The 62,161-nt window shown below is 36.4% G+C and overlaps 3 protein-coding genes and 1 long non-coding RNA gene across 6 annotated transcripts in view; 2 read left to right on the plus strand and 2 right to left on the minus strand.

Moving 5' to 3' along the window:
* Nucleotides 1-12,915: 12,915 nt before the first annotated feature.
* On the plus strand, nucleotides 12,916-24,555 carry LOC148781870 (uncharacterized). Its single transcript, XR_016057404.1, has 2 exons — nucleotides 12,916-13,312; nucleotides 24,283-24,555. It is a non-coding gene; the product is annotated as an uncharacterized LOC148781870 (long non-coding RNA).
* Nucleotides 15,300-28,611, minus strand: LOC18448611 (protease Do-like 10, mitochondrial). 2 transcript variants are annotated; one of them, XM_006858672.4, is made up of 8 exons: nucleotides 28,105-28,210; nucleotides 25,830-26,075; nucleotides 21,144-21,339; nucleotides 20,300-20,559; nucleotides 17,298-17,425; nucleotides 16,999-17,202; nucleotides 16,520-16,570; nucleotides 15,300-15,839 (listed from the first exon to the last, which is right to left on the minus strand). In XM_006858672.4, the coding sequence occupies exons 1-8, from the start codon at nucleotides 28,112-28,114 to the stop codon at nucleotides 15,597-15,599; spliced, it is 1,338 nt and encodes a 445-aa protein (XP_006858734.2). In that variant the 5' UTR covers nucleotides 28,115-28,210; the 3' UTR covers nucleotides 15,300-15,596. The 2 variants fall into 2 exon arrangements, with proteins under 2 accessions (XP_006858734.2, XP_088725424.1); XM_088869298.1 differs by lacking the exon at nucleotides 16,999-17,202 and having other exon boundaries at nucleotides 28,105-28,611.
* Nucleotides 28,612-40,081: 11,470 nt separating this feature from the next.
* LOC18448610 (protease Do-like 10, mitochondrial) lies at nucleotides 40,082-52,275 on the minus strand. The gene is made up of 8 exons (XM_006858671.4): nucleotides 51,628-52,275; nucleotides 50,295-50,540; nucleotides 46,801-46,996; nucleotides 45,966-46,225; nucleotides 42,111-42,238; nucleotides 41,806-42,009; nucleotides 41,316-41,366; nucleotides 40,082-40,672 (listed from the first exon to the last, which is right to left on the minus strand). The coding sequence occupies exons 1-8, from the start codon at nucleotides 52,043-52,045 to the stop codon at nucleotides 40,430-40,432; spliced, it is 1,746 nt and encodes a 581-aa protein (XP_006858733.4). The 5' UTR covers nucleotides 52,046-52,275; the 3' UTR covers nucleotides 40,082-40,429.
* Nucleotides 52,276-58,338: 6,063 nt separating this feature from the next.
* Nucleotides 58,339-62,161, plus strand: part of LOC18448609 (uncharacterized) — a 7,300-nt gene continuing 3,477 nt past the window's right edge. Inside the window, exons 1-4 of one of the 2 annotated variants that reach the window (XM_011630467.2) lie at nucleotides 58,339-59,210; nucleotides 61,318-61,414; nucleotides 61,519-61,642; nucleotides 61,796-62,161. The exon at nucleotides 61,796-62,161 is cut by the window's right edge and continues 792 nt beyond it. In XM_011630467.2, coding sequence (XP_011628769.2) covers nucleotides 59,051-59,210; nucleotides 61,318-61,414; nucleotides 61,519-61,642; nucleotides 61,796-62,161 — 747 coding nt within the window. In that variant the 5' untranslated portion in view covers nucleotides 58,339-59,050. The remainder of the gene's footprint in view (nucleotides 59,211-61,317; nucleotides 61,415-61,518; nucleotides 61,643-61,795) is intronic. The other variant, XM_088869299.1, reaches the window with a different exon arrangement.

Raw genomic sequence — 62,161 nt, forward strand, 5'->3', positions numbered from 1 at the left:
GGTTGTCTAGGCCGAGTCTCAATGAGACTGGGCCTATTATATGGCTAACAAGCCTTGTAAGGGCTGAAATCTTACAACTCTCTTCCGAGATATTTCCATGGGACTCACCAGGGTTCTCAACCAAGTTAACACAGGCAAGTCCTGATTGACTCATTGAGTTTTTAAACATTTGTTAGGCTAGATCACGAAATTTAAGCGTTTATTCTGAATACCTTTTGTGAACAATACCTGAAAGAGGATTACAAGCTGTTCGCCAACTTTTTTGAGCAATCTTCGCAATGAATACTCACACAAATGGTGAGGAGATTTATTAAACCAGTCTTTTCCATACTCATAAAGATAAGGCTTGGTCAATGGAACAAAGACCAAGCTAGCAATTATATAGTAGCTGGGCAACTTATCATACTCATGAACATGAACTAATGCTTTTACCTACAAATCCCCAAAGGCTTTAGTTATGTATGAGAGAGAGAGAGAGAGAGAACATCTGAAAAGCTTCAGTTGTGTGTGTGTGAGAGAGAGAGCACATCTAGAAGCAGAGTTTCAAACAAACTACAACATGGAGTTCAAGAAGTAGACTCACAGGATGAACTACAACACTGAATTCAAGCTCTTGACCACCTCTATTTTTGCGGTTTTGTTCGCTTTTTTCATGGAGACCAAATGCTCAAATGTTATCCACTCTCTATTCCGGAAAGGCACTGCATTATCAGATAACGAGCAATATAATATGCCCAAGTCCCTAAAAATATAAGTTGCATTGCAATATTAATTTGACATTCATAGATAATTAAGTAAAATACTTCCTATTTAAAAGACTAAGTTTCAGTGCCCAGGCAAAGGATTGTCACCATATCATGTTTATAAGTTTATCCTACCAAAATATAGTTATTGATAAGAAATTATAGAGCCCATTAAAGCAAGTTATTGAAATGTTTAAGGGATTTCAACCTTAACACCCTCCAAATCCAATAGTTCAAGGCCACAATTGTTGGGAGCAAGAGCGGAGGATCATCCCTTGCCCAAAGTTCCCCAACTCGGAAGCCCACGAGATCCAGTGTCTAAGAGTTTCCTAGGTGCACCCCTAGAATATATAATGAGACCAATTACCTTTGGAACAAGGTCGTCACAATTAATTAATCTTGACCATAGATGTGAAATTGGGTGGCTGCATTTATTTCATTGACCAAGCTTAAAGTTCAAAAGATTTTCTCGAACTTTGTGACACATCCCTGCTATCATATTCCTCCGAAGTTGACATTTTGACTCTACCTCAACAGATCTATTTCCTCCAAATACAAGACATCAATCTCTACCTTGGCTTGAATTCTGTTGAGCCACCCTGAAGATATCTTCCTCCCCGTACCTCCATAAAGGTACGCGACTGCATCCCCACCTGCCATGGGGTGCTTCCCTCACTCTCAACAATGACTGACATTAAACAAGTCCAAGCAAAGCTTGAACTTCTCCGTAGTGACCGGCATTGTAAGAATATCTGTAGGGTTGTCATTCGTATGACTTTTTTCTGGTGAATGATCCCTGATCTTGTGATATCTCACATCAATGTGTTTTGTCCTTGTATGAAACATTTGATTCTTTACAAGATTTATGACACTCTGACTATCACAATGTAGCACAATACCTTCTTGTTCTACCCCCAACTCACGAGCCAAACCAGTCGACCAGATCGCCTCCTTTGCAACCTCAACTGCTGTCATGTACTCTGCCTCTGTCGTAGACAAGGTAATCGTGTGTTGAAGCATTGCCTTCCATGAAATAAGTCCGCATGTTAGTATGAAGACATACCTTGTAGTAGACCTCCGCTTGTCTAAATCACCAGCATTGTCGGAATCGACATATCCCATCAGTTCTATAGAGATTCTCTTCCTGCTGAACATAATTCCGAGATTTGCCGTCCCACTCAGACATCTGAAAATCCACTTGATTGCATTTCAATGCTCCCTACCAGGATTACTCATGTATCGACTAAAAACACTGACAGCATGAGATAAATCTGACATGCTATAAATCATAGCATACATGAGGCTTCCGACTGCGCTAGCATAGGCCACCAGAGACATTTGCTCTATCTCCTCATTCGTAATGGGACACTTTCATTTAGATAACTTAAAATGACTCGCCAGTGGAGTGGTAACTGACTTGGCCTTTTTCATGTTGAAACACTCAGACACCTTTTCAACATACCTTTTCTGAGTTATCTAGAGTTTACCTGCACTTCTATCTCTATAAATCTCCATACCAAGAATCCTATTTGCAGCCCCTAGATCTTTCATATCAAACTCAGAACTTAACATAGACTTGAGAGAGGTTATGTCATATGCATTCTTGGCAACGATGAACATGTCATCAACATAAAGTATCAAGAGAATAATGAAATATCATCAAGAACTTTAAAATAAATACAACAATCATACTCACTTCTTGAATAGCCAATCCGTACTATGAAAGAGTCGAAGAACTTGTACCACTGCCTGAGAGATTGCTTAAGACCATAAAACTATCTATTGAGCAAGCAAACTTGATCTTCCTTTCCATCACCTTGAAGCCTTCAGGTTGCTCCATAAATATTTGTTCTTCCAAATCACCATGAGGAAACGATGTCTTCACATCAAGCTGTTCTAGCTCCAAATAAAACATGGCTACTAAAGCAAATAATAACCTTATTGAAGTGTGCTTGACAACCAGAAAGAATATTTCATTGTAATCCACTCCCTCCTTCTGAGCGTAGCCTTTTGCTACGAGTCTAGTCTTGAATTTCTCACATTCCTTTTCTGTTGCTGCCTTTTTCTTCCGAAAGATCAATTTGCACCCAATCACTTTCCTTCCCTTGGGCCTCTTGACAAGCTTCCAAGTCTTGTTCTTTTTTAGGGACTTCATCTCCTCCATCATGGCTGTCATCCATTTATCATTCTATGCATCACTTAGAGCTTCTTTGAAAGAGTCGATTTTTCCAGTACTAACAGTTAAAGCAAATGCTACCATGTCCTCAAAGTCGTATCTCACATGGGCTTTGTGAAAATGTTTCTTTCTACCTTTTATCAAATTGTAGGGTCCACCATGTAGTTACTGCTGTTCTGGTATGCTACTAGATGATTCTTCCTCTTCCGGTATTTCAGACTCTTCTAACTTCACATGGACTATCGATCTTTCTCCATCACTTTCATCTACTTGCACTTTGTCATCTTGCATGCTGATTGACTTCACCATGCGAGATTCATCAAATACAACATCCCTACTAAGCACAACCTTATGTGAAGTAGGATCCCAAAGCTTGAATCACTTCACTCCTTTCTCAAAAGCGAAAAAGATGCACTGCTTAGACTTAGAGTCTAATTTGGAACGTTGCCCACTCTGCACATAGACATAGGTTGGACATCCGAAGATTCTCAGCATAGAATAATCTACCGGCTTTCCTGTCCATACCTCCTCTCGAATTTTGCAATCAATCGCTGTAGATGGTGACCTGTTAAAGATGAAACAGGTCATGTTAACTGTTCTGGCCATAAACTTTTCTTCAAATATGTATTCAATCTCATACTGCGAGCTCTTTCCAGAAGAGTCTTGTTAATCTTCTCAGCCACACCATTTTGTTGAGAAGTTTCTGATGTAGTAAAGTGACGTACAATCCCCTCTTCTTTACAAAATTCTTGATATTCTCTAGACTTGTACTCCCCTCCATTATCTGATGTCAAGTATTTCAGTTTTTTTTCTGTTTTCCTTTCTACCTCTGCTTTCCATTGTTTAAATTTCGTGAATGCTTCACTTTTGTGTTTCATGAGGTAAACCTAGACATTTTTTGAGTAATCGTCAATGAAGGTAATGAAGATTTTGCCCCACCCTTGGATTTGATTGGTGAAAGCCCCGTACATCAGTGTGTACATAGCCTAGTATATCCTTGCTCGTATGATTTGTAGTTTTGAACCTAATCTTGCACTATTTACAGAAAACACAATACTTACAGAAATCCAGTTTACAGGCTCTAAAACCTTTCAACAAAATTTTTTTTATGAAGTTCTGTCATACCTCGTTCACTCATATGCCCTAAACACATATGCCATAGATTTGTATTATCTGTGCTGGACTTAACATTTGTGGTTACAAAAGCTCCACTTGTAACTGCATTCCTTATCAACCTGTATAGGTTCCCAATCATCTGACCTTTCATGACAACCATAGATCCCTTACTAACTTTGAGGACTCCATCTGTTGCTGTATACTTGCAATCATTCAAATCAAGAGCCCTCAGAGATAGTAAGGTTTTCTTTTATTGTGGGACATGCCTCACATTTGATAAGGTTCGTACTATCCTATCAAACATCTTGATTTTGATAGTTCTTATTCTAATGGTCTTACATTCCTCATCATTCCCCATTAGAACAAACCCCCCTCTATATGATTTGTAAGTTCGAACTAGTTTTTATTTGGACACATATTAAAGAACATCCAGAATCTAAAATCCAAGAATCAGTAAATTGATTCTTACCTGAAGATAAAGAGAAAAGACCTTCATCATCTCCGTTAGAGCTATTGGCCATGCTAACTTCATTAGATGCTTGTCCTATTTCTATCGTCTTTATATCCTCCTTTCTTTTCGTGCGATCTCTCTTCATATGACCTTCATTTTTGCAGTAATAGCAAATAAACTTACCCTTCCCTTTCGATTTTGATCGACTTCTGCTTTCATACCTCCTTTGATTTGATCTGCTCCTTTCATGATTCTCTTTGTATTTTTCAAATAAACTTTCTCCTTGAGATTTAATACCACTAGTCTTCTTCCTTGTCTCGTTTGACATAAGAGTAGTAGTGACTTCGTCCGTCTCAAGAGTTTCCTTCCCGTACAGTAGAGTTGTAACCAGGTGATCGAATGATCCTGGAAGTGAAGCCAACAGAAGTAGGGCTTTGTCCTCATCCTCGATTTCGACCTCAAGGCTTGCTAGCTGGCTTATGATCTGGTTGAACTTGCTGAGACGTTCAAGCAGATTCGTACATTCTTTTATCTGAAGAGAATACAACTGCTTCTTCAATAACAACTTGTTCGTCAAAAATTTCGTCATGTAGATACTCTTGAGTTTTGTCCAAACCTCCAGAACAATTTTACGTCCACCACATAACGCAAGGCGTCATTTGATAGATTCAGACGAATCACGTTTATCGCCTTTTCCTCCGTCTCTTGCCACTCTTCATCGTCTATCTTTGTTGGTTTTTTCGATTTCCCTAGCAAAGCCATAGCCAGACCTTGTTGTATTAGAAGATCCTTCACCTTTCGTTGCTCTTTTCATTGAACCTCTCAATGTCATACTTGACGCTTGAGCCCTTTCCTATCATCGTGGTAGCAAACCCTAGAACGTGGACTAACCTTTTAGGCTTTGATACCAATTTGTAGAAACGAAAAGCTATTCATGAAAATAAGAAAGAAGAAACAAATACAAAAGAAAGAGACAACCAACCACAACGTAAAGATATACGTGGTTTGGCAACGTGCCAACGTCCACGGTAGATGAGAGCTTCTTTACTTACAATGTAGAATAGGGTTACAATCGCTCTCTTCTTCACGCATATCTGTTTCTCTAATTACAAAGATATATGTGTTTTTCCCTTAACCCCTGATGAACCCTCAATCGCAACAATATATATCGAGTCCCAGATAGATGGAATAAATTATCGAAATACCCTTGTCAGGCCTTTGGCCCTCTGAGCTTTTAACGGCCCTCCAGAGTTGTCCTTTTGACTCTATCTTGACGGATCTATTTCCTCATAATACAAGACATCAATCCTCAACAGGTTTGTCCTAGTGGAAGCTTCAAATGAAATTACACAGAGATGCATCACTATCAGCTAATTGCACGTCACTCTATTTGAGTCAAAAACTGGTGACTGGTTAGTTAGACTTCCTAGGTCAATCCAATATTCCAGCTACTTGATAACTAGCTCATTTAAACAAGCGAATTTGATGACATTAGCATATATCAAGATGTTATGTGAAATGTCTGACACTACAATGCATTCAATCACAACACCCCAAAACATACGGTAGGTTCCACAAGTGAGTTATGTTTTGCCGCCGACAAGATCAAACTATAGGCTCTGCAGATAGGTTTTAGAAACAATAGACAAGAAATATTCATGGTAAAGTTCAGAAAACACATCATGGGAAACAGTGGATAGGCTGGGGGCACAACATCATCATGTGATCTCTCTCCCTCAATCTCAATACCAGTTTAGCATGTGCATTCCTTCTATTGATGATAATTGTATTGTATTCATGAAACAATTCATGCATGTGTGCATTCACTCATGACAAGATATGCACATAAGCTCAACGCCATAAAGCTTTTTGAAGCAATATTCTACCATGATCTTGGCTTCCTGGAATTCCTTCAGCTAAGAACTGGGTGGCCCCTTTTTGTCGCTCGTATCACACACTTTGGGTGAGACGGGCTGCAAAGAAATAGACACATGTGGCACTGAGTTGGATAAGTTTAAAGTTGAACAAAATGATTTCGAAGCAAAGTGATATACTTGAATCTCTAACAGCAGCCGGCCAGTGGCGCCGATGGTCTTCGGGACCTGGGGGTGAGCTTAACCCATCCGTTGGGATGACTACTTAGAGCTTCATTTGTAGAAGAGCATAGGTTGTGGTGCCATGTCTCAAAGAAAAACATAGTCTTCAGTGTTTTGAAACATAGTTTGAAAGTGTTTTAGTAGATGAAGCCGAGAATTCTTGGTTGAGTGAATAGCAAGTTGCCTTTCATTACAATGTTCCACATGGTTACAAGCTGTCAACTGGGCTGATTGGGATTGTCGATTTTTCAAGTCAGAGTTTTGAAGGGTCAAGGCATTTTAAGCTCAGGGTGGTTTTGTGGGGAGTATCTAAGGCTTGGGATTTCATTTTTGCAACACCTATCTATCCTTGGCATTCCCTTTAGAATTGATCAATCTTTGGTGTGCCTTAAATATCACTACCAGACGTAGATTTGACTCCTTTGTTTTAGAAAATTATTTTTTATTCAAAATTTTCAAAGAAAGGTGGGAACTTTGAAAAAGAAGAAAACACACCCTAGATCTGGGTCATGATTTTAAAAAGAAAATTATTATTTTTTGAAAATCGACAAGAAACAACAAATAAAAGGCAAGATTTTTTTTTGTGAGAAAATAAAATATTTCAAAAAAAAGTCTCAAAAAGTAAGTAAAAATCCTAATTTAAAGGTGATAAAGTGGAATTTCCCATGGTGCGATTTCTATTATGCATTAGGGGCTTTCCATATTTGGGTGGGGAGCCCAAGGGCTTATTTGGATTTTTTTTTTTAAAAAAAATTATCCCATACCCTTTGAGGGTGTAACAACCTTCCAAAAATTTCTTTTAGCACCATTGGGAGCCAGCCAGCCTCTTGTAACCGACCAGTCTGAACTAGAAGGTGCAAAACATCCTATTACGCGCAAGGGTTAACAGATGTTACACACGCGTATTTCAATGAAGCTTTTGTTGTTCAAATTTTGGTGTTTTCTTGCATATAATGGGGTGCATGTGCTTTCTCATTTTCACATGGTTTTGGTGATGTAAAACAATATTTCTTAACGAGACCATGTTTAAGACATCTGAAACCATCATCCTGATAAATTCCAAGAAAGTTGGGTGTAAGAAAAAGGAGCGAAACACGGAGTTATGCAAACGTAACTGGCATTAACGCAAGCAAGACGTTCTTTAAAAAAATCTAAGAACATTACTAGCAAGCAGGCGAAAAAGTTAGTTACACTAGCGTAAAGACTTTAAACGCTGATCGAATTTGTATTTGCTTGCATACAATGATGTGTATGTGCTTACTCATTTTTATAATATTCATCAATGGGACCATGTTAAGATTCCAAAACCAAATGATGTGCATGTGCTTTGTTACTCAAAAAAAAATAAAAATGATGTCCATGTACTTTCCCACTTTCACATTCACATGGTTTTGGTTATGTATCATAACCAATGAGACCATGTTAAGATTCCAAGCCCAACCTATAGAAAAGGCTTCTTGGAAATTGGGTGCAAGGAAGGAAAGGGAGAGGTAAAGAGAAAGGGAAAATATAGAAGGATACCATTTACCTTTGATATAATGTGGTCACATTAATCTTGACCATAAAATGTGAAATTGGTTGGCTACAAGTATTCCATTGACCATGCTCAAACTTCAAAGAAACCACCTTGTATCAAAAGTAAATGGTCTCATTTAAAGGTAATAATGGACCCGGATCCATCCCATACCCAACGGGTATACCCGATACGTGTACGGGTAGGGGATCCAAGTTTTGGATCCATGGGTAAGGTCCGGGTCCAATAAAGGATACCCGGATAGTCTCGGGTCCAGGTACGGGTCCTACTATACCCGACGTAGTGGGTACTTGGACACGAATTTTTAGTTTACCCAAAGGCCAAAACCCCAATTCTAAAATCGTATCGATACTTTTCATTTTCCTCTAGTTCCCCAAACGGCCAAACCCCAACTCCATCGATACAAGGGTATTTTTGTCAAAAGATGATGATTTTTTGACTTTGGGTTATTTGCTAGAAAAGTGTGTTAGAAAAAAAAAAAAAAAAAAAAAAAGTGGTTGGAAGTAGGTTGTCTCGAAAGTCCAAAATTAGAGATATATGCAATTTTCCCTATAAACTAGTTGCTTGCTACAAACGTGCGTTACGCATGTGTAAACAAATGTGACGCTCCAAGGCGCGGCTTTAGATACGAATGTAATTCTCCATTCGCATAATAATTTGTTACGCTGCCTGGATTTTCAAGAAAGAAAAAGTTCACAAAGAGCCTCTAAACAATCCAAAAATTAGAGCGTATCTCAAAATTTTCGTTAGAAGATGTTGTTCAATAGAAGATGTTGTTTTAATGCGTAAATATTCTCAAATTGATCATCTTGATACATGGAGAGGAGAAAAAAATATATTTCAAGTTTTAAAAATAGTGCATTTTGTAATACATTTTTTTACTGTTAACTTTCAAGATTTTCAAGTTTTTATAGATCTGCTCGATCTACACTATTTTTTAACTTTGAAATTTTATAATTAGTAATGAAAATATATTTTAAAGCCATCACAAAATTTTTCAGTATTAAAAGCACATTTCTCGACACTATTTGAAGGTGCACTTTACTTTGCTTGTTTAGAGCCTCGGCTCTATACAAACCCTACCCTTTGATCAATGGGTGATGCCTCAATCGCTTCTATAGTAACAAACTAGCACACACGTTTTTTTTTGTTTTTTCTGGTTCTTCGCACCTTTTTTTTTTTGGAAAATGGGAATCTTCTTCTTCTTTTTTTTTATTTATTTATTTTATATTTTTTAAGAAAAATAGATGGACACAAAAATGATTTTTTTTTTTTAAATGACAACCTTAAAAAGAAAATTCCTTTTTTTAAAGCAAAATAGATGGACTCAAAAATGATTTTTTTTCTTTTTTTGAAAAGATGATGACCTTAAAAAGCAAATTATCTTGTTTTTTTTTTTTGAAAGAAATTTTTTTTCAAGTAAAATAGATTCCTTTAAACAAAATGGACTCAAAACTGATATATATATATATATATATATATATATATATATTTGAAAATACGATGACCTTAAAAAGCAAATTATCTTTTCTTTTTCTTTTTTGAAAGAAATCTTTTTTTTCAAGTAAAATAGATTGCTTTTAATAAAATGGACTAAAAAATGATTTTTTATTTTTTGGCACTTTGATGCCTCTTGTCCCCCATATTTGTTTCGGTGCTTTGACACCTTTGGATGTTACGTATGTATTTCTTTTCTTCTCTCTCTCGTTTTTTTTTTTTTGTTTCTAGCGCTTTGAGCGCCTTGGGATCACATGGATTTATGCTTATTTATGTTGTGCGCTTACTTTTCATCATTGCGCTATTCCCTTTATTTTTATATATATATATGTTCACAGCAAATCGGAGCAGATATTTGATTGAAGATCCATCAATTGGGCACTACAATCTGAGTTATTTAGATGATAGAGAATGTGGATAATTCGAAATCTAATATGAAATTAGATAGACTAAAAAATAGGTAGATCTACTCTCAGATCAGTGACAGAGCCAACGTTGACCACTAATACGAAATATTGAAGTAAAATCGATAAATAGACCTAGATCTAATAAAAATGAAATAAATAACTAGAGAAGGGATAAAAACATACCTGGACTGGCCGGTTGGCCAGGGACACCCGAGGCTTTGAAGCCTTACCCGTATCAAAACTGCAACTGTAATTTATGCCGCGGATCTTTTATGTCTCTCTTTAATGTTAATTAAGCCTTAGCTTTGTTGAATGGTTATCTTGGATTTAAAGGTTGCAAGTTTAATCACTTAAAGTTTGCTTTGGTGTGCCTAGATCTAGGGTTTGCTAACAAGGTTTTATCTCAGGTCTCCAAATCTCATAGCTGGCATAAAGGCTAACAAGGTATAACCCTAAAATGGGTCTCGAAGTGTGTTTTCATAAGCTGAAAATCGGGTGGAATTTGGGTAGCAACCCATAACAATAAGATTTATCAGTCAGGACTGTTGTTTTGGTAGTCAAAGGCTTGGGCGACATTGCATATCAGGTTCATTGAACCTGGTCAGGGTTGTTTAGGAAAGTTCAAAATGGTTCAAAATTTTGCTTCCAAGTTAAAAGGTAATATGAAGGTTGGGTGACACACGTAGTGTCAACCTTATAAATTTTGTTTGGAATTAGAACTTCTGATTCCAAAGTGATCTTTAGGGTTTCAAATTCTCACCTGCCAAATTTGGGTCAAAACGAGGTGTTTTACTATTTTTAGTTGATTTTCTACCAAAACTAGTGGTCCTGTAGGATTTTGGATCATAGGGCAGGAACTATAGACTACAATGGTCTATGGTTCAAGGGTCTTATGGAATAATGTGGTTTTAAGGCTGTATAGGGTTTAGAAAACTATTTAATTTGCCAGTTTTAAAATGGGGTGTTTACAGTTATCCCTATTTAGATACTCTTGAGTGCTTCCTATCTTTCGAGGGACATGTGAGTGACAAAGATACTACAGATATTTTAAATTATCTGATGTCACGTGGTCAAAGGGTATACCAACTTTCCCTCCAAGACATTGCGCTCCCCGCTCACCCACCTAGGACATGTTCATTTTAGGGTTTTCGGCTTGAGATATTCTGATGAGTTATACAAGCTTGAAACTCTAATTGGATTTTTGGCTACGCCACTTGACTTCAGAGGTCTTCACAATTTCAAAATTTTAACCTAACACTTTCTTTGATCTTCCGTAGGGTTTCCTAAGGTTTTAAAGGATTTATCTATTTAGGAAAAATGTTTACAAAGTCAATTTTGAAGAGAAAGATGAGGTGGCAAGGTGGTTACATCATGTACAGGTATCCAAACTCCTTTGTTTTATAGGGAGAGGTTTGAAATAGAACCCGGAGTTTAGACAGGTAAACATTTTTTAAAAAAGAATTAAAGTTTTTTAAAATGCAAAATATATAGTGAAAATTTGAAAAGAGAAAGATATTTCGAAAATCAAATTTTTAATTAGCAGTTTTAGTTCCTGCAACCATAGAGCCCTCTAAGCAGTTTAACGTCATGCATCGATGAACGGTTTTGTACCTGTCCCGACTCTTTTGTGTCGCACGGGTTTGATGTTGAATTGATATTGGGTACCCGAACTTTTTGTCACTATATGGGTTAGATGTCTTTCTGCCTCAGCTCTTTCACATTGCACAAGTTGGACGTTTTCTTACTTGGATTTTGGTTAGGAGTTTAGACTCATGCCACCAAAGAGCATTTGATAGACTGTTGAAAATCAATTAATTTGAAAAACAATCATTTTTCTGGAGAAAATTCATATCGGAAGCAATTTTGATCCCTGGAATGCCCTGGAACTTGAGCAGGGGCATTTTGGGGATAAAAATTTGGGTAGCACAGGTAGTGTCGCTCGGGCAACACACCCTATGCCTGTGCCGCCCAAGCCACTAACCTCCAAAATCAAATTATTTTGATTCTAGAGGTTTGGAGGTTGCCTTGTGCTCCTTTTTAAAAAATGTTTTAGATTTTCTTCCAAAATTGGTTGGCAGTTTAGATTCATGCCATAGAGGAGTGTCTGAAATTTTTGGAAATCAATTAAATATTTGAAAAACAGTCTTTTTAAGAAGGAAAATGCATAACAAAACCAACTTTAACCCCATAAAAGCTCTGGAATTGTAGCAAGGGCATTTACATCCAAAACGTTTTTGGGCGACACTCATAGTGCCGCCCAGGCAACACACACTGTGCTGCCCCCCAGTTTGGGCGGCACACCTTATCATACCTAATCCACGGACTTCCAAAACTGGTTGTTCATGATTTTGGCAACTTTTGGGTTGCCTTATCCTCTTGTATTTCGATATCGAAGTCTATATAATAGGTTTTGGACAGAGATTTCATACCCTCATTCTCTCTCTTAGAAAACCTTTGAGCTTTCCAAATCTTGTTCTTTTCTTCTTCCCTCTTCTTTTCATCTTCTTCCTTATCCCTGGTTTTCATGGCTTCCAAGAAGGATGGTGGTCTCTCCAAGGGTAAAGGAAATACCCTAGATTAGGGTGAAGCTAGGAGAGAGGAAGAGGCTCTTCCTTCTTTTGCCAGGATTAGGCACTTTCCAAAGGGCCTTCCCTCTCATGTCTCTCACGGTTTGAGGATTGGTGATACTCTCAGAAGAGTTCAGAGTTATCCCGTTATCGACCCTTGGTTCAGGGTCTGGTTCCTCTCTGCTAGGCAATGGCCTGAGCTCATGGCCTTTGTATCACTGGTGGGCATCTTGATCATTGCTTCTTGCTATGTGAATTTTCTTCTCTTAGAGGCCCTTGCTGAAATATTCGATTTTCGAACAAATACCTTCATCCTTCTCACGAGAGTGACAACTTTGACTTTGGAAGAGGCTGCAAAATTTTTTTAGTTTGAGCCTATTTGGGATTGCATATTAGCCATCTACCGCGACTGATGATCATACCTTCTTAGGTACGTGACTGTTGGGGGCTGCCTACTCTCCTCAACGTGATTGGGTTGAAATGGAATAAGCTAATTTCCAATCGAGAGCGATCCCGGGTTGCAGAGCAGATCCGCATCTTCATCTTTGTGCTCTTGGGATTGGTCATCTTCCTGAGTGGTCGGAAGACCGTTCAAAGTTCTCTCATTCCTCTAGCTCATGCTTTTTGGGAGAGAGCGGGTTATACCAGCGAGTATATATCGGAGCCTTCACAAACGAGTGACCTATGGCGACTGATTCATCGAGGGGAGTGTCCTGATCTTGCAGGTATTGTTCTAAACTTTCGTTTTACTTCGCTTATGTTTTGAAAATCATTTTATGCCCTAGAATTGATTACAAAAGGGGCCAGACAATTTTGGGACTGTTTGGCTGGGGCGGCACCAGTTGTGTCGCCCAGGTCAGTCTGGGTGACACTAGTCGTGCCGCCCATGCCATCCTGCCCTGGATGGTTCCGGAGTTCTGGATTCTTGTTCCGAGACTCTTTGGGGTTTTTTTTACTTCATTTTCTTGCAAATTTGGGCTTATGAGCATATGACAATCATTCGTCCTCCTCGATCTACCACTGCTATGCCTACTGCCCTTGGGTTGGCATATGTAAGTGATGCTACACGACCCCGAGAAGTGAACTATTATCGCAGGGTCTTTGACGAGTTATTATCGTTTGATTGAGTAATTAGGGGTCTCGAGAATATGCCCATGTTTTTGTCACATATGGGATATTTATGCCTCCTCTTGGTAAGTCAAAGTTTCACTAAGGGCCACTTCGATGGCCTCTCGTTCGACCTCTTATTCGTCAATGTCCATGTTAGAAAGAATATTAATAATTTCTTCTTGGAGAATTGATTCATATTGTGCTTCTCTTGGTGGTGCTTCAAAAGTTAGTCCGACCAATGTTTCACTTGGGACGATAAACGAACTCGGATCCCCTGCCTCTGGTCCTTTATGGACCGTCATGACCATGGCTTTCCCCTTTTTGTCACCAATTGTTGCAAGGGTTGTCATGGTAGGTTTGCTGCTAGATTACATGTCATTGTTCAACAGGGGGTTGGCATAAATTCTCATTATTTGATTAACCTCCTTAACGGGATCCTCATTTTCTGGTTTCAGTACATCAACTGCACCTCGATCAATCAAATTTTGGACTTGGTGTCGTAATAAAACACATTATTTATTATTGTCGTTGTGATTTTGATGTCAATCACACCATTTGGATTTGTCTTTGACTTCATATGGGAGCTCTTTTGGGGAGGGAAGTACCAATAGCTTCTCATGCAATAGAAGTTGAAGGACTTCCACCATAGGTTGTTTGAGTGGAGTAAAATTCTTTAGTGTCTCTTGCTAATTAAACGACCTATTCCCATTTGTACCCCTAGGCTGATTTCATACACCTAGTTGGCCTTGCCTGGTATTTGGATTTTGGTTTTGGTTTTGGTTTTGATTTTGACGGTTTGGTTGATTGATGACAATCTAATTTACCTCCCCATTTGATTATGATTTACCTCTATTGTTATTATTTCTTCTTGAATGCTCGGCAATCTTTTGGTTTTCCATCAGTCTGGTGCTGGCTGTGAGGCTCTTGGTCCTCACATATAGCTCAACCCTTTCTGACATCATGTTGCAATTTAGAGGGATGCTGCCATGGCTGAAGAATGTCTTGTACTCGAAGTTCGCGTTCTTCATTATCATCCCAATCTTTGAATGGTAAGAGAGGGGGCATTCGATAACTCTCGAAGCCATACTTTTAAACCTCTCTACGAATTCATTGAAGAGTTTATCAATTCTTTATTTGACGGTTGTAAGGTCGCCGAGTGAGATTTAATGCCGCTTATTTCCACAGTAGTGTGATATGAACTTTTGGAACATTTCAAGGCACAACACATCAGAGTAGTCTCTCACAAACTCGTTGTACCAGGTGAGGGCATCTCCGATGAGGCTATGTGCGAATAAGGCCTTAAGTGGGTGCAGCTTTCATAGTTAATTAAACACAAGGTTATTTAGTCTTAGAATTCCAAACAACTTATGGGACACAATTTTATAGATCGAAATACAAATCTTCCAGCTTCTAACTCGAACTTCCCCGCTTTCTAGCTTCTAGTTTCCGGTTGTCAAACACGAACTTAGTCAAATAAATTTTGAAAAATACAATAAATACTTCACATAGTTATCACCCCGGTGAAATATCATATTGACATGGGGTTTTTCTAGGTTAGTTTTAGGTTTCTTCATAAATATAAAGTCAATAAAAAATCAGTTATTTCAAACATTTTAATTGATTTAGATACATTAATTCATCACTGTGTTAGATTTACAAAGACCACATCACCCACCTAAAAAGGAGAATTTTTAATAAAAATTAGTTGATGAACATTCATGATACTCATACAAGAGAGAGAGAGAGAGAGAGAGAGAGAGAGAGAGAGAGAGGAGATGGTGGTGGTGAAGACACATTATTATTATGGCCACTCTGATAGTGTGAGAATGCTTTTGAAGTTCTTCTCTTGGGCGCATGCTGAGACAGAGAGGGGGGGGAGGGGAGGAACCTCTCATCGCATCAGGCCTCAGCAGCTTCTTCCTCCTCTTTGATCACCTCCGAGTCAAGAAGATCGGTGGAAGTGGCTGAAGGTATCCGGTGGCGCTTGAGTATGTGAGAAGTGGCGAGCTTGGCCTTATTATAATTCAAAGCCACGACCCTTTCCTTGTCAAGATCCAACCGTAGGCTCTCCTCTTTACAGTCTTCAACAAGCTGACACAGATGCTTTAGATTATTGATCTCCACACCATTCACCTTTTTCACCTGTTGCACCAGTCACACACACAATTAACAAGAAAGAGAGAGAGAGAGAGATTGCTAGTCTTTTTCATTACTTTATTCATTAATGAAGAGGATGAGACTTATTTCTTAAAAGAGGATGAGACTTATTTCTTAACAAAATTTAGACAAAGATTAGTTTCCTGTCAAAAATGTAAATGAAAAAGGAAAAACAAGTCTTTTTTAAATGGGCCTTTATATCCTTCAAAAGAAAACGCATAATGGAGAAGCATATGGCTCTCAAATAACTGATAGTTGGAGAAAAATGGAAAAGGGGGGAGAGTGTCCGAGTAAAACAGTTCCACATGTGTACTTTTGCGAGTAACGTCTACAGCTCCATTCTCGCTAGGTCACAAGTTAACATTCTAAATATGGGATTGTCTACAAAAAGACGATTTACCTTTAGTACAAAGAGGTCGCAATCATTCTTGTCTCTTATATTTCAATATGGGTGGTTGTAAGAGTGTCATTGATTAGACACAAAGTTCAAAAAAAAAAAAAATTTCTTGGATTTCTAGACTCACCCCAAACCATCCAATTTGACATCTAATGAGTGGAAATAGTTGTGACCTCCTTGTACAAAAAGTAAATAGCCTCTTTGTAGATAATCCCTCCAAATATAACATATGGATAAGGGGAAAGAGAGTTAAAAACCTTTGTTGTACCTGTAGGTCTTCGAGCCGCTCGTAACCCACATTGATTTCATCCATCAAAACCTGAAACATTTTGGAGTCATTTCTTTTGGTTTTATCAAATTTCGAAAGGTGACAAGAATAATCATATACATTCCAAGAAAATTGTGAGCTTAAACAATCCCTTTCTCTCTCTCTTTCAACTAAATATGGGCCAGGCCCAACACTTTAAAACCCGGACCCGGATTGGGACTCACTAGGGTACTGACCCCGAGTCAGGCAAGTTGTGTAGCCGAGTCTCAATGAGCCTTGGCCTATTCTATGGCTAACAAGCCTTGTAAGGACTGAGAAATCTTACGACTCTTTTCCAAGATATTTCCATGGGACTTGCCAGGGTCTTCAGCCAAGTTAACAAAGGCAAGTCCTGAGCTGACTCATTGAGTTTTTAAACACTGGTTAGGCCGGATCACAAAATTTAAGCGTTCATTCTGAATACCTTATGTGAACAATACCTGAGAGAGAATTACAAGCTGTTCGCCAACCTTTTTGGGCATTCGTCGAAATGAAAGATCACACAAATGGCGAGGAGATGTATTATACCAGTCTTCCCCAAACTCATGAAGATAAGGCTGGGTCAGTGGAACAAAGACCAATCCAGCAAATATATAGTAGCTGGGCAACTTATCATACTGATGAACTGGAACTAATGCGTTTAACTGCAAATCCCCAAAGGCTTCAGTTGAGAGAGAGATAGAGAGAGAGAGAGCATATCTAAACAAACTACAAGATGGAGTTCAAGAAGTGGACTCACAGGATGAACTACAACACTGAGTTCAAGCTCTTGACCATCTCTTAACACCCTTATTTTTGAGGTTTCATTAGCTTTTTTCATGGAGACCAAATGCTCAAATGTTATCCGCTCTCTATTCCGGAAAGGCACTGCATTAGCAGATAATTAGCAATATTATATGCCCAATTCACTAAAAATATAAGTGGCACTGCAATCTTAATTTGACATTCATAGATAATCAGTAAAATCCTTCCTATTTGAACGACTAAGTTTCGGTGCCCAAGTAAAGGATCGTCACCAAATCAGTTTGTAAGTTCATCCTACCAGAATATAGTTGTTGATAAGAAATTAAAGAGTCCATTAAAGCAAGTTATTGAAATGTTTAAGGACTTTTCAACCTTTAACACCCTCCAAATCCAATAGTTCAAAGCCACAATTATTGGGGAGTGGGAGCGGAGGATCGTCCCTTGCCCAAAGTTCCCCAACTCAGAAGCCCACGAGATCCGGTGTCTAAGAGTTTCCCAAGTGCACCCCAAGAATTTTCCTAGGTACACCCCAAAAAGTGTGTGCATGCGTGCGTGTGTATTATGTGTTGCATCTCACACACACATCCACACATAAACCCCATTGAGGATGCATGTCAGAAGGCCCACTAGAATATATATACATACTAGTAATATGCACGTGCGATGCATGTGATATCAAATGTTCAACACTAATATATTCATAATTGAATATAAGAATTTTAGAATTATAAATATGCTAATTGTTATACTAATAATTATTTAATTGTATATTCTAATAGTGATTTAGAACTATAAATTCCAACATAATATTCACTTATAAATAGGATTAATTATAATTATTGTAATGCATATTATAATATGTTTATTATAAATATTTTCATTATGATTAGGAACTTAATATTAATATAAAATGGGAAATTATATTTATAATTTACATTATGAAATAAAATTGTTATTATATTTGTTAATATAATAAACAATAATAGATATTATTTTTGTTATTATGAGTACAAATGGTTATAATTGGAATTTTAAGCATATTATATCATATTTTAATTAATGCTATCCTAAAATTAAAATTTTTCAATTGTCTCTCTCTCCCTAAGATAAATCTTCAAGGATCTCTCCCCTTGACTTTCTCTCTATCTCTATCTCCCTCTCCCTTTCTCTCTCTCCCCCTAAAGATTGGAAAATCTATATATCGCCTTGATTTTCTCTCCATTTTTTCCTTTCAATTTCCTCTACACGCACTGCCTCTCTATCTTCTTTTTTTTAATGTTAACAGCAATACTATCTCTTTATCAATTCCCTAATATATTTTACTCAGTTATAGGCATCTTATCTCTTTATCAATTCCCTAATATATTTTACTCAGTTATAGGCATCTTATCTCTACCTATTTATTTCCTAAAATCTATAAGACTCTAACTCAATTATAGGCATCTTATCTCTCCATGATATTCTTTCCTTGGGGTAGAGATATAATTATAAATTTAGATGTAGTTCCTCCCTGCATGGGAATACTCATGCTACCATACAAAATTATAGGAATGAGATTTTTTTAATAGAAAATTATGCTTAAATAACCATAATAAATAGAAATGAGATTTTTGATAAAAGCATCTCATGTAAATTACAGGAAGGAAATTGTAGAGAGAGATTCAAATATATTTCTTGAAAATCTTAAAGTCCCTATCTATTAGGAATCCATCTAGCCCACCTAAACTCTTCTCTTTAAAGGTTATGTACCTCACATCCTCTCTATACATAGGGTTCCATTTTATTCTTGCGACACGTAATGGCGTATTACATTATTTAAAAAGTTTATATAAGGTTGAGGCTCTAAACAATCAAATTAAGTTGCACCTCAAAACTTCACTAGAGGAGGTTGACCTCCAGATGTATAGACGTGAAAGAAAATGAGGTTTCGAGTCTAGGAAATAGTGCATCTTGTAATGCATTATCTGGGCCATTAATTTTCAATATTTTCAAGAGTGTTTATGGATCTTCAATGTACACTTTTCTGATGCTCTAAATTTTATAATTAGAGATGAAAATAAATTTTCAGGCCATCACAGATTTTTACTACTGAAAAATCATGTTTCAACACTATTTGCCTTACGTTGATTGTTTAGGGCCTCAATCTTATACAAACCATATGCTTATGATATACTATATTATATATCATGCATGTACCTTATAAAATAATTGTTAAATTTTTTTGAAAATGGTTCTTTTTTTTTTAATTACAAAAAAAAAAAAAAAAAAAACTATACACACATGCACCATGAAAATTCCACAGTAAGAGAGTACCATAAAAAAATTTGGTTATAGGGTCATGACAAGGAGGAGAACTAAAATTTATCCTTAAACCACCACACCAGTTTTTCAATGTTGTTCATGAAACCTTGTGATATATAAGGCATATAACTAACATACAGATATCCACAATTGCATGCATGCATAAACACTACTATAGTATAGTGAGCAGCGAATAGTGTATATAGTTATATTAATAATTGAAAATTCATCTAAATCATGTATATTATTAAAAAAAATCATCTAATCATATATCTAATGATTACATCATAAAATAAGGAGCGAGCTCTGACAAGGGATTAACCCAAGGAACACAGAGCTGTGTCTAAGGAGTCAGAGCATCCCCTAAGGAAGGTGATCCGGTAACCATGCTCAAAGACAAAAGAGGTTGTGAAATCTTAATTCCAAAAGGTGGTGTCATGTCAACTTCACGGAAAAAATGCTATTATCCTCTAAATTATTGCTTAATATAAATTGCCCTCATGCCCCTATTAAATCACTCAAATTATATTGAGTGAAAATTAAATCCACCAAAGAGTAAGAAGATAATCCTTGTAACTAAGGGTAAAAAACCTTGTTCTAACCTTGACATCTTGGTTTTGTTGAGGTTAGAAAACCCTTTAAGCAAAATATAAATAAATAACTTGATGAATTGCATATGTCAAGATGGTTAAATACCAGTTCCATCATTTGCTATAGGGACACCATCAAATGCTAGCATGATGTCATCTTTCTTGAGAACTCTATGGGCATCCGAAATAGGATTTATCTTGCTCACAAGCACCCCAGTCATCTCAGGGCGCATGTGGAAATGCTCTCGTAATTGTGCATTTTCTGCAGCTTGGTATGATAAGCCCAACGAACAAAACCCTACATACTCTCCACTTTCATCCACATCTGATAGAAAATGTTTTATTACAGGAACTGGAATTATGTACCTACACAAAGCCAGATGAAAAAGATCAGACTCCATGAGAAGTCAGTAGGTAATCAGTGAAATTCATCACATTGTCCCAATAATATATTTTCTAGTCAATATGGTGCACCGCTAGCCGTTGATATTCCTGAAAACAATTGATCAAAAAGTATAGGACAGAAAAAATTAAACAGTAAGGCCCTACTGCTGGCCTTAGTCTCCCATACCAGGCTTACCACATTTACAAATTAAATATCATTAATGGTAATTGGTAGGATTAACAATCCTGGTAGAACCAATACTACGTAGGGGAAGAGAGAAGTATTCAACAACATATGAGAAGAATCATGAAATAGCAGACACACCACAACTATGTCTTCATATTACTAAGACTGGGTCTAAGAAAGGTTACCTAATCCAAGTCTTGATCCACATTAAAAATAGAACATGACAACAGGTTGAAGGACTTGACAAGGCTAATGCAGCAAGTGACTAGACACACCTATAAGTAATAATAATATGGAAAACACAAAAGTTTAGGAAGCACAAAAGGAACTATAAGAGGTCAAGGCAAATTAGGCTTGCCTCATATATTTCAAAACTCACCCAATATTTTCTGCACCTGAAAGGTTTTGAAAAGCAACTCCTGCAACCTTGTCATCCATAATTGCAGGACCTCCACTATTTCCTGGGTTAATGGCCGCATCAATTTGTATAGCCATGAGTTGTGTGTCACCATGAGCATATTTTATTGGCTCAACTCTAGAAACAACCCCCTTTGTCACTGAAATACTTTCACCACCTGTAAAGTTACAAGGAAATCAAAAGGAAGAATCAAGCTTATCCCATAGTAGAACCATCTGCTTATATTTTATAAAATTCCATCAACAATGCATATCGGAATCAAAATCAGGCCCAGAAAGCTTGTTACATTCACGTGCATACAAAAGCATCACATAGCGGTCCTCCTCTTGTTGTCTGAGGACAATAGAGGGTACTCCAACCTAACTATACACTAGGTTTGTCCTAGTGGAAGCTTCAAATGGAATTGCACAGAGATGCAATACTATCAGGTATTGGGTGTCACTTTATTTATGACTCGAAAACTGGCGACTGATTAGTTAGACTTCCTAGGTTAATCCAATATTACTTGATAACTAGCTCATTGTAACAAGCCAATTTGATGACATTAGCATCTATCAACATGTTTTGTGAAATGTTTAACACTACAATGCATTCAATCACAACATCCCGGAACATACGGTAGGTTCCACAAGTGAGTTATGTTTTGCCGCCGACAAGATCAAACTATAGGCTCTGCAGATCGGTTCTAGAAACAATAGACACAAAATATTCATGGTAAAGTTCAGAAAACGCGTCATGGAAAATAGTCAATAGGCTGGGCACAACATCATCATGTGATCTCTCTCCCTCAATCTCATTACCACTTTAGCATGTGCATTCCTTTTATTGATGATAATTGTATTGTATACTCATGAAACAATGCATGCATGTGTGCATTCACTCATACCAAGATATGCACATAAGCTCAACATATTCTACAACCACCATCTTGTGATAGGGATTTAAAAATACTGCAATTAGATAAATCAAATTGTACTCTGCTCACTATTTGTTCAAATTTATTAAGGACTTTCTCAGACATATTACTAAGATAAGAGTCAGTGCACTTTGTGCCATCAATTAAAAAATCTAAATTTTTGAAATTCCACAAAGATACAAGTTAGCAATAGGATATTGTTTTCTAAAAAGAAAAAAAGTTACATAATATCAAAGCACACTGTTAAAAAATTGCATATAGCTTTGGTGTCTAGTCATTCTCGTGACGCTGATGCATCGATGCAACCTTGATCACAGAAACTAAAATGAGAGAGCACTTGCTTAAAATATAAGGCCCTTTAAAGCATATTTCATATCATAGGAACATAAAGAGATGATCCTTTTATGCTACTCACCAGCATTTTGTTGAGAATGTTCACAGAAAATCTATTTGTGACAATTTGAGCCTTCACCTGCTTTGTGCTCACTCAAACCTTAGCAAGATTTTCATCAATCCCTTTCAAACCATCTTTAACATTAAGCTTCAATGTATGAGAATGGTATTTGACATGGAACAAAAAGCCATCAAAAGGTAAATTTTCTTCTCTTGTTGCACCCCTAAAAAACTTTCTCAAAAAAAGGGTGAATTTTCTTCTCAATTAACTCTAAGAGTTTCTGATGTAACATCATCGATAGAATGAAAATCTAGAGTTATGGTGAAAACTCTATTATCTATATTTCATTCAATCAAAAGCATTGAGGTTGCATTAACTACTAGCAAACCACTACAAGGTGTCGACACGTTCACAAAATTCAGAGCTCTTTTCTAAGCTATCCAATAATTATCTACAAAAAGGCAGTTAAGTCCATCTACACAATTATTTGAACAGAGCTCCATGAATCATAAATCAGAAGTTGATGCTGTTGTGCCACGGCAAACCTAAAAAAGCCGAATGGAGCCACATCATCGATAAAGTTAAATGGAAACTCACCTCCTGGAAGGGTCGCTACCTCTCCCCTGCAGGAAGAACCACCCTGATCAAATCTACCTTAGCAAATGTCCCTATCTTCTAGATGTCTCTCTTCCAGATGCCCATGTCAGTGGTTCAACATCTGGAATGCCTCATGCATAATTTCCTTTGGCCTGGAGATAGTGCAAACAATCCATCTTATCTAATGGAAGGCAATGTGCCTACCTAAAGACAAAAGGGGCTTAGGTATCCGCAGTCTCCACAAACACAACTTAGCCCACTTGGGTAAGTGGTGGTGGAGGCTCACCCTCTCGTAGATCAGCTTTGGCACAATGTCCTCTGACTCAAATACTGTCTTTCTAACTCCCCCTGGTTTCTCCTCCCTAGATCACCACAAAACTCCTCGGGCACTTGAAAATCTTTATATCGCTGCTGCTCCCTGATCCTCCCCTTTTTTTGCCTTTATCCTGGAGACGGGACAAAAATGTGATTTTGGACGGACCTCTGGATTGGCCAAACCACTCTTGCAGAGCCCATTTGCGAGCCTCCTCTGGGAGCAGTTGCTTCAACTCTTTGGATGGTCATGGGTGACTCCACCATCGGCACCCTACCTAGTCCAACTAGCTTCTTTCCTCCCATGGCCCAAATCCGGTGCGCTGTTATGGAAGGCGCAATAGCAGCCATCATGTGGTCTATCAGGTTAGAGCGAAATAATAGGATCTTCAGGGGGTAGTATCAATAACCTTTCCAAGTACTGGATCATGTCAAGTCGTTGGTCATCTTTTGGGCCACTAATGGCAAACTTTTCAACTCCTTCTCCACCTCTGACTTCATCCTCAATTGGCACACTATCGTCTACCATAGACCAAGACAGGCCTCTCGCTCTTCCCTTTGGAGACCCCCTGAATTAAGCGAGACCAAACTCAACTTTGACATCTGCTCCCTTAGGAAACGGGGTCCGACAGGTATTGGGGGATCTACAGGAACAATTTGGATATATCCCACTTCCAATTCTCCTTCCACATTGGCATTGAAGATGCCACAATGGGAGAACCCCGTGCCCTTTTGGAAGGTCTCAAAAATTTCAACTCAGTTCGGAGCTCCGCCCTGGTTGTCGAAGGGGATTCCCAAAATGTTATCACTTGGGCATCTCAAGAGGCGCCCCCACCCTGGAGACTTTGGTTCACCTTTGACGAGATTTTCGACATTTGCAGGTTTATTCAAGTTTCATGGACCCATACCTGGAGGGAGACCAATCAAGTGGCCAACACCCTAGCTAAACAAGGAGCATTGCTGCCTGCGCCCTAACTGTGTCAACTGGTTTGTCTTTTTGGGCTACTTTTTTTTTAAAATTTTTTGTAATTTCAGTGACTTGTCCGTTTTTTCCCTTTTTTCCTTTTTGCCACCACAACACCTCTGTGTGTGCATTTTTGTATATTGTAATCTCTCCTCTTAATACAAAGTTAACAGTTTCAAAAACAAACAAATTAGACCTGACAAGTCTTGCAACATATGACATTTCTCTCTCCTTTTTTCATTTTTAGACAGCATCATTTCTTTTCTTTCTACTATACAGTTATAATATCTTAGCCTTTGTAGTATTTCTTGTGAGTAGCTTAAATGGTGGGTTAAGAGTAGCTGGAAATGCTCCACAAAAAGATGATCAACCATGCTAAATAGGTATATCTATCTTAGACGTTCTTCTTTATATTACTTAATGAAATGTACATACTATACTTTTGTAATACAGAATTTAAATTAAAATGTCAAAGGCTGCTCAAGCTAGTGAAAGTACTGATTACATTCTAGCAACCTCAATATCCTCTGACAATAAATGTCAAAAAACATCTCATAGTTGGAAGGAATTCAATGGGGTTGAGGGGTCAAATGTGGAGAAGGTTAGGTAACTATTTGACACTCCTTTTTCTGCTACTCCTTTTATATGCCACTTCTTTTTTTGTCTAGCATAAGATAGTAGAAGCTGATGATGAGTTCCATTATGAAACAGAAAATTGGATATAGTACATACTAGTCACAATCATATAAAATAAACTATAAAGATTCACCTCTTTTTCAGCCCACTAAATTAATGCTGAGAAAATAGATAAAATGCCTTTCCCTAATTGCAAAAAAACCTTTTTACGGCCAATGTTTAAAAGATCCTAAGAGTTCAACTATGGGCATGTCAGATTTCCTAACAAATGTATGACTCCAATAGAAAATTAATGAGTAAATTCATAATACAAACAAGTATAAAGTTCTAGTGTCGCTTCCATGCCCTTTCATTTGCATTATGTCTAGGAATAGACTTACCCGATTAGTGTTTTCATTTGACTAAAGGAACCAACAATCTAAATTCACCGTGCTCACTTATCGACCAGGGGACCAACCATGAGCAGATGCAGCGTAGTTCGAGTCGCTGCTGTGAACAGACAGTAACATAATTATGTAACTGCTTGTTTACCTAATTTGTGTCTTCATTTGACTAAAGGAACCAACAATCCGGTTGTTTACCCAATTAGTGTCTTCATTTGACTAAAGGAACCAACAATCTAAATTCATCTCCATATAGATAGTGGCATAAAAAAATAAGTTGAACAAATGGCTCCCTCCATATTTATATGTAGAATATATTCTTTTTATAATAAATGTTGAGATATTTGCCTTAAAAAAAATAAAAATAGAGCACAAAAAACACAAACTCATTTACACAGAATAAATCCTTACCCTGAACTTTAAAAAAACAAAGAAAAGGAGTTACCATGAGGGTACCCAACAACAGCGACAGCTTGCTGTAGGAATGGAATGTCCCCAAGCAGAAGAAAGTGCATCCCCTCCCAAAATTCTTCACTTTCGACAACAAGAACAGCTAGATCACATTCATGTCCAACTGCTTGAACTTCAGCTCTATACTTAGCAGGAGAACCATGCTTTCTTACACGAACAAATGTATGATCCGCTACTACATGTGCGTTGGTCAGAATTCGTCGTCCAGGGATAACAAATCCTACAAATTAACGAACAAAAATTGTTAATAACAAGAAAGAAAACCAAAAGGCACATAATCCACTTCTTTATGATCAGAAATACTAAGAATTAGAGGAGGGTACACAAATAAAGTAAGTTTTTCCTTTCTCTATTTCTTTTTGAAAGAGAGGTATTATTCATCATGGACACAACATGTGTAAATTGTAAAGAGAACATCGATACAATCAAATGATTCTTTTTTTGGCATCATAACATTATTGATCATTTTCATGTTACCTTCCAAACTGATTGCGAAAATTGATCCACATTTAGATACTCTATAAGCATTCATAGAACAAAGGATCCAAGACTGATTCAATCAAAATATCAAATCACCAACATTAAGAATGGCCTAAGACTATCGATGTACAAAGAGATTGAATAGCATATGATAAAAATATAGTAATCCAAGAAGCAATTAGACTTTGCACAGCTGGAACAATTAAAAAACAGGGCTCTCCTTAATAATAGTAATCAAAGGAAAAAATAAATTAAGACTTTGCATAACTATAGCAATTACCATTGTGTACAACATTAAAAAAGAAAGTGATCATTCAAATAGAAAAGACAAGGTTTTCCATAACAATAGTAATCAAACAAAAAACAAGCTCAACCAAGCTATTTCAATGATCATTATCTACAACATTTAAAAAAAGCAAAGGGAGTGATACTTCAAATTTAAGAAAAAATAAGGCTTTGCATGGCTACAGCAAACAACGATAAAAGGACAAAATTTTCATAACTATGTATAACCAATATTTACAAAATTTCAAAAAGAAAAGAAAATATCTATGTTACATAAACATGGATACACATGCTAGCGTTTGACATGGATACAAATGTCAAAAATGCCAAGCTAAAAATTGGCCTATCATATACAGTGCGTCCATGCACGTATGTGGGATTTTAAGTGATATTAAGTACATGAAGTGTACACGTTTCTAAAGTATTAGACTTCGGTGTCGTGTTTTTTGTATGTTGGCACATGCAAACGACAACAATGTCCATGTTACATGGGAAAGAGCAAGATTTCAAATGAAAAATAAGGATTTTCATAATTATAGTAATCAAAGTAAAAAGAGGAGACTTTACATAACTATAGCAATCACCATTATGTCTATTGTGGAAAAACAAAAACACGAGTTTTTCTTTTTTTGGGTTAAATACAAAAACAGGAGTTGAAAGAACAAAAAGAGCAAGCGTTCAAATAACCAAATGAAAGATAAAAAATCAGTAACTTTAGAAGTTCAACAAGTTCAATTTTTTAAAATGCATAAAAAAGTAACTAAAAACACATCAAACAACTAACCTTCTCTATCAGATTAACAGTTCACAATCGAAGAGTGGCTGGCAACAGGAGGACTGGGCCTGGACCTCACCCCAGTTCAGCCCTCTTTTTCTTTAAGGAAAAAGTTTATATAGAGCCGAGGCTCTAAACAATCAAATTACAGCCTACCTCAAAAATTTCAATAGAAGAGGTTGTTTTAATGCCAAAATATTCTCAAATTGATCATCTCAACATCAAGATACATGAACATGAACATGAGAAAAAAAAAAAAAAGAAAGAATTGCAAGTTTTGGAAATAGTGCATTTTGTTCAGCATTTTTTTACCGTTAATTTCAAGATTTTCAAGTTTTCATAAATCTCCACTATTTTTCTGAGCTTTGAATTTCATATTTAAATATAAAAATATATTTTAAAGCTATGTCAAAGATTTCCAGTAATGAAACTACATGTGTTGATACTATTTGAAGGTACGCTCTACTTTAATTGTTTAGAACCTCGGCTCTATACAAACCGTACCCATCTTTTTATATTCTATGTAGCCTGGCCGTCCGGCACAACCTGATAAGGCTTGGGCTGGGCCAGAGTCAAAGATTCTTTGGGCGGGTCCCGGCAGAAACGGGAATGTGGGGATCGGGAGCTGGGTTAGGGCCAGGGATATACGGGCTTGTTGACAGGCATATCGAAATCTCTCTCTTGAGAATAGAAAAGAAAAAAAAAGTACCTGATCCCATGGTTTCTATCTGAGACTTGTTCTGCCATGGAAGGACGTAATTGGGGCTGCTGGAAACAGTGAAAATCTTCACCACAGCATCAATGGCGAGCTGAAGTGCAGCATACGCATCTGTAAATTGAAACTCACCTCCCTCTGTTTCACCCTCTTCAACTTCCTTTGTTTCCCTCTTGACCTTTTCGCATGTTAGTGATGGGCAAATGGGGGGAGTGAGAATGCGGAAAGTTGGGTTGGGCATAGCGGCTGTGGAGGTGGTGTAGGGAGAGAGGGGAGAGAGGAGAGAGAGGAGAGAGGTGCAGAGGGGGGAAGAAATCAGAGATGGTTAGAGAGAGAAGGGAGGGCAGGTGAGAGAGGTGTAGAGGGGGGAAGAAATCAGAGATGGTTAGAGAGAGAAGGGAGGGCAGGTGAGAGAGGTGTAGAGGGGGGAAGATATCAGAGATGGTTAGAGAGAGAAGGGAGGGCAGGTGAGAGAGGGTAGACTCGGCGACTGTGAATGTTAGAGACTAGGGGGTTCATGGGGAGGACGGCTTTGGGTCTTGGGGTCAACTCAAATTATTTGAAATTAGAAGTAAAAATAGGAAAAATTGCACGTACTGCCGAATTGGACTTTCCTAGCAACTTTGTCCATTTCTTTTAGGGAAAATATATTATTATACCATTCAATCAATCTTGGATGAAAAATTAGGTGGTTATATTTATTTTATTTGAACAAGTTCGAAATTCAAAAAAAAAAATTTAAACTTTATGACTTACCTGAGCTATCATATTCCACATTGGATAGTATACAAAAGATAAGTCGTCTCAATACATACAATCCTTTTTTTTTTTATCAGTTTTCTAGTAAATACCCCGTAAAGTCCAAAAAATATAGTTATTTGGACCAAAATATCATTTTCCATACAAGTTCACATCACACCCTCATAGGATGTGTAACGAACAAAGGTTACCTGCCAAAACGGGGTCAAAAATTATCGGACCAGCACAATAAATCATTGTTACACCCCAATGTGCAGCTGTCAGACCAAGGTTAAACAGTGTCGGACCGATATCCCCTTATGCCGGATCGAAGTAAAATAACTACTAGACCACGTGGCATATTTGTCGAATTGTGGGCCCCTTGTACCTAATCACATGCACATTATGCCGACAGAGAGTACCTTTCTTGTTGCCATAAAGGAAAGAGGAGAGAGATGTGTTTTAACTAAAAAGAGGGCATTTTTTTTTTTTTTAGTCAGAGGTGAAAGTTGCAATAAAAAAATTTGTTAGAAGGAAGTTACTAAGAAAGTTCAAGTTGGCAAGGTATCCGCAATTTCCCCAAGAAAAATTGATGTCTTCTACTATATATAGTTCCATCTAAAGTAACCCTAGATGATCATTATCGAGGAATAAATTTGGGGTTTTCATAGATGTGCTAAATACCCATCAATTTGCTCTAAGTTGCATCTAAGTTTGAAGTTAAGAACTTTGAAGGTGAAATGAATATAATGAATAAAAAATACTCACACATGAGGCACGTTCTTAGTATTTATGTATTTTAGATAAAAATATTGAAAAATCATAGTGCAATATCATCATTTTGTTGGAGAACTCAAGAAAATAATATTTTGAAGGATTTTTAGTATTTTTTGAAATATTTTTAAGGCCAAATCTGGTGATTCTCCAATCCGTCCTGTAGATCTATCGATACGATTTGATTTTTTGGATGGACAATCTGGGTCACTGATCCATTTTTTAAACCTTGCTTTTGACTAATATTCACAACAGCGAGGGCGGTGAGGCGGGGCACAGCTATTTGGTCGCGACGCCAAGCACCTTCTAATGAGAACAGAGTCAATCGGAGGTAGAGATTTCTCTGTCAAATTATGGTCCGAGAGGGAGATAAGCCTAAGGACCGCTCTTTGTCATGAACTACCAGCAGTTGCCGGCTTATGGGACGACGAGGCTGAAAATTTGCAAACAAGAAGAGGTTCTGAAAATTCTAGAGCAAAGAAGAGAAGATATTTACGAAATGGTTTTTGAAATAGGGAATTGGGACTAAATTACACTAAATATGCCAGGGAAAATCCAAAGAAAAGAAAAAGAAAAATAAATGAACTTACTTGGAAACCGGGACTATAGGCCCGACACCCGGAATCGATGGTCTGGCTCAGATTTGAGATTGTTATGGCTACGTCTTTCGTCTCTTAGAGTTTGCCAATTGAGATCGAACAATGTTAAAATTGAGTTGGTGCTAACATAGGTTTGAATCAGATACTAAGCCAACGGTCTAAAGGAAGAGTCTAGGGTCCATGGATGTATCCGAAGGTCTATAACTTGGTTGGCTAGATGATATATCTTGGCTTAGGATAATATTTCAAAAGTTCAAGTAGGCTCAGAGATTTGTGAGAAGGGAAATTAGGGTGATTAGCTTTAGGGTTTCTAAGGATCTAGGATTCAGTGCATAGAGTAGCAGGGCTTCACCCAATTCTCTAAAATCTGGTCCTCCATACCATAGGTGAGGGTAGGCTAGGTCCAAGATAACTGCTCCTGCAAGTGGCTGCTCAATCTATGTCATAGATCATTTGCGAAACACAGTATTATGATTGCATAAGTAGGTGTTACGCAAACATGGTGGACTCCAAATGTTTGCAATTTCATGTCAACTATCTTGTTATGTCCATTTGGACGTTTCAACATGCGAAGAAGCCGCTTTTAGGTGCATTTTGGTGGTGGAATGTGTTTAAATTAAGAGTTTTAAAGGTTATAAAGATGGGGTCAAACTAAGGTTAAGTGGGGGTTATGGTGTATTAGGGTTTGACCTACGATTAAAGGTGTTGTCCCAGGTTTAGGCAAGTTTTAGGTGGGTTTAGGTCATTTATTTAGGTTTAGGTCATTTATGTAGGTTTAGGTATGTTTTAGAAGGTTTTAATGGAGCTTAGTTTTAAATTGGAAGGTTTAATTGTAGTTAAGTACTTATTTAGGAAGGTTTAAGAGCGTTTAGTGGACTAAATTGGTTGAACTAATTCAATTAGGCTCTAAATGTGGGAGTTTATTAACTTACGTGGTGCATGGGATGGGTTATGGTGTATGGGGAATGCCGGAACAGTGGTTCTGGGTCTATGGCACTAGTATGGTCCCTAATCTAGTTTTAGGCCAAAAGATAGCTTCTTGGTGGGGCGGATTTAAGGGTTTTGGTTAGGGGTTGGTCTAGGAAAAGTTTAAGCTTATACTATAAGTTTTCCAAGGTCTTGGCTTCCTGTAACTCCTTCAGCGGAGAAAGGGGTGTCCACAATTGCCCTTCTTTGTCATTGGTGTCGTACACTTTGGGTGAGGCGGGCGGCAAAGAAGTAGACACATGAGACTATCTGATAAGTTTAGAGTTGAACAAAAGGATTTCGAAGCAGAGCGAAATGCTTGAATCTCTAACAACAGTCGGCTAGTGGTGCCAATGGTCTCCAGGACCTGGGGGTGAGCTTAACCCATCTGTTGGGGTGACTGTCGGGTGCTCCATTTGTCGGCGAGCTTAGGTCATGGTGTCAGGTCTCAAGGAAAAATGTAGTCTTCAATGTTTTGAAACACAGTTTGAAAGTGTTTTAATAGATGAGGCGGAGAATTCTTGGCTAAGTGAATAGCACGTTGCCTGTCACTACAATGTTCCATAGGGTTACAAGTCGTCAACTTGGCCGATTGGGATTGTCAATTTTTCAATTCAGAGTTTTGAAGGGTCAGGATATTTCAGGCTCAGGCAGAATTTGTGGGGAATATCTAAGGTTCGGGATTTTAGTCTATAACACATGTCTATCCTTGGCGTTCCCTTTAGAATTGATCGGTCTTTGGTGCGCCTTAATCATCACTACCAAACGTAGATCTGACTCCTTCGTTTTAGAAAATCATTTTTTGTTGGAAATTTTCAGAGAAAGGGAGGAACTTTGAAAAAGAAGAAAATACACCCTAGCGCCGAGTAAAGATTTTAAAAATAAAATTAATTTTGTGGAAAATCGTCAAGAAACAACAAATAAAAGGCAAGATTTTTTGTTGTAAATGTTTTTCTTCCGTAAGAAAATAAAATATTTCAAAAAAAAGCTATAAAAAATAAATAAAAATCATATTTTAAAGGTGATAAAGTGGAATTTCCCATGGTGCACTTTCTATTATGCATTAGGGACTTTCCATATTTGGGTGGGGAGGGCTTAATCGGATTTTTTTATAAAAATTATTCCATACCTTTGAGGTTGTAACAACCTTCCAAAAATGTCTTTTTGCACCGTTGGGAGCCTCTTGCAACTGAAAGGTTGTAACAACCTTTCAAAAGTCCGATGGATTTTTGAGGTGTATATGTAGTTCTACATTATAAGGTTGCATTTTTATATAAACTTTTTTCATTTCAAAGATTGTTCAAATTTTGGTGTTTTTTTGCATATAATGATGTCTCATTTTCACATAGTTTTGGTGATGTAAAACAATATTTTTCAATGAGACCATGTTTAAGACATCCAAAACCATCATCCGGAAAAATTCCCCGAAAGTTGGGTGTAAGGAAAGGGAGCGACAAAATAACTAGCATTAACGTAAGCAAGATGTTCTCTAGGAACATTAGTAGAAGGTGGCGTGAAGACTTTAAACGCTATTCAAAGTTGTGTTTGCTTGCATGATGTGTATGTGTATGTGCATGTGCTAACTCATGTTAAGATTCGAAAACCATGTACATGTGCATGTGCATGTACATGTGCATGTGTATAGGCATGTGCATGTGCATGTGCATGTGCATGTGCTTGTGCACGTGCATGTGCTTGTGCTTTGTTACTCAAAAACAAATAAATGGGGTCATGTTAAGATTCCAAAACTAAATGATGTGCATGTGCTTTGTTACTCAAAAAAATAAAAATGATGTGCATGTGCTTTGTTACTCAAAAAAATAAAAATGATGTGCACGTACTTTCCCACTTTCACATGGACAAATCTTCATGGAATTTGATGCAAAGAAGGAAAGTGAAATAGCTCGTTACGCAAGTGTGATTTTAAAGACGCAAACAAGTTGCTTCCTCGAAAAATCCAGCAACTTTTGTAGCATGCGATAACGTGCGTTATGCTGCGAGGTGGTAATGGATCGGGTCTACTTGGACCCTACTCAGACCCCAATAGTATTCGGGTTCAAGTTTTGGACTTGGACCGGATTAATCGAGTCTAAAAGTTGGATCCACCCTTATACCCGTTGGGTCTCGAGTTTGGTCGGATCCATTGCCACCTTCACTATGAGTTTTTTTTTTTAGCATTATATACTCATATTATTGGTAACAAGGTCACAATCACTCGCCATTATATTTCAAGCCGTATAATTTGTTGTTTAATAGTAAATATGATTATAGGTTCTTATTATGTAATCTTTAATACATCCAAACGAATAGGGCTTCAAGTATTTTATCTCCAACAATTTACAATTACAGGTCAGGTCCACCGGACTCGTACCTTGACCTGACCCGCTGGATTCAAATATTGGACCCATATCGGGTATACCCAACTGGTCAGATCCGGGTCCATTGCCACCCCTAGTTACGCTCCAAGGCGCGGCTCTAGAAACGAATGTAATTCTCCGTTCGCATAACAATTTGTTACAGTGATGCCTCAATTGCCTTTATAGGAACAAACTGTTACGCGGCTTTTTATTTTTTTTATTGGTTCTCCGGGCGTCTCGTTTTTTTTTTGGAAATGGGAAGGGCCTTAAATTTCGTCTTTTTTCTTTTAAGCAAAATAGATGGACTAAAAAATGATTTATTTGTTTTTTGCAAAGATGATAACCTTAAAATGTAAAGTATCTTTTTTAAAAAAAGATTTTTTTTCAAGTAAAATAGATTTTTTTAAACAAAATGGACTAAAAAATGATTTTCTTTTTTTAAAAAAATAGATGATGACCTTAAAAAGCAAATTATCTTTTTTTGAAATATTTTTTTTCCAAGTAAAATAGATTCCTTTTAACAAAATGGACTCGAAAATATATATATATATATATTTTTTGGCCCTTTTATGCCTCTTGCCCACCTGTATTTGTTTCGGTGCTTTTACACCTTTGGATGTTATGTAAGTATTTCTTTTCTCTTGTTTTTCCAGCTCTTTGAGCACCTTGTGATCACATGGACTTGTGCTAATTTAGGCCGTGCGCTATCCCTTTTTTTTTCCTTTTTCTTTTTTCTGTTTTTTTTTTAAATTTTTGTATGCATGCTATATAGATTGCAATGGATGACCACCAAGCGCACACACCACATGTAAGACTAAGCGAACTCAGAGGGCCCAATCCCCCAAAAAAAATAGCACACATGCACAAAAAACAGGTGGTCCCTTTTTCCCTCAAGAACATCAGTGAGAGAAAGTTTCTAACGACGTAATTTCTTTTTAGTATATTAATGAAATTGTTGAATCTTGGTCCAAAAAAAAAAAAAACCATCAGTAAGAGAAAAAATAACTCTTCACATTCGTTAGTTTCGTCATTGATGGGAAAACCACGTTTTCATAATGTGTAGTTAGCATTTTAGACTCATGCAACCATGTAGAGCTTGTCAGTTTTATGACCTCTTATCAGGCTTTGGAGGTAGACTTCGTGCCCTTCGGCAGGGCCACAAGGCTAGAGGTGACCAGGTAGTTTACCTTCATGCGGTTGATCGAGTTTTGACCCCTATTTCGAAAATCAGTTTGAAAAAACAAAAAAGAGTTGAGCAATTTTTTCAAAAATTCTTTTGAAAAGAGGGACAGGCCGTATAGTTTATCCACTTGTGGTCTTTGTTTCAAATCGGAGTTCGGTCGGGTGTTTGAGGTTCAATCTACCCAAAAACTGACTGGGGAGGTAATTTTGGAATTGATTTTGCCCCAAGTTTGAAAAATCCCTCATGAGTTTTGAAAATCTTTTCCAAAGAAAGTACTTTAGAAATTAATTTTGTTAATCCAATCCTTATGGTTAAATCTTTTATTTAGAGTCCCACAATTACTGGCTTGATCTCGATAGCGGTTAGGATGAAACGAATCTATGTCCATTTGACGCCCTAGGGGAAATCATGTCTATCACATCGAGAGCCCATCTAGCGAAAGAGCACATAGGTGGAGTTGAATTTGGAAGCACGGATGGAGTGCGCCCTGTGGATTTGACATTTTGGCATCGTTTCACGTGTTCTCAACAATCTTCCGTCGTTGCAGTCCAATAATATCCCTAACACCTAATCTTTTGGGCTAGGGCAGCTGCGCTAGGGTGTCCTTCGTTGTGTGATTCTTTGCGAATTTCATCAATTTCTGGATGATTGACACATCGTAAGAGAAACCCATCAAAAGACTTCTTGTAGACTTGGTCGTCCGTTATGACAAAGTTTACCGCGAATCTTTTTATTATTGGCTCCTTTTGGGTATTCTTTCTCTTAGTAGAACTAGCACATTGTGGTACCACGGTCTTGCTTCCATTAGACTTTCGGCATTTAAAGCAAAAGCTTCTCCCATTTCTTCTTCTTTTTCTTCTTCGTCGAGTTCTTCTAGCTTAGGCAGAGAACGGTCGTATTTATGCCTGATGTAAAATGGTTTTATATTTACTTTGATGGGATGCTAACTATCGAAGCCAAGGCAGTTAGAGTGTCGGCAAATCTATTGTTGGACCTAGCCACATGTTGGAAAGTGATTTCTTTGAAGTGACTAGTCAATTTCTCCACCTTTCCTTGGTATAATATCAATTTTTCGTCCCTCACTTTCCAAGTCCCTTGAACTTGGGACTTGGCTTATCACTATAAGAGAATCGCCAATGACTCATAATTTTTCAATTTGGAGTTCAATGGCATTCTCGAGACCAGCTATTAAGGCCTCATATTCTGCAATGTTATTAGTGTAGTAGAAATTGCACCTAACGGCTGTGGGCATCATGACCCTCTTTGGCGAGCAAAGGACACCACCTATAACGGCACATATTCATTTTTTGCACCGTCAAAGTAGAGTTCCCTAGTCGGATCCTCGAAAGCAAAGATGGCTACATAGGGTAAATCGGTGTTCACCGGTACGTAGTCGGTTATCTCATGCTCTGACAATCACTTGCCCCTTGATTGACTTGAGTGACATATTGGATTTCAAATTCACTTAGGAGCATTCTCCATTTGTCTAGTTGTCCATTGAGGATTGGTTTTTCTATAATATACTTAAGTGGATCCACCTTAGAAATCACTTTAATAGAATGTGATAAAAAATAATGCCTTAACTTTGGAGTGACCCATACAAGTGTGAGGTAATGTTATTCAACAGCTGTGTAGCGTGTTTCATAATCAACCATGGTTTTGCTTATATACTATATGGTTCGTTATCTCCTTTGGTCATCGTATTGCCCTAGCATGGCCCCCATGGTCTTGTATTTTACTAGGAGATAAAAAAATAGGGGTTTGTTAGGAACATGTGGACTTAGTATAGGCAGATTCGACCAGTATTGCTTGATCCGGTCGAATGCCTCTTGGTATTTTTCATCTCATAGAAACGACATATCTTTTTTCAATAGCTGGTTGAAGGGTTCACATGGCGCACTAGGCTTCATTGAATGAGACGAGGGGTACCTCATGGGTCTCATTCTCACCAACTACCCATTACGTCCTATTTGTACAATGTTCATTATTGATGGGTTATCTGAGGTTATTTTAATTATCCCTTGGGTTGTTGGAAACTTAAGACATTAGTAAAATGTTGATGCTATAGCCAGGTTCTCGTAAAGTCACTACCGGCCTAGGAGAAGGTTGAAGGATGCATTTATGTTTGAAACATAAAACCTAACAACCTGAACTAGTGGCCCTATTTTGATGGTGAGCGGCAGTATCCCCTCAACTTGCCTCTTAGTCTCATCGTAGGCAATGATGGTGAGCAGAGAGGTCTCAAAAGGAGTTGGACTTATACCCAATTTCTTGATCGTCATTAATGAATAAATATTGAGGGTAGCCCCATTGTAGACAAGCACATGGGGAATCCTGAAGCATGTAATGTAAACAGTAATATAGAGGGGTTGGTTATGCAATCGGTTAAACCCCTGCAGGATGTCATCATCACAGAAGGTGATCGGCGTGGGAGCCATTAATTGACCAATCATCCCGCTAAGTTCTTCTAGTCTTGTGTCGAGAGAAACGTGTGTTTTTCTAAGCACTGTTTCAATTTGCCGCCAATGGGTTGGAGAATTCCTAAGCAGATCTAAGATAGATATGGATGCTGGGATCTTTTCTAAAGGTGTCAGGAGATCAATGCTAGTTGTGTTACATGGTGGAATCCTAGGAATAATAATGTTTTAAAAAACGGTCTTCCCAGTGTTTAGGCGGCCTAGACCAAAATACCACACGCACAGATCCAGGCGACCGTACACGAGCGGATGTACTTGGGCAAGCACCCAAGCAGGCTAGGTGGGCACCTAGGCAAGTGCCCAAGTGGGCTAGGCGGGTGCCTAATTAAAATAACAATTCCATAAACCCTCAATGTCTTAGCTATACCTATTTTTGAGGATCAAAAGTATTTTTTGTGGTTTTAAAATGCTTCCTAAACTTTTTCACTTATTATGGAACATGGAGAGTTGGAGGCTATTTCTAATACATATCCTATTAGACTTCTAAATTTTGTATGGTTTGAATTTTGAAATTTTGAACAAGTTTATTCTCAACTTGCGATATGTCATATGTTTGTATATAAAAAAAATATGTTACAATAATACAATATTTTTAAATGCAATAAATTGTAAAATTGACACAAATATTTGTATATTATATATATATATATATATATATATATATCGTCCGCCTGGGCGCTGGGAGCCAAGCCGGCTGCTTAGCGTTTTTTGAAACCTTGAGGAATAGTCTCTACCCTCAAGATTGGTTGTGTTGGAGGGCCATGGATATCTATGGTAGGCTTGGGCACTTAAACCAGGTTCCCTAGTCGGCTCTAAGGTGAGTAGGTTTGAAATGACGTCCCTTTCTAGTCAAACAGCTTATGGTTCCATTGGCCAGGACTACATAGGGAGTGGCTTTAGTCAAAGTGACTACCTTTCTGGGGGCTTCTAGTGAATGGTCGGTTGAGCAAGCCTATCACACTTTATGTAGATCATGTCCACTTCAATGGCCTCCTGTTGAACCTTTTCTTCATCAGTGTCCATGTTAGAGGAAATATTAACAAATTTTAGAGGAAATATTAACAATTTATTCTTTGAGAATTGGTTCATAATGTGCTTCTTTTGGTGGTGCTTTGAAAGTTGGCCCGGCCAATGTTTCACTTGGAAGATGAACGAACTCGGATCCCATGCCCCTAGTCCTTTAAGGACTGTCATGACTGTGGCTTTCCCTTGCTGTCACCAATTGTTGCAAGGGTTGTCATGGTAGGTTTGTTGCTAAATTATGAGTCATTGTTCGACAATGGGTTGGAATAAATCCCCATCTTTTGGTTAACCTCCTTAATGGGCTCCTCATTTTTATGGTTTCAGTACATCTATTGTACCTCTATCAATCAGATTTTGGACTTAGTGTCATAATGAAACACATTCTTCAGTATTGTGGCTGTGATTTTGGTGCCAATCACATCATTTGGATTTGTCTTTGACTTCATGTGGGAGCTCTCTTGGCATGGGGAATACCAATAGCTTCTCATACAATTGAAGTTGAAGGGCTTCCACTATAGGTTGTTTGAGTGCAGTGAAATTCCTTAGTCTCTTACCGATTAAACGGCCCATTCCCATTTGTACCTCTAGGTTGATTTTGTACACCTTGTTGGCTTTACATGAGGTTTGGATTTGGTTTTGGTTTTGATTTTGACGGTTTGGTTGATTGATGCCTAAACTTCACCGGCCAGTAGAATCCATATGTAGCTTCGACAAAAAAGTCGAACAGGATGCTTGCCAAGGGCGAGCACCAACCCAACCTGGCAACACCCTGAGTGAGTGTCCACAGTCCAACAACAACTCTCATCTTGGTGGCAACTCATTTAACAGACTAGTTACGTCTCTATGGGTACAGCCACCTGTTGTCCGAGTCCCTGTATTTTGGGGTGCTCTTAAAGGCAAGGTTTATACAGATGGTGCGCTCCTGTTGGGGGCTCGCTCTTCCAGCTGCCCTTCCACTAGGAACTAGCTGACCATTCCAGAAAACTATTTTGAAAAAAGTTATTCTTTTGTACCCTCTAGTGTGTGATTTGTGTGTAATACACACCCGTGCACGTGACAATGTGTATCCAACAATCAGGTGCACAAAGGATAAGCACAAAAAAGCAAATATAAAGCACGAGCACGATCTGTGTACGTGCAGTGCGGCTCGACTAACATGGGCTCAAGCAAGGCGCAATTCAGGGGAAGGACCGGATGGACCAAAAAAGTAGGAGCAATAAAAAAAAGGCAACAAGGAAGTAAAATAGAATGTAATAAACAAAAACTTTTTTTTCTTTTTTTTTTTCTTTTTTCTTTCTGTGCAAATAGAAATGGAAAAGGGAAAGTCCTGCTTCAAGTAAAGAAAGGAAGAAAACCTTTATTTTTATTTTTATTTTTATTTACAAATCAACTCAAGACAAAAACTTTGGGCACGAGTTTACGTTACTGGGGGAGCATTTATAAAAGAATACAAAAAATAATTCAAAAAAAAAAAAGATCAAATGCCCCTAACATTTCAATGGTGTTTTGATCATTTTATTTTTATTTATTTTTAATATATTTTTTTATAGGTGCATGTGTGAGAAGGATTGATAATCAATATTTTAGCTGAATCTAATGCATAGAATAAAAAATTAAATACTTATTCATGCTCTCAAAATTGACATACACCATATTTTCATAGCTTATTAAACATAGGGCTACAGTTACACTCTTAGAATTCCAAACAAGTTATAAGACAGTATTTTATAGATCCAAACACAAATCTTCCAGCCTCCGATTCGAACTTCCCCACTTTCTACCTTCTAGCTTCCAGTTGTCAAACCACGAACTTAGTAAAAGAAATTTTGAAAAATACAATAAAAACTACACATATTTATCGCCCCGGCGAAAAAAGATCATATTGAAATGCGGTTTCTAGGCTATACAAAGTCAATAAAATCAGTTATTTCAAGTATGTTAATAAATTTAGATACATTAATTCATCACTGCGTTAGATTTTCAAGGACCACATCACCCAGGTCAAAAATAGAAATTTTAATAAAATTTAATTGAACATCGATGATACTGGTACAATAGAGAGAGAGAGAGAGAAGATGGTGGTGGTGAAGAACCTTTATGATTATGGCCACTCTGATATCAGAGTGAGCATACATTTGAAGCTTCTTTCTCTTGGGCTCATGCTGAGAGAGAGAGAGAGAGAGAGAGGAACGACTTATTGCATCAGGCCTCAGCAGCTTCTTGCTCTTCTTTGATCACTCCGGAGTCAAGAAGGTCGGTGGACATGGCTGAAGGTATCCGGTGGCGCTTGAGTATGCGAGAGGTGGCGAGCTTGGCCTTATTATAATTCAAAACCACGACCCTTTCATCGTCAAGATCGAACCGTAGGCTCTCCTCTTTACAGTCTTCAACAAGCTCACACAGATGCTTTAGATTATCGATCTCCACACCATTTACCTTTTTCACCTGTCGCACCAGACAGACAGTCAGAGAGGGAGAGAGATTACTAGTCTTTTTCATTACTTTATTCATTCCTGATACAAAAAGGAAAAGAGAATGAGACTTATTTCTTCGATTAACAAAATTTAGACAATAGTTTCTTGACATATGTGAATGAAAAGGAAAAGTATACAAAGAGACCATTTATCTTTGGTACAAAGTGGTCACAATTAATCTTGACCATTGGATGTGAAATTGGGTGGCTACATTTATTGCATTGACCAAACTCAAAGTTCAAAAGAAAATTTCTCAAACTTCGTGACATATCCAAACGATCAAATTTTACATCGGATGGGTATAAGTAATTGTGACCTCCTTATATCAAAGGTATTAAAAGTAAACGGTCTAATTGTACACAATTCCAAATGAAAAAAGAAAAACAAGTTTCATAAATGGGCCTTTATATCCTTCAAAAGAAAATCCATAATGGAGAAGCATATGGCTTTTAAATAACTGATAATTAGAGAAAAATATAAAAGGGGGGAGAGTGACTGAGTACATGTAATTCTGCAAGTTATGTCTAGAGCTCCATTCTCACTAGGTCACAAGTTAGCATTCCAAATATATACATATAGATAAGGGGAGAGATAGTAAAAAAGCTTTGTAGTACCTGTAGCTCTGCAAGCCGCTCGTAACCCACATTGATTTCATCCATCAAAACCTGAAAGATTTTTGAAGTCATTCTTTTTAGGTTTTATCAAAATTCGTTAAGTGACAAGAATAACCACATACATTCCAAAAAAATTGTTATGTTAAACAGTCTCTCTCCCTCTCTTTCTCTCTCAACTAAATATGGGTCAGGCCCAACGTTTTAAAACCCAGACCTGGAGCTGGACTCGGACTCACTAGGGTCTTGAGCCCAAGTCAGGCTGGTTGTCTAGGCCGAGTCTCAATGAGTCTTGGCCTATTCTATGGCTAACAAGCCTTGTAAGGGCTGAAATTTTATGACTCTCATCCAAGAAATTTCCATGGAACTCACCAGGGTCCTCAGCCAAGTTAACATGGGCGAGTCCTGAGTTGTCTCATCAAGTTTTTAAACACTCGTTAGGCCAAATCACGAAATTTCAGCATTCATTCTCAATACCGTTAGTGAACCATACCTGAGAGAGGATTACAAGCTGTTCGCCAACCTTTTCGGGCAATTCTCGCAATGCACGCTCACACAAACGGCGAGGAGATGTATTATACCAGTCTTCGCCATACTCATGAAGATAAGGCTGGGTCAATGGAACAAAGACCAAGCCAGCAAATATATAGTAGCTGGGCAACTTCTCGTACTCATGAACTGGAACTAATGCTTTTAACTGCAAATCCCCAAAGGCTTCAGTTGAGAGAGAGAGAGAGAGTATATCTAGAGGCAGAATTTCAAACAAACTACAAGATGGAGTTCAAGAAGTGGACTCACAGGATGAACTACAACACTGAGTTCAAGCTCTTGACCATCTCTTAACACCCTTATATTTGCGGTTTCATTCGCTTTTTTCATGGAGACCAAATGATCAAATGTTATCCGCTCTCTATTCCGGAAAGGCACTGAATTAGCAGATAATTAGCTATATAATATGTCCAAGTCACTAAAAATATAAGTTGGACTGAAATCTGAATTTGACATTCATAGATAATCAGTAAAATCCTTCCTCTTTAAATAACCAAGTTTCAGTGCGCAGGTAAAGGATCGTCACCATATCAAGTTTATAAGTTTATCCTACCAGAATATAGCTGTTGATAAAAAATTAAAGAGCCCATTAAAGCAAGTTATTGAAATGTTTAAGGGCTTTTCAACCTTAACATCCTCCAAATCCAATAGTTCAAGGCCACAATTGTTGGAAGCGGGAGCCAAGGATCATCCCTTGCCCAAAGTTCCCCAACTCGGAAGCCCATGAGATCTGGTGTCTAAGAGTTTCCTAGGTGTACTCATAGAATATATATATATATATATATATGGGATTATCTACAAAGTGACCATTTATCTTTTGTACATGGAGGTCACAATCATTCCCACTCATTAGATATCTAATTGGATGGCTTGGGGTGAGTCACGAAGTCCAAGAATTTTTTTTGAAACTTTGTGTCTATTTAATGACACTCCTACAACCTCCCATTTCGAAATTTAAGGAACAAGAATAATTGTGACCTCCATGTATAAAATATAAATGGCCTTTTTGTAGACAATCCCTATATATATATATATATATATATATATATATATATATAGTGTTGTATCTCTCTCTCACACGAGCACACACACTAATGAGGATGCATGTCAAAAGGGCGACTAGAACATATATACAAACTAGTAATATGCCAGTGCGATGCACGTGATATTAAATGTTCAACACTATTAATATAAGAATTTTTAGAAGTATAAATATAAAAATTATTAGACTAATAATTATTTAATTGTATATTCTAATAGTGATTTAGAACTATAAATTCCAATATAATAATCACTTATAAATAGGTTTAATTATAATTATTATAATGTATATTCTAATATGTTTATTATAAATATTTTTATTATGATTAGGAACTAAATATTAATATGAAATGAGCAATTATATTTAAAATTTATATTCTGAAATAAAATTGTTATTATATTTTTTATTATAACAAACAATAATAGATATTATTTTTGCTATTATGAGTAAATTATAATCATATAATTTTATATACCAATAGTATTTAATTGGAATTTTAAGTATATTGTATCATATTTCAATGAATATTATCCTAAAATTTTATTATTTTTGTTATTATGAGTACATATGATTATACAATTATAATCATATAATTATTATATACCAATAGTATTTATTTAGAATTTTAAGTATATTATATCATATTTCAGTGAATATTATCCTAAAATTTAAATTTTTCAATGATCTCTCCCTCCCTAAGATAAATTTTCAAGGATCTCTCTCGGTGATTTACTCTCCTTTCTCTTTCACTACTACTCTCTCTCTCATTCTCTCTCACATTCTCTCCCTCCCTAAAAGATTGGAAAATCTACCCATCTCCTTGATTTTCTCTCCATTCTTTCCTTTCAATTTCCTTTCCACGTACTATCACTCTATCTTCTTTTTTTTAAGGTTAATGGTAATACTCTCTCTATCAATTCCCTAATATTTTACTCAATCTCTACCTATTTATCCCCAACTCAATTATAGGCATCTATCTCTTCATGATAATTTTTCCTTGGGATAGAGATATAATCATATAATTATAAATTTTAGATGTACTTCCTCTTTGCATGGGAATACTCATGCTACCTTACAAAATTATAGGAATGAGATTTTTGATATAGAATTATGCTTAAATAACCAAAATAATAGGAATGATATTTTGGAGTGAAGCATGTCACGTAAATCATAAGAAGGAAATTGTAGAGAGAGATTCAAATATATTTCTGAAAATCTTAAAGTCCAATATAAACCATGTTGAAAAAACCGGGTGATCTAACCAGTAATCTCTCCGTGAGACTCGAACCGGCCACTTGCCGGTTCTGGTTTCGAGCGGTTTTCGTGATCGACTGGTATTTAAAAAAATATATCAAAAAATTGTATATAAAATCCCAAAAATAAATAATTTGGTATGTAATACATTTTTTAATATTGTTTACATCATGGTAAAGATTAGAAATTGTTTTGGTCATTAATACCCACTTTTATATTTTCCCATCTTTTATGAAAAAATTTAAAAATAGCCCTAGGCACAAATCGATTATTTAAAATCCATTTTTTCATTTATTTTCAACTTCATTTGAATGTGTTTTATTTTAATCATTCTCTATATGTTTTTCATATTTTACTAGATCTTTTTTGTATATTTTTCATTTTTTAAAGCAAGTTTTTGACCACCAGGGACTTGCCCGGTTAGAACCGGTTGAATCGGCCTGTTTACCCGTTAGGCCGGTTAAATGGCTTCCGGCCCCATGCCCTGTTAACCATTCCAGTTAGATTTTGCAAATACTGGAATAGAGATAATGGAGTATATTGTATTATAGAAAAAGTTTATAAAGGTTGAGTCTCTAAACAATCAAATTAAGGCACCTAAAAAATTCACTAGAATAGGTTGTTTCGATGTGAAAAAGCCCTCAATCGATCATCTTGACCTCGAGATTTATAGATGTGGAAGAAAATGGTCTAGGACATAGTGCATCTTGTAATGCATTATTTGGGCCATTAATTTTCAATATTTTCAAGAGTGTTCATGGATCTGCTCGATATACACTATTTCTAAAGTTCTAAATTTTATAATTAGAGAAGAAAATAAATTTTCAGGCCATCACAAAAAATTTTCCTACTGAAAAATATCTTTTGACACTATTTAGAGGTATGCCTTACTTTGATTGTTTAGGGCCTCAACCTTATACAAACCACACCCTTATATTATTACACAATATACTATATTATATTATGTATGTATATTAAAAGTAGGGGTGAAATTGTTAAATTAAAAAAAAAGATTCTTTTGTTTCTCAAACTATGCACACATGCACCATGAAAAGTCTACAGTAAGAGAGTACCATAAAAAAATGAGGTTATAGGGTCATGCAAAGAAAGAACTAAAATGTATCCTTAGACCACCACTCCAGTTTTTCAATGGCGTTCATGAAACCTTTGAGATATATAATGCAATATAATTAACATACAGACATGCATGCGTACACACTACTATAGTATAGTGAGCAGTAAATAGTGTATATAGTCATCTGAAAATTCATCTAAATCATGTATATTATTAAAAAAATAAATCATCTAATCATATATCTAATGATTAAATCATAAAATAAGGAGTGAGCTTAAGGGATTAGCTCCAGGAACACAGAACCGTGTCTGAGGAGTCAGAGCATCCCCTAGGAAAGGTGATCCTGGTAAACATGCTCAAAGCCAGAAGAAGATGTGAAACCTTAATACCAAAATTGACCCTCACCCTTTATTAGACTTGGTTTTCTAAGCTATATTGTCATTTGACATAAACAAGGGAATGTGATAAGTGGTGTCATATCAACTTCACCGAATAAATGCTATTGTCCTCTAAATTGTGGCTTAATATAAATCTCACTCGTGCCCCATTTAAATCACCCAAATTGTATAGAGTGAAAATTAAATCTACCAAAGAGTAAGAAGATAATCCTTGCAACTAGGGGTACAAAACTTGTTCTAACCTTGACATCTTGGTTTTGTTGAGGTTAGAAAACCCTTAAGCAAAATATAAATAAAGAACTTGATGAAGTGCATATGTTAAGATGGTTAAATACCAGTTCCATCATTTGCTATTGGGACACCATCAAATGCGAGAATTATGTCATCTTTCTTGAGAACTCTATGGGCATCTGAAATAGGATTTATCTTGCTCACGAGCACCCCAGTCATCTCAGGGTGCATGTGGAAATGCTCTCGCAATTGTGCATTTTCTGAAGGTTGGCATGACAGGCCCAATGAACAAAACCCTACATACTTTCCACTTTCATCCACATCCGATAGAAAATGTTTTATTACAGGAACTGGAATTATGTACCTACACAAAGCCAGTTAAAAAATATCAGACTTCATGAGAAGTCAGTAGGTTATCAGTGAAATTCATCACATAGCCCCAAAAAATATATGTACTACTAAATATGGTGCACAGCTAGCCATTGATATTTCTGAAAACAATTGATCAAAAAGTATAGGACATAAAATTAAACAGTCAGAAACAAATCTGGCCCTACTGCTGGCCTTGGTCTCCCATTCCAGGCTTACCACATTCACAAATCAAATATCATTAATGGTAATTGGTAGGAGTAACAATCCTGGCAGAACCAATACTATGTAGGGGAGGAGAAAAGTATTCAACAACATGTGAGACGAACCATGAAATAGCAAACGCACCACAATATGTCTTCATACTACTAAGACTGGGTCTAAGAAAGGTAACCTAATCCAAGTATTGATCCACATTAAAATTGAACACGACAACAGGTTGAAGGACTAGGCAAGGCTAATGCAGCAAGTGACAAGACACACCTATAAGTAATAACAATTTAGGAAGCACAAAAAGAACCATAAGAGGACAAGGCAAAGTAGGCTTGCCTCATATATTTTGAAACTCACCCAATATTTTCCGCACCTGAAAGGTTTTGAAAAGCGACTCCCGCAACCTTGTCACCCATAATTGCAGGACCACCACTATTTCCTGGGTTAATGGCTGCATCAATTTGTATAGCCATGAGTTGTGTGGCACCATGAGCATATTGTGTTGGCTCAACTCTAGAAACAACCCCCTTTGTCACTGAAATACTGTCACCACCTGTATACAGACAGAGCTAAAGTTACAAGGAAATCTAAAGGAAGGAACCAAGCTTATCGCATAGTAGAATCATCTGGTTATATCTTATAAAATTCTATCAACATTACATATCGGAATCAAATTCAGGCTCAGAAAGCTTGTTACATTCGCGTGCATACAAAAGCATCACATAGCTGTCCTCTTGTAGTCTGAAGAGAATACAGGGTATTCTAACCCTACTATAAACTAGGTTTTTCCAGTGGAAGCTTCAAATGGAGTTGCACAGATATGCATCACCATCAGCTAATTGCACATCACTCTATTTATGAGTCGAAAACTGGCGACTGATTAGTTAGACTTCCTAGGTCAATCCAATATTCTAACTACTTGATAATTAGCTCATTTTAACCAGCCAATTTGATGACATTAGAATCTATCAACATGTTCTGTGAAGTGTCTGACACTACAATGCATTCAATCACAACATCCCGGAACATATGGTAGGTTCCACAACTGAGTTATGTTTTGCAGCTAACAAGATCAAACCATAGGCTCTGCAGATAGGTTCTAGAAACAATAGACACAAAATATTTATGGTAAAGTTCAGAAAATGCATCATCGGAAACAGTGGATAGGCTGAGCATAGCATCATCATGTAATCTCTCTCCCTTAATCTCACTACCACTTTAGCATGTGCATTATTTTTATCGATGATAACTGTATAGTATACTCATGAAACAATGCATGCATGTGTGCATTCACTCATACCAAGACATGCACATAAGCTCAACACCATAAAGCTTTTTGAAGCAATACTCTACCAACACCATCTTGTGATAAGGATTTAAAAATACTGCAATCGGATAAATCAAATTGTACTATGTTCAGTACTTGTTCAAATTTCTTAAGCACTTTCTCAGACATGTTACTAAAATAAAAGTCAGTGCTCTTTGTGCCATCAATTAAAAATATCTAAATTTTTGAAATTCCAAAAAGATACAAGTTCACAATTGGATATTGTATTCTAAAAAGAAAAAAGTTAAATAACATCAAGGGACACTTTAAAAAACTTGCACATAGCTTCGATGTCTTGTCATTCTCGTGAGGAAGAGGCATTGATGCAAGCTTGATCGCAAAAACCAGAACAAGGGAGAACTTGCTTAAAATACAAGACCCTTTAAAGCATAAGATACATCGAGTTTCATATCATAGGAACATCAAGAAATGATCCTTTTATGCTACTCACCAGCATTTTGTTGAGCATGTTCATAGAAATCCTATTTGTGATAATTTGAGGACTTCACATGCTTTGTGCTCTCTCAAACCTTAGCAGGATTTTCATCAATCCCTTTCAAACCATCTTTAATGTATCTAACATTAAGCTTCAATATATGATAATAGTTATCTGACGTGGACCAAACAGCCATCAAAAGGAAACTTTTCTTCTCTTGTCGCACCCCTAAAATACTTTCTGAAAAAGGGTGAATTTTCTTCTCAATTAACTCTAAGAGTTTCTGATGTAACATTGGTAGAATGAACATCTAGAGTTCTGGTGATAACTATATACTTCATTCAATCAAAAGCATTGAGGTTGCATTAACTACTAGCAAACCACTACAAGGAGTCAACACATTTACAAAATTCAGAGATTCATTCCTAAATATCCAATAATTATCTACAAAAAGGCAGTTAAGCCCATGTACACAATTATTTGAATAGAGCTCCATGAAGCATAAATCAGTAGTTGAACAAATTATACCTGACAAGTCTTGCAACATATTACCTTTCTCTACCCTTTTTTCTTTTTTTGACGGCATCATTTCTCTTCTGTTTACTATACAATTATAATATATTAGCCTTTGTAGTATTTCTTGTGAGTAGATTAAAGGGTGGGTTACGAGTAGCTAGAAGTGCTCCGCAAAAAATGATCAACCATGCTAAATAGGTAATATTATCTTAGACGGTCTTCTTTATATTACTTAGTGAAATGTACATACTTTACTGTCATAACGCAGAATTCAAATTATAATGTCAAGGGCTGCTCAAGCTAGTGAAAGCACTGATCACATTTTAGCAACCTCAATATCCTCTAACGATAAATGTCAAAAAACATCTCACAGTAGGAAGGAATTCAATGGGGTTGCGGGGTCAAATGAGAAGAAGGTTAGGTGTAACTATTTGACACTCCTTTTTCTGCTACTCCTTTTATATGCCAGTCCTTTTTTTGTCGAGCATAAGATAGTTGAAGCTGATGAAGAGCTCCGTTATGAAATAGAAAATCGGATATACTACATAGTAGTCACAATGAAATAAAATAAACTACAAAGATACTTCTCTTTTTCAGAAATCCACTAAATAAATACTGAGAAAATAGATAGAATGCCTTTCCCTAAAATTTAGCCGAGTGTACCAACTCAAAGTAGTCAAGTTCTTGAGAAAATCTACACATTCTTTATAATTTAACCAAAGGAAAAGAGCCTTAATTCCAAAAACGTATTTAGCACCCTCATAATAGGACAATCTAACATGAACACCATGCTAATTGAAAGGAAAGGCTACTAGAGTTGTAGAGAAAAGTTGAGACATTATTAAATGTTGACTAGAAGGATGGACATGAAAATTATTAAAGATAAAATTCAAACTCTTGAAAGTTTATCCTTGGTAAAATCTGAGCCAACTCAAAGATAGTTAACATGAAAGTGATGAACTTAAATGAAATTCTTGCTAACTGAAACATTCTAACAACATATTCCTAAGAACATACTTCAATTTGCTAACTGAAACATTCTAACAACATATTCCTAAAGAACATACTTTAATTTTCAACATATTTACTAGTTTTACCAGACTGTAATCCATTCTTAAAAACCATATTTCATTGGTTTTAAGTGCAAGAAAAGTATTTTACAGCCAATGTAAAAAAATCTTAAGAGTTCAACTATAGGCATGTCAGATTTCGTAACAAATGTATGACTCCAATAAACAATTAATGAGTAATTCATAATAAAAACAAGTATAAAGTTTTAGTGTCTCTTCCATGCCTTAGCATTTGCATTATGTCTAGGAATAGAATTATCCAATTAGTGTCTTCATGTGACTAAAGGAACCAACACTCTAAATTCATCTCCATAGAGATAATGGCATCAAAAAATACGTTGAACAAATGACTTCATCCATATTTATATGTAGATTTTTTTTTCAAAATAAATGTTGAGATATTTGCCCAAAAAAATAAAAGTAGCACACACAACACAAACTTATTTATTAACAGAAGAAATCCTTACTCTGAACTAATAATAAAAAAAAAAACAGAAGCTACCTTGAGGGTACCCAACAACAGCGACAGATTCCTGTAGGAATGGAATGTCCCCAAGCTCAAGAAAGTGCATTCCCTCCCAAAATTCTTCACTTTCAACAACAATAAGTGCGAGATCACATTCATGTCCGACTGCTTGAACTTCAGCTCTATACTTAGCAGGAGAACCATGCTTCCTGACACGAACAAATGTATGATCCGCTACTACGTGTGCATTGGTCAGAATTCGTCGTCCAGGGATAACAAATCCTACAATTAAATGAATAAAAAATGTTAATAACAAGAAAGTAAACCAAAAGGCACATAATCCACTTCTTTATGATTAGAAATACTAAGAAGTAGAAGAGGATACACAAACAAAGTAAGGTTTTCCTTTATCTATTTCTTTTTGAAAGAGACAAGTATTATTCATCATGGACACAACATGCATAAATTGTAAAGAGAATATCAATACAATCAAATAATTCCTTTTTGGCATCATAACACTATTGATCATTTTCATGTTACCTTCCAAACTGATTGTGAAATTGATCCACATTTATGCATCATATGCACGATACTCTATCACTCATAGAACAAAGGATCCAAGACTGATTCAGTCAAAATATCAAATCACTAACATAAAGAATGGCCTAAGAATATCAATATACAAAGAGATTGAATAGCATATGATAAAAAATATAGTAATCCAAGAAGCAATTAGACTTTGCACAACTGCAACAATTAAAAAACAGGGCTTTCCACAATAATAGAAATCAAACCAAAAACAACCGCTAGATCGTTATGTACAACATTTTGAAAAAATCAAAGGGAATGATACTTCAAATTCAAAAAAAAAAAAAAGGCTGTGTATGGCTTTTCATGGGAAAGACCAATAAAAATGATGATATTATGAAAAAACAAAAACAGAAGTTGACCGAACAAAGTGAGCAAGCAATCAAACAAACAAATGAAAGATAAAAAACACATTAACTTTTGAAACCCAACAAATTCAATTTTTTAAAATGCATGAAAAAGTAACTAAAAACCCATCAAACAACTTACCCTTCTCTACTATCACATTAACCGTTCACAATCGAAGAGTAGGCCACCCAAGTTCAGCCCTCTTTTTCTTCAATATCTCTCTTTTCCTTTTTTATTCTATCTAGCATGCCCAGGCCGGTGCGACCTGATAGGCCTTAGGCCGGGCAAGAGTCAGGACTCTTTGGCCCATTCCAGGCATATTGGCGCATATTGGCGATAGATGGTCCAGGCATATTGGCGATGGATGGCCCCGCCAGTTGCCAGCCCTATCAAAGAGGGCAATGAAATAAGGAAAAAAAAAAAAGAGAAGTACCTGATCCCATGGTTTCTCTCTGAGACTTGTTCTGCCATGGAAGGAAGTAATTGGGGCTACTGGAAACTGTGAAAACCTTTACCACAGCATCAATCGCCAGATGAATGGCAGCATAAGCATCTGTAAACTGAAACCCATCTGCCTCTTCGTCAGTCTCTTCAACTTCCTTTGCTTCTCTCTCAACCTTTTCGAATGTGGGTGGTGGGTAAATGCGAGGAGTGAGAATGCGGGAAGTTGGGTTGAGAAGAGAGGTTGTGGAGGTGGTGTAGAGAGCGGGAGAGAGATGGGTGGCGGGTGTAGAGAGAGAGGGAGAGAGATGGTTAGAGAGAGAGGGAGAGAGATGGTTAGAGAGAGAAGGGAGGGAAGGTGAGAGACGGTAGACTCGGCGAACAGCTCTGAGAGTGGTGGGAAGAAGCATAGCGGCGGTTCGGGAAGAAGAGAGACTGGGCGGGTGGCTTGGGAGGGGCGGAGGGTTTGGGCCAGGGTCAAGCTGAACGAGTCCCTCCCAAATATGAATTGAATGAAAAATAGACAATGAAATGAAAAAGATAAAAAAATGAAGGCTTCAGTAGGTGCTAGGCGTATCTATGGGGGAAAGGTTTCCATACAGCATAGAAGATCTACGCTTCTCCTACCATCAAGCCGTTCAATTTTGATAAAGAGAGACACTCACTATTTGATCTTAGATTCGACGTTTCAAAGTATTTTATTTTTAGCGTTTTTTATACAAATTGTATGAATATAAAATTTGATATATACCATATTCTCATCGGAGCGTACCTATAAAAAATATTAAAAATAAATTTTTGCTAATTTTATTTTATTGAAAATATTTTTTGCTAGTACGAGTTTAATAGAGGATTGGACGGCCAAAATTTGGTTTCAAAATAGTTTATAGGAAAAAAATTAAAAATAAAATAATATAAAGACGTAACATTGTGATTGGGGCAATCTTAGCCCTCCATTCAATATGGACAGTTGGATAAGGGAAAGTATATAAGTTTTATACTGTAAGGGAAGCATAGAAAGCTTGCCCATACGTATATATACAGGAAAAAGTTTAGGAATTATACATAGTGCGACTATTTACTTTTGATACAAGCCGGTCACAATTTAGTGGCCATAATTCCCCACAACCATTTGATGTGAAATTTGATAGTTTGGATGTGTCATGAAGTTCGAAAAATTTTCTTTTGAAGTTTGAACTTAGTCAATGGAATAATTGCAACCACCCAATGTCACATCCAATGGTCAAGATTAATAGGACCACTTTGTATCAAAAGTAAATGGTCTCATTCTATACTTTCTCAAAGTTTATATTGTTGGGTTTATGTGGCCTTATGAGTGCTTGTAAAATGAAATGATAGAGTGGAATATGAACTCAGTGGGAGTGTGGTCTCTCGTGGACCATATTAAGCAAACGATGTTTGTTATACCGGATTGTGTTTGACGATCTAGGCCAGTCGCTTGAGAAAGACCCATGTTACCTGGGCATAAACAACAAATCAAGAACGATTCTAATGTGTTAGCCCTTGATGAGGTCGGAGAATATGCCCGAATGAGTGAGCCGAGGGACTGTGTGACCCTCATGTGTGATGATGACCTTCAGATACGGGGGCCAAAGTCTCATCCATGTGCCATCACACGGCATGCATATCGATAGATCATTTGATAAAGCTAGAAATCCACCTTTTGGGTGAAGCGTATGCATGTGCGAGAGATACCCTGATGCACCATAGGAGCTGTGGTCTAATCAGGTCTAGGTGACATTGACTCGTCTCTAAAGGAGGACTTGAACTCCACATATTGGGATTGCGACCTCTTGGCTCATCGGCTAGACTTTAAGGACCCGCTAATAGGCTCTTGCTTGGACTGTGGGTCATGAAAAACACTGAGTCGATCTGATAAAGCAAGGGTGATTTGTAGTCCACAGTTGAAGGTAGAGTGCCCCATGACTATTGATTCCTAAACAAAATGGATATTTTTCCCATCAAATTAATTTAATTGTATTTGTTTTACGATGAAAATTATTTTAGGATTATTAGTTGAATTTTTATGAACCTCTGGATATTTTATTTATAATTTTTAGATTTATAAAATTGAAGATATTGATTTTACAATGGTTTAAATATTCAAATAATATTCTAAAATCCTTTTATTAATTTTAAATATATATAAAAATATCATGGGGGCCCATTGTGTACGTGGACCCACCATATTCCTAGAAGGTGGAACCCATAAGTGCCTCCTTTGGGTGGCACACCCCACCCTTGACTTGATATATCTTTGAAAGATTTTGAGAAAAGATTGAGTAGATTTCTGTTATTTTATAGTATGCACAATATTTTGATTAGATTTAATTATTTAATTTATATTAATGGGAAAATGGTTTATGAAATGGAGATAATGGTTCATGTACATTCCATAATGTTGATAGCCCATTTATGAAATACATGGCTCAAATCTCTCACTCCACAAGTCACGCACAATATTTTGATTAGATTTAATTTATTTAATTTATATTGATGGAAAAATAGTTTAAGAAAGGGGGATAATGGTTGACGTACCTTCTATAATATTAATGGCCTATATATAGAATGGATGACTCAAATCTCTCACCCCACAAGTTACCCAAGATCAATGATTCAAAACATATACCCAAAAATCTTTATACCTTATCTCTTGTACCTATTTCTCATATTTCTATCTCATATCCCACAAAGGGGCACTCCCCACTTAGAATTTCTCTTTTTCTTAAGAAAAACTTCTCTCTATCATGAAAGCCAAAGGGGGCACACACCACTCTCTCATTTTTGATTTTTCCCTCACACATTGTGAAAGAACCTAAGGGTTTAGGTTATAGAGTTATTCTCTCTCTTATTTTTCAACTATGGATTTATGGCTAAGGGTTTTAGAGTTTAGTAAAAAGATAACCCATCTCTCTCAAACTAGGTTACTATGAGAATTCACCTAGGGTTTGAATTTGTGATCAAAGGGATTCATGTTCTATTAGTGTGGCTTGTGACTTGACCTAAACTTACTTTTCCAATCATTGATCCCGCGCCATCGGATGGTGGTGACTTGGTATGGGGTGTGATAAGCCAAGTTGAGGTAATCTCCTACACTCTTTTTTTTGTTTCTTGCAATCATATTTTTTATTCTCAAGCATAATGCATAGTTGTTTAAATGACATCAAGTTGTTAAGATCTTGGTTTTATTGTTATGTTGATTTTATTTTGGAATTTATCTTATTGTAATAAAGATCACCTGTAAGTTATCTTTTGCCAAAGAAAAGGGGTGAAGAAAAATAAAATAAAATAAAATATTTAAATATATATATATATATATATATATATATATATATATATATGTTCCCCGGTAAAAGATCGCATAGGTCGTTCTTTCATATATCTATCGACAAATATAAACATTGATAGTAAATCGATTTTGCTCCAAAAAGTCGGAGGCAAAAAATCAAGTAAAAAATACAAATAGTAAAAAATTAAGTAATTTAAGTAATCGTGAATATTTGGGATTTGGCTCAAAAAGATGGAGTGAAAATATTAGATATATAAAGGTAACTTAATATAAGAGTATGACTTGCGGTTTTTGTATGTATATATTAAAGCTATTGAACTATCATTTTATGTCCATACGTAATATCGTGAGAGTTATACTTAACAAAGTTTTGTTTAAACTTTCAATGGATACAATAATAATGCTTATTTTGATGTCACGATACAAAACATATGATAGATTTTTTGGAAATGTATAATAAAACAATGATAACAATACTAAATGCAAAACTACATTAGCAAACAATGAAAGCAGTGACCCAAAGTATGAGATTATTGTGTGAAGAAGAAAAAAAAAAGATCCTCAATAAAGGATTGCTATTAACTAAAAACACAAAAATGTAAAATAGCGGTCTACCCAAATAGCTATGTACTATACAGTGTTCACAAAATCAAACCGGAAGGGTTAATTGGATATGGGCTCAGAAGTGATTTAACTGGTCTAACTGGTAAACTGGCCGATCCAACCGCTCTAATCGGGTAAGTCCCGAACGATCAAAAAAGTGTTGAAAAAAATAAAAAAGGTATAAAAAAACAAATCTAATAAAATATGAAAAGCATATAAAGAATGTGATTAAAACAAAACACACTCAAATGAAGTTGAAAATTATTGAAAAAAGTGGATTTTAATAAATCGATTTGTTCCCAGGGGTATTTTTAAAATTTTCTGAAAAAGATGGGAAAATATAAAAGTGAGTATCAATGGCCACAATTTGTTTTAATCTTTACATAATGTAAGTAATATTAAAATAATGTTAAAAAATTGACTTTACCAAATCTTTTTTTAAAAGAAAATAAAAAAAAAATAAGTTATATACAAATAGACCATTCTTTTTGTAAATACGTAGTAAATGACATATTGGTTAATAGATCTAATAGGCAACTAAATATTATATGATGCATTGGTTAGTGGGTTTAATAACAAATTATTTCTTTACAAGAACTTTCAAGTTCGATTTATGTGGGCAAGTAAATCTTTTGAACTTCTTACCAATGTAATGAATTCTTAGAATTGTTAAAATTACGAATTCTTTCTTTACAAGAACTTTGAAGTTCCATTCATGTGGGCAAGTAAATTTTTTTGAACTTACCAATGTAATGAATTCTTGTAATTGTTAAAAAGAACTGCTAAACTGAACCACACTAATGTTTAAAAACAAGTAAATTTTTTGAACTTCATGTAATGAATACTTAGAATTGTTAAAAAAATTGTTAAAATGAACCACAACAATGTTTTAAAAAAATAAATTTTCAGAATTGTTAAAAAAAAAAAAAGTTAAAAAATGAATTCTTAGAATTGTTAAAAAAAAAATTGTTATAATGAGCCGTTCCAATGTTTAAAAAAAAAACCCGCTGATGGTGGGATTCGAACCATGGTTCGTATAAAATACAATCGCCAATGATAAACAATATGTCATTCTAAAATATTTGATATAAATATAAAGTATTATTCTATTTAAAATTTAAGAAATCAGTTGATCACCAAAACCGTCCAAAATCGGAACCGGCCAGTGGCTGGCTGGTTCCGATCTAACCGGGCGGTTAGCGGTTAGATCGGCCAGTTTGCAAACACTGGTTCTATACACTAGTAAAATAAAAAGAAAAATTGAAAAGGTGAACTTAATCAAATTTATATATTCATAAAAAAGCAACATAATATTTAAATAAATTCAAATATTTGAAGCTCGCGTTGAATTACTAGCTACTTAAGTATTAATTGTCTCTAAATCTCTTTCTTACTCTTTATAATGAAGCTTTGGTTTTTGGAGAGAAAAAAGGGATTTTTATGGGGTTACTCTTCCTTTAACTCTAACTATTATTCTAAGATATATGGTTGTTTTGATGTATTATATTTTGAAGATGGAAAAAGTTTATATAAAGTTGAGAATTAAGGTGTGCCTCTAAAATCCTGTGAAAAAACTATTTTGATGCTGGGAAAACATCTAATTGATCATGTCGACATTGAGATGTAGAGATATCAGAGAAAAACGAGATTTCAAGTCTTAAAAACAGTACATATTGCAACACATTATTTAGACCGTCTATTTTCAATATTTTCATCTGTTTATAGATCTGCATGATTTGAAGTTCAACTTTTGAATTATGTTTAGAATTTAAAAATCTTATAATTAAAGATAAAAATAGATTCTCACACCATCCTAAGAACTTTCAGCACGAAAATTATATCTCGTGACAGAGTTTGATTTGTTAAAGTTACAACCTTATGCATGCCACACCCTTTTAAAAAAAATATTGTTTTAATGGAGACTTGCAAACAATGGTCAAGACATAATCTAAGCTTTCTATTTTCATTGTCAAAATTAAATATAATATTGTTGTATATGGCTCTCCATATACAAATTATTTGTAATTAAAAATTTATAATTGTTTGATCTCTAATCAAATAGTTGAGAGTGTCCCCAATGATGTCGTTAGTGCTAAATGCTCTCACTCATATTTAATACATCACATTATTGTCGATCAATCCCAACCATCTAACCACCACCATATAGTTATTCTTCCCCATAATAATATAATGTATCTATATGAAGATTCATAAAAAAAAACTCTTCCTCTATATTACATTTATAAAAGTACGAAAAATACGAAACAAATGCATAATCAACCTTTGTCAGTTTTGAAATTTTAAAATTTCATAATTAAGAGTAAAACTAAAATTTTAAGTCATCGTAAAGGTTTTTGATACCGAAACTACATCTCCAAACACATTTGAAAGCACCTGTTACTATTAATAATTCCTTATCCAAACCTCACCCTTACACAATAGACAAGAAGAGAGGGCAAACAAACCTGATCTTTGACGCCCCAGTACGGCCCATTTATTTCTCTCATAGGACATTCATCCTGAGCCCATCACCCGCTCATTGGCCCACATACCAGGCCCAAAAGGCCTTATTTCCTGCTCTGCAAAGTGACCAATATACCCGCTATCCAGAGGACCTTTTTGTCATCCCCTTTGCTAAGAGACAAGACAAAAGGTGCAATAAAAAAATCCCCTTGCCATATGTCTGGCCATTAGATCATCTTCATTATTTAAATTCAAAACTTGGAAGTAATACATTGGGATTGCCGGCTATCAATTAACAATTCTCAACATCTTCCAACTCTTCTGCACATTAACAATCAGTCTTCCAACTCTTCATTTCCATTTCTCGCATAGATTAAAGAATGCCTTTTAACTCATTTTCTATTTCTTGACTTCATTTTCTTTTAAGCTTGAAAGAACCCCAAGAACCCATCTTCCATTTAGTTGCCTCCATTTCTTCTTTGCTCGAGACAACCCCAAGAACCCATCTTCTATATCTTCACCTCCATTTCTTGTTAGCTTGATGAAATCCCTTCAAAGTCTAAACCATCCTTTTCTTATAGCTAGTGCACCCAGCAAACTACAGCTCAAAAGCAAAAAGGCAACGGCTAGCATGAAAGTCGTTGCGCGTTAGCGCATCAGTTTTCTTGTGGAATCTTTCTATTCCATAACTTGGAAAATCCCCAAGAACAGATCTTCTATTTCTTTGCCTCCATTTCTTCTTGGCTTAATGACCCATATTTTATTTCTTCACCTCCATGTGTTTTTAACTTTAGAGAAGCCCATCTTCTACTTCTTCAGCTATATTCTCCTATATCTTGAAAAAACCCTTAGACCCATCTTCTATTTCATTGCCTCTATTTTTTGCTTAGCTTGAAAATTTCCTTTAATCCATCTTCTATTTTCTTCACCTCCATTTTTTTGGCCCGAGAAAAACCACTTTGACCCATCTACTTTTCACCTCAATTTATACATTAGCTTGAAAGGGGTCTTTTGGATCACCTTGATCTCACAAGAAAACATGAATTCCGGTCGCTGGAGAATTTTCGGGCCAGCGGAAACCAGCCGAAAAGACAAAGATGATGACTTGCTCCTATTTAGAGAGATGAAGAATAGGGACAAGGAGAAGGTTGCCAGCCTTCTCCAACCCGTAGTCTCGGGGGAGTTTGAACCTGACTATGGTAAGTCTCTTTAGCCATTGTCCAGTTTCACCATGCAGTCGTTTAAACTATGCCTTCTTTCTAAATATTTGCTGCTCCTGCGAGCATATTCTGTCTATTTGCTCCCTCGGGTAAAACAAAAGGTAGAAGCATTTTTAGGCCCTCCAATTCCAAGGATGTAACCTCTTGAACTTAGCAACCAACCTAGGGAAAAAAATAAAAAAACACGCCTGAAGAATCAATGTCCCAAGCGGATAGTTCAAGTTTTGGAGAGCAAGATCTTTTTAAGTGTTGAAGAACACAAAATCCATTTTTTTTTTTATTAAATAATCATCTTATGCTTAAGTGGAACCCAAATTCAGATTAAGAAAATAAATCCTCCGAGTGGCTCTTTTGCCCAATGCAGTTATACACAGTATGCTCTTGCAGGAGCATGCTACATATTCTCATGTTTTTTTTCCCCATTAAGTTTGAATTTCTCACTAGTTTGGATCGGAGTTCTGTTGAATTTCAACATGTTTCTTTGTGCTTAGTTTACTATTATGATCGGCTCTGATTGAATTGAGACATCGATCAATGGTGAAGATGTGCGTGGTGCATATAACCTCCATGCACCAAGTGAACATGATCATTTTCATTCTCTTTATTTGGCATTTACGCTGTCTCTTGGGCAAAAGAGCTATTTAGGATAATTTTTTTAATCTAAAATTTTGTGGTCCAATTTAAGATTGCGACATGATTTTTTTTTTTTTCATAAAAAAATTGCATACGAGTTCTGAAGCACTTAGATCTATGGCCAAAATTGGAAGATCACCGTTCAATTGTAAGACTGTAAATTTCATTGTTTTCTTGTTTGGAGGTTGGGAGGCTACATCCCCAATCTAATCAAATTTACTCTGACATATAAACTTTTGCCATTTAAGATACATAAGTATATGTATAATTTTCATTTGTCATCATGGGCATCATGTTATGATAGAGATTTTGGATTTGAACCTCTAGCAAACTATCTAATCAAATAAAATTTATGTGAATATTTCTTATAATAAGTGGCATTTAAAAAATGTCTCCCATATTTTACATTTTTTTGTGTTTTTTACTTTTATTTTTCAAAGTAACCCCTTATTTGGAATTATTATTTCTAAACCGCTCATTATAAGAAATCAAAGCGGTATAAATTATTAGTTCTGAACCGTTTGTTGTAAGGAATCAAAAAGGGTCGAAAACCATTTGCTCATTATAAAGAATCAAAGCGTTCTAAATTAATAATTAAGTTATCTAGAACTATTAGTTACAAACTGCTTTGAATTTTTACACGGATGCAAAGATAGATCAAAGCGGTCCGGAGCTATTAGTTCCAAACTAGCTAGTAGAATTCTGGTGAGCACTCTAAAACTAATAGCTCTAAATAGGGTATTTTAAATAAGATAAAAAACCATGAAAAATAGTATATAAGTGTAAAATATAAAACATGGGTGACATTTTTAAATACTGTCAATTATAAAGGATCTTAATGTAGGTTTCTCCAAAGCAAATGCAGGCTCAATCTGGGCTATAAGAAATGGAAATGTATATATCAGAGAGATCAACTTTGGTATACAAAGGCCACGTCACAATCATCCCATCCATTGGATGCAAAATTGCCGCAAGCGCGTGTCATCCATGGGAGTGGGGTTAGGGCATCGGTGGTTAGGGGGTAGATGCGTCAACATAATATCCCACCCTCCATTCCTATTGTTAACAAAAAAGAAAAAAGAAAAAAAAGGTGTCATTCACATAAAGTTCACAAAAAGTTAGTCAAAAGTAAACATCGGAGCCACCCAATTTCAAATTTGACAGCTTCGAGTGACTGAGACTCTATCTGAAAGATAAACGGCTTCATTATATACTCTCTCATATAAAAAACACCCACCTCATGCACAGTACAATGTTTATCATCCATAGTGGTACATGATTCAACCAAGCTTGATTATTCAAAAACGTTTCATCATTTACGCGGTCAAAAATCTAATTAATTTTCACTAGTTCTTTTTGACATTTTAAATTTGAAGTTAATATTCAACAATGAAAACATAAAATAATTTGACATTTCATCGATTAAATTTTCAATGTTTGCGTATTTGCGCAGCAAATGGAACCCCTCCGATTTTTCGAATTCCCTCCGGCAAGAAAGGAACAGGAAGTGAGTTTTGGGCATTAGATGGAAATAAAAACGACTATAATTGGTAATTTCATGAACATAATTTTTTGATTTTTTTTTTTTTCATTTGCTGTAGTCATTGAATCATAATTCTATTTTTTGAATTGTTTTTGTTATCAATTTTTTTAGGCTTAAGACACCACCAGGAACTCCTCTGTTCCCATCATTAGAAATGGAGGCAAACAATCCAGCATTGGTTATTCAAAGAGAAATTCCAATCTTGAAAGCTCCCCTTACTATCAAAACATCAAGGGTAATGTGTACTTTTTCCTAATAAATAAATTTTTTTTTTTTTGGTGGTCTTTCATTTATATTTTGTTTTTTTTTTGTGTATGTGCGCACGCGCTCATATGCGTGTATTTAATCACCCTATAACTAATTAGACCTTAAACTATGTTATTATCAGTTTGCAGACCAGAAGAAATCGACCATTGGGGCAACTAAAACTAATCCTAATCCCAAACCCGCCTCAACATCGCAAAGATCCCCAAAATCGGGTTGTGTGTCAACTAGTTCATCTAGGTCCGGCAGTCCGAGTGCTAGACGGATTGCGACGAACTCCAAAGCTACAAAGGTTGTTTCTAATGCTCATGCAAAAACCTACGTCACTGAAACTAAGTCGAGACCTAGAGCTTCAGAGGGGACTGCATCAATTACATCTGTAAATCAGATTTGCTCTGATGTTGATGCTAGAGTTATATCCCCTCTGAGAAACATTGGCTTTAATACCATTGCAAAACGTTCTTTAAATGGAATGAATTTCTCTGATTCA

Source organism: Amborella trichopoda, chromosome 6 (assembly GCF_054954075.1).
Source record: "Amborella trichopoda isolate Santa Cruz 75 chromosome 6, AtrichopodaSantaCruz75HAP2 v2.0, whole genome shotgun sequence".
Lineage (NCBI taxonomy): Eukaryota > Viridiplantae > Streptophyta > Magnoliopsida > Amborellales > Amborellaceae > Amborella > Amborella trichopoda.

Excerpts from the sequence above, each read along its gene's own strand:
- LOC18448611 (XM_088869298.1), bottom strand. The coding sequence starts at position 28,351 with ATGCCCAACCCAACTTTCCGCATTCTCACTCCCCCCATTTGCCCATCA. Across the intron at positions 20,560-21,143 it reads TCAGGTGCAGAAAATATTGG|GTACATAATTCCAGTTCCTG; the intron begins GTGAGTTTTGAA and ends GGCTTTGTGTAG. Across the intron at positions 16,571-17,297 it reads TCAGTGTTGTAGTTCATCCT|GTTTTGATGGATGAAATCAA; the intron begins GTGAGTCCACTT and ends AAAATGTTTCAG.
- LOC18448610 (XM_006858671.4), bottom strand. The coding sequence starts at position 52,045 with ATGCTTCTTCCCACCACTCTCAGAGCTGTTCGCCGAGTCTACCGTCTC. Across the intron at positions 46,997-50,294 it reads TGTTGTTGGGTACCCTCAAG|GTGGTGACAGTATTTCAGTG; the intron begins GTAGCTTCTGTT and ends GTCTGTATACAG. Across the intron at positions 41,367-41,805 it reads AGCTTGTAATCCTCTCTCAG|GTTTTGATGGATGAAATCAA; the intron begins GTATGGTTCACT and ends AAAATCTTTCAG.